The sequence below is a fragment of the Hirundo rustica genome, chromosome 20 (genome assembly GCF_015227805.2).
Source record: "Hirundo rustica isolate bHirRus1 chromosome 20, bHirRus1.pri.v3, whole genome shotgun sequence".
Classification (NCBI taxonomy): Eukaryota; Metazoa; Chordata; class Aves; order Passeriformes; family Hirundinidae; genus Hirundo; species Hirundo rustica.
The window spans coordinates 8,388,244-8,458,420 of NC_053469.1; the positions used below are offsets into that span (position 1 = coordinate 8,388,244).

Genomic DNA, 70,177 nt, shown 5'->3' on the forward strand with positions numbered 1-70,177 from the left:
CTTGCTGCCTTAAGGGGTCAAATGAAATCTCATAGGCAAGAATTTGTAAATCTTGCCTTTATAATAAAGATTAATCTCCAGAACAAGAACCTCTGCTGCTCATGGCTGTCCAGAAGTTTTGCATCCACCAAGAAGAACCCAACAAGGGAGGATCCGCTGTGGGAAGACAGATGGAGATAGTGCTAAAGGCAATCTTGCCCTCCATACACTGCAGCTGTGTTAATTCTCCAAGAGTGGGAACAGCTGTGCCCTCACAGCTGTGGGTGTGATAAAAGAGGGAAATAGCTGGGAGAGGAGTCAGGTGCAGTTTGCTGGTTGTTCTCTGAGGAGGAAGGGACAGGAGCTCGTGTGAGGGACAGGAAGCAGAGAGCTGGAAATGCAGAAGGAAGCTGAAGAAGGAGAGAAAGAGCTAGAGCTGTGTGGAGCTGCTCATGAGACTGCAACATAGAAAGAGTATGAGAGACTTTTAGATAATGAGGTGCTGATGCCTGGAGCCCCCTGAAGTTTTTAAAGGAGCACTCTTGAGTGCTGTGGCCATCTCGACAATGACAAATGGTGACCCTGACACGATGCAACAGCCTGAATGACACACCTGGTCTGGACTGACGTGGGGTCCTAGTGCCTGGCAATATTGACCCTCTGGGAGGAGAGTGGGGGAGGCGGTGTTGGTGGAGCTGAGAGTGGTGTGTGGAAGCCACAGTGAGGTCTGGAGCTGATTTTCTCCTTTCAAGACACCTGGAAGCAGGTGAGCCACCAACTAGTAATAATGGGACATGGCTTATGTAAGGAGCGTCACAACCACCTTGACAGTGACATATGGTGACACCAGACGCGATTTGTAATCGGGCTGCAGGGGGAGGTGCAGTGGAGATGGAGCCCAGCAAAGCTGGGAGCAGCAGCTGAAACTACCAGTCTGAACTTGATTTTGACACTTGCAGTACAGGCGAGCCACTGGGAACACAATGATGGGGACTCAAGTACCAGGAGGAGAAAACATTATTCAGCTAAATAACACGGTAAGTGGTGTTAAACGGAATGTAATTGAAAAAGTTGCCAGCTATGAAGGAGAAATAAGGGATTTTGAATGCTTGTAAGCTGTACAGTTAATGAACAGTTTGGAGATCATGGAAGTCTGTAAGACTGCTATGTGAATGTCTCTCTGAAAGCTCTGCCCTTGTACAAAGTTTTAGGGAAAAAAAATAAAATTGCAGAGGAAAAAGGGAAGAATAAATCCAGGGACGCTATTTCTCCTCAATGACCTTAGATGTGGCCACTGAGGGGACTCTGAGGTTTGAGGTCTGCAGAAAGGATCCCAAATTGCAGGGTCTGCAGGAGAACCATTGCAACGGGGAAATGAGAGAGTTTGTGGAAGATACAGAGAACATCATGCAAAGCAGCAAAGCTGAAGAAGGAATAAGAAAAAGAATTTAAAAAGCAGGTACAGAAGAAACTGGAAACAGAGCGATTCTATTACTCAGTACAGTGTATTTATTTACTTGTTTGTTTTCTTGTCTAGTAAAACATGTGCTGTATTCAAACATTTATATAACTGTTAGTCCTAAGAAAAATATAAAAACATTTTAAAATGTCAATTTACTTAATAATGTTTTTTTTCTAGAAATATGACTTCATGATTAAAAAAGAAATGGGGAATTGTGGGAAGACAGAGATAGTGCTAAGGGCAATCTTGCCCTCCATACATTGCAGCTGTGTTAATTATCCAAGAGTGGGAACAGCCGTGCCCTCACAGCTGTGGGTGTGATAAAAGAGGGAATTAGCTGGGAGAGGAGTCAGGTGCAGTTTGCTGGTTGTTCTCTGAGGAGGAAGGGACAGGAGCTCGTGTGAGAGACAGACAGGGTAAGGTGGCTGTGCCAGGGACAGGAAGCAGCGAGATGGAAAAGCTGAAGAAGGAGAGAAAGAGCCAGAGCTGTGTGGAGCTGCTCATGGGACTGCAACATAGAAAAGGTATGAAAGACTTTCAGATAACATGGGACTGATACTTGAATCCCCCTGAAGTTTTTAAAGGAGCGCTCCTGAGTGCCGTGGCCATCTCGACAATGACAATCCACCTCATCCAACCTGCCAGGTCTGACCAAGTGAGACCATTTTCTCATCCCTTTGTCTCTGGTTAAATCAGGTTGTGCCTGTTCCCATGGTGATAAGGGATGCTCTGAAAAACACTGCTTTGGAAATCCGTAAAAGTGTTTGTAGTGCTGTGCTCCAGTGGTTTTATTAAAGATAGTGGCAGTGATAGGAAAATGCCACAACTCTGCAATGTCAGGGTTGTGAAGAGCAATTGGATTAAAATTGAAAAGTTCTACCTTTTATCTGGGAGGCCATGAGCCCAAATCAAAGGAAACTGGAGAACTGCACTCAATAAATGTCTGTATTTTCTGTTCTGATATTCTTCACAAGGAATTTCTTGTTATTTTCTACTGAAGGCAAGGTGCTGAGCTGGATGGACCATTGGTAAGATCCTCTTTGCCCTCTCTAATGTCCTTGTAATAACAAATTGGGTTAGCTGAGACAAATAACACACGATTTTTTTTCCTGATAAATAAATTAACTGACTTGAATGTATGTGATTCAAAAGGGGACACACATCCAGCTGGGAACACTGTCAGGAAAACTCAGCTGTCTTCTGACTTGGACTGATGGGAAAGTCAGGAGTCATCCCACAGAAAACATGCAGGAATAAGGAAGGAATGTTTCCAGATAAATCTCACTTGAGTTCTGTGTAAAGCCAGAGTGGTAGTCCCAGGCCTGGATAGAAGTGAGCAGGAATTTCCTGACTGCAGATAAACCTGGGATTACAGACACCCTCTGTGAGCACATCCCAACCCCTGCATTCAGCTGCTTTAGTGTCACGACTTCCTTTTTGTCAGAACTTGACCCCTGAATCAGAAATGTATTTCTGACACACTTCTGTGAAATTCTTCTTTAAATATCTCCAGACCTCCAGAGACAGGGGTAGTCATCGAATTATAGAATATTTGGAGCTGGAGGGGATCTGTAAGGATTGAGTACAACTTCCTGCTCCTCCCAGGGCTGCCCAACACAAACTCCTATGACCAAGAGAATCAGCCAGAGGTTCCTTTACCCTTGGACAGTGTTAGTGCTGCGGGGAGCCTGTTCCAGCGATCAGCCACCCTCTCGGGGAAGAGCCTTGCCACAATGCCCACTCTGAGCTTCCCCTGCTGCAGCTCCGCTCCCTTTCCTCCTGAGGTGACCAGCAGCTCCTGCCCTGCTCCTGCCGTGTGCATTGCCACCAGATCCCCTCCTCAGCCATCCCTTCTGCAGCCTGGGCAAACCAAGTCACCTCAGGGCGTTCCTCCTAAGTCCTGCCCTTGGTGCCTTTTTCACCACCTTGGCTGGCCTCCCCTGGACGCACCCTCACGTTCCCGTGTCCTTTTCCCGCTGAGCTGCCCCGAAGCGCTCGCGTTGCTCGAGGTGTGGCCGCAGCAGCGCGGGGCAGAGCGGCTCCATCTGGTCCCTGCCCGGCCCGGCCGGCGATGCTGCTCCCGGGGCTGCCCCAAGGTCACCTGTGCTGCAGAGCCCTGGAGCTCGCTCCCCGTCGGGAGGCAGCGGGGTTTCTGCGCGCAACAGGAAGGCAGAGCTCGGGGCGAGTCCCTGAGCCCGGCTGCGGCTGCAGCGAGTTAAAAATGAAAGAGAAATTTGCATATCTCCCCATTTCACGCAGCCCGGGGGGATCGCGGTGTCTGTTGGCCCTGTGACATCAGAAACCCCGGCTGCAGCGCGGGACCTGGCGGAGAAATCCCTGAGCGAGAACATGCAGCTCCTTCCCCTGCTCACAGCCCCGTCCTGCCTCACGCCCCCGGGGCTCTCTCTTTTTGTACAGCAAGTGATGAAGTTTTTTTTTCCAGATCACATGAGCCAGGATGAAGGGGGAAAATCCTGCCAGGAGCAGAGATGGGCTGCAACTTGAACCCGACCGAGGGGAGACACGGAGCGGTGCCTGGAGAGCTATATAAGAATGTGCCAGGCACAAGAGCAAACACTTTCTCTGGAGAAGGACTCGAGTGAATCAGCCATGAGTGTGAATGAAGACGCTGCTCCCAGGAGGCTTGGAGCCACTAACAGAGTGTGTTTGTACTTCATCATCGCCACCCTGGGCGCGTTGCTCGTCTTTGCCTTGGCCACCATCATGGTCCTGGTCGTCCAGAGGACGGTAAGAGATTGAGTCCCTTCCCTACCCTACCCTTCCCTTCCCCGTTCTGTGGCCAGAAGAACAGTTCCTATCTCTGTTGTAAACATGCACACATGTGGATTAGGGGAAAGATGAAACGCAGATAAAAGAAGTTCAGAAAAAGAGGACCTTTCTCCATAGACAACATTTTGTTCTTGGCAATTCCAGCTCTGTAAATGGAAGGAGAACGCTCCTACTGCGAGGTGCCCAGCAGCCTGTGTCCCTCCTGGTTTGATGTGTGTGTCCTGCTGGCCCTTTGGAGAGCAATCCCGTGTTTGAGAGGGTTTGCTCTGGTCTGGTGCTCTGAAATGGGTTGCAGCAGGGGACGTGCCACAGCTCTGTGTGCTACCCTGTGCTGCTGCCTGCTGATGAGGTGAGGCAGAGTTCTCCTGGAGCACCCAGAGCAGGGCTGGGGGCCAAGGAACTCCCTCGTGGCCCCTGTCCCCTCAGTCCTGCCTTGGGTGTGATTCCTAATGCACAACCCGAGTTGTAGAAAGGATATCAGCCACACAAGGTCGCGCACAAACAACTTTTCCCTCTAACAACCGTCGCTTTAACTTCTTAAAATAAAAGATTGCTCTCAAATGGATCTGGTGTTGGTGGGGAAGCAGTGACAGCCAGAGCAGAGATAGATGGTTGTGAGGATACAAAGTGAATTTCTGACCTTGTAGAGGCGTTGCTATCAACTTTACCAAGGTAAAATGCCACGTTAGAATTTTTATAGGCTCTGAAATCTTACTGCAAAAATCAAAGTGCTGAGGTGCCCCCACTATTGTTCATAGAGGGAAAGCTCCAGTGCAGGCCTGCTGGAGGAACTGGCAGTGGAAAACAAAATATGAGCCTTGGACTCAGTATTTTCTCCTGCTAAATTTATCCTGTGCATTTTGTGTGCCTGTGTGTGCACGTTATCCAGAAATTAAACCAGGAAGGCTTGACTGATACTCCTCCAAGAGAGGAATCATTTACCTGTAATCAGTGTTCTCCCAAAAGAGAAGCACTTTGAGGACAGTTAACGTGAGACATGGGGCTTTTAAAGTGAGAAATAGTGGGATATCAGGGGAAATCTTTAAAATAACACTCTAGGTAATTACAGACTTGCCACAGCTTTGCTGTATAATGAGGCTTTCATTTGTACTGATTATGGAAGCAAGCATTAAATCACCTCTCCATCAGGATAAAGCAGTTACAGGAGTTGCCAGAGGGACAAGATTGCTGAAAGAGCCGAGGTTTTGACTTAAAAGAGTAATGACACCATTGCAGCTGCTTTGAAAACGAGCTTGGCTGAAGGAGGAAATACGAAGCTGAGGGCTGCGAGGAACAAATGAAATCAAGCAGCAATTTTACGCTCTGAGGAGAATTTGGCAGTAAAACGCAGATTGTGTTTTGCTCTCGGGGAGTTCAGAAGCAGAGCAGTCACCCCCCAGCTGTGGCTGGTCCTGAACCCCCGGAGCAGAAGACGAGTGTTGGTTCTGTGGGACAGAACCAGGCTTGCTCCAAAGAGCCCTTGGCTGCAGTGTCGGAGTGAGGCTGGGCACAGAATCTTTTGGGAACCAGCCGTGGTTGGGCTGAGCATCTCCAGCCCTGACTGCCAGGACCTGGGGGGCCGGGGAGTCCCTGGAGCCCTGTGCACGCTGAGCTGCTGTAGGGATGGATCACAGCATCACCAGATGGAGTTATTGTTTTCTCTGTAACTGTGACAAAAAACCCAACATTTTGTGTGATCGCCTCCTTGGGACCATCAGCTTTTCCCTCCAGATGTTTTCAGCTGGATTGTGCGAGTGGTCCCTGAGTTCAGGGGCAACTTCCCACCCTCCTTATGCTGAGCTGAGAGAGCAGCTCTTACTTCCCTCTGTTCCAAGGGGTGTTTGAGGGTCACAGGGACGATGCAGGGGTTGCACCCTTGGGTGCCACGGCATTAAGAGCCTTATGGTGGCAAGACCACGCTGTCCCTGCCCCCAGCACCGGCTGCCTTTTGATGAATTCATAATTGCCTAATTTAAGTTGAAGGAAGGCAGACTGGAAAAGGAAAATCAAACTCTGCAGAAAGCGGGCGCTGGCAGCCCCCACAATCTGGGCGCTCCAAAGAAGGGAAACAAAGAAGGGAAAAAGGCAACTATGATTCAAAGCTGCTTCTCTGAATCCTGCAGCGCCTCTAACAGACATTATCACACCTCCCCACTTTCCAGCACCCCAAGAAATTTCCTTTACGCCTTGTTTTCAAGAAGGGTGGCGCGGCACGTTACTGCCACATCTGGGAAGCGTCAGTTTTAGAGCTAAACTCTGGTTTTTTGAACAATTTGCGGTGCTGAAGTCAGTTCATTTCTTCAGCTTTCATCTGCAGAACCACTTGGCTTCAGGCCATTGCTGATCGTTCAGGAGTGACTCAGTTTTGCTCTGGAATGAGAACGGTGTAAGGTGGTCTGGAGCCATCATTTTTCTTCTTGACTCTGTTTAGAAGTGTGTCAAACCCTCCACCCTCCTGCCTGCTGCATTCACTGCTGGGTATGTGTTATATATACACCCCTGGAGATGTTCGTGTGTAGAGAGAGAGAGATGTGAAACCAGTGACAGAGAATGGGGCAGGAAGGGCTGGAAAATGGCATTTTAAGGCACACAGACCCTCATAAGGCTGGTGCTGTACAGGAAGGTTCAGGAGACACCTGGGCCTCCCATTACAAACTCGGTGTGAATGTCCAGAGTCCACGATCTGGGTTAGTCCATCACTGCTCTGGGTTTTGTAGACTTCACATATCAAACCTCTAAATTGTGTGGGAAAGCCTTTTTATCACCAGTGTGGTGAATACTAAAGGTCAGAGCAGGTTTTGCTATTTGCTGATCTGCTCTTCAAGGCTGTTAAGAACCTTTAGCAGTAGGTTTGTGACTCACACAGCACCCAGCACAATCCTGCACTGTTTATTGGGGTTTTATGTCTCCTAAAAACTCATTTTGGCCCTGGGTGCCCCACTCAGGCAACCCCCCTCTTGTGGCAGCCCTGACAGACAGGAAAATAAAATTTTAAAAATAAAATTAAAATCCTGAAAATTCCTCTAAAAGCAGATTTCCCACTCATTGGGCACTACAGGAATTCCACTGAGGCATTTTAGGAGAAAACTGCCCTGGCCCAGCTCCTGCAGTGGGGTGTTCTGCACAGTGACAGTCACCTGCTGTCTGGAGGTGCCACTTTAACCGCTTTGGTCAGCACAGGAAAAACTGATTTTCACCCAGGGCTGTTCCCTGTGAGGCTCGCTCTCAGTGCTCTGCTTTCTGCACTTTCTGTGTCCAGCTGTAACCTGTGCCTCTTGGCACCTCAGGAGGAAGGAGAAGACATCTTCTTCCCCAGCCAGAGCTGGGTCATGGAATAAATCCCAGAGTCAGCGAGGTTGGAAAAGACCTCTCAGACCATCAAATCCCACCTCGTCCCCAGCCCAGGGCACTGAGTGCCACCTCCAGCCCTTCCTGGGACACCTCCAGCGATGGGAACTCCAAACCTCCCTGGGCAGCCCCTGCCAAGGCCTGGCCACCCTTTCCATGGAGAAATTCCTGCTGAAATCATGGAGGTTTGAGGCTGGGCAGAAACATGGGAGGGCCTTGGGGCTTCTCTTTTAAATTGAAGATTTTCCTTGGAGTGCAGGGTGCCAAAGAGCTCTTCCCCACAGAGCTGCCAGAGATGCTCTTGGAGAGCCCAGCCCCATGGTGGGGACTGTGGCTTGGGGGAATTTCCTTGGACTTTCCAGAGGTAGATGAAGACTTGACAGAATCCCGGACTGGCTTGGGTTGGAAGTGACCTTAGAACTCATCCAGTGCCACCCCAGCCACGACAGGGACACCTCCCACTGTCCCAGGCTGCTCCAAGCCCCAGTGTCCAACCTGGCCTTGGGCACTGCCAGGGATCCAGGGGCAGCCACAGCTGCTCTGGGCACCCTGTGCCAGGGCCTCAACACCCTCCCAGGGGTCAGAGGTGTCTGGTTCCATGAATATTCACTGTTGTGACCCAGGAATTTAGAATGACCCTTTATTCTGCCTCAGCTTGAGAAAAATTTTGTAAAATGATTAAGGGAAAGAAGAATAAATCACTTTTGCTGGCACCTGATTCTCATTTTCCCTAATAAAGCAAACTCAAATTATTCTGCTTGCTGAGTAAAGACTGAGCTCCTCCATCACCAGCCCCCAGATCACTCCAGACAGGATGAAATGTGTTGTCTTGAATTTTTTCTGAGCTGGCACTGGAGAATTTAATCTGTTTGGGCTCCTCTTGTGTGTCTCTTTGCATTCCAAATGCCAGCATTACATGGAATATTCTTGCTGCTGGAAAAGAAAGAAATAATAGCAGCAATATTTCAAAGGAAGTCCTAAAGGTTTATTTCAGTATCTACTCAATTGTCACTAAAACAGATTGCTTTGGTGTGTGCTGGTTTGACTCTCTGGGAGCCTTCCCAGGTGAGAACACAATGCCTTTAGTCCATTTTAATTTTGGTTTTATGCCCCGAGTGCAGAGCAGGCTCTGAGCCACCAGCAAGGCAAACACCTCCCTGGCTGCCTGATTCCGTTCAGTGCAATCTCCCTGGGGGCAGAGCATCCTTTTTCTGTCACCTAAAATATCCTGAATTCTCCACGGAGAGCAGGAATGTTCAGATACCACACTGAACAGCGACTCTGCCCTGTGCCCTGAGTGTGGGAGAGACAGCACCAGGGCAAAGGAAGGGCTGAGAGGTCCTGGAAGAAATTCCTGGGGGTGTTTTCAGCCCAAACGCTGCTCAGTTTAACCTTTGGTAATCTGTGATGAGATCCATCCTTCCCAAGGGAGGATGTTGTGTCAGGGGCAAAAAGCTCGGAAATATCTGTTTTTTTCAAATGACATCTCTGGGTTCCTGTTCTTCCTGCCCAGCTCAGGAAGGTCCCCTGGAGGAATGCCGGCTCACCAGGTGACCCTACCGTGCCTTACACGGGTGTGGGCAGAGAAAATGAACAGATTACAGATCCCCACATTCCCGGAGAATCACAGATTCATTGAAACTGGGAAAGAGCCCGAAGATCAGTGAGTCCAACCATTAACCTGTCAGTGCCCAGGGCCCCTGGGAGCAGCTCTGCCACCTCTGCAGGGCACAGCATTTGGCACCAGACCAAAGGACAGCAACCCTTTGCTGGGAGCAGCTGCAGCTCCGCTCCTTGCTGTTGTTCAAAACGTGGCCAGGTGAAGCCAAAATCTAATTAAAAACCTTCCTAAACATTGAAAATGAGAACACTGAGTGCCACAAACAGACACAGAGCAGCTTCTCTCCCTGTCCAAGCGTTCTCCTTCTCCCCACACCACCTTGTTTATCCGCTTCAGAGACAGAAATGAGGGGTTTAGGCTGTAACACCGCTATGGGTGGAGCAGTTCCCACCACAGGGGTGCCCAGTTTCTCCCAGGAGGTATCACAGGTTCTCTTAAAGCTGGCAGAGCTGCCCAGATTTCTCCTTCCTGGATGTTCTGGTGGGTCGCTGAACAGGCTCCCCAGGGACGTGCCCAGGGCACCGAGTCTGACAGGGCTCAAGCTGGAAAAGGCTTTTAGTCCTATGGTTTAATTTTAGGTAAGTGAGGAGCAGGGAGAAGGACTTAATGTTTTAATGGATCCCTCCCAACTCCAGTGTGCTGAGCTGGGCCTGGCCTGATTAGCCTGCACAATTAGCCCAGGTAATTTGTGCCCACGTGTGAGCTGGTTGAGCAGAACCCATCTCCTGACACTGAAATGCCTGAGGGATCTCCCAGTGTGAGGCTGAAGGGATGTGACACACAGCGAGGAGCTCCCAGTGCTCTCCTCAGCTGCTGGGGGAACATTTTGCTCCTTGAGGGCACTGCTGGGCATTCATGAGCTGCCAGGGACTCTGGGGTGTGTGTTTGGGTGGCAGAAAGGTGTCAGCAGAGGGATCCTGCTGCATTTCACCCCTGGAGCTGGTTTTCTGGGAATTTCTCATGTCAGGCTGATAGAGAACGATCTCCTGTGCCATTTTCAGCCTTGGTTTTACATCTCAGCAAGAAGTAGGAGAGGTGAGGCAGGACATCACTGTCATCACCTGTTTGGGGCTCTACAGCTTTAAGGATCTTTCCCAGGCACTTGGCTCTCCAGGTTATCCAGTCTCACTCTCTCCAAGCCTTGAAAGCCACAGAGAGGAACTTTTAGGACTTGTGCTTCTGAAAGAGCCCCAACAGAACCCACATCATTTTCTTACTGCACTGAGAGAACCTGGCTGTGTCAGAAATGTAGATTTTCTATGTTAGAAAAAACCAGAAATGTTTCAGGTCCACAGTTGCACATGAAATGTGCATTTCCTCGTCCCAGAATAATCCATCTCTTCTCTTTCTTCTCCTTCAGGTAGCTGATCCTGCCATGGAGGGCATCAAAAAACCCATCAGGACAGGTAAGACCCCTAAACAATATGGGCCATTTGTCATATCTGTAATGCAAATAACGCCCAGGGTCACAAATAAGCCAACTGTGCACATCTGAACATTTCCGGCAAAGGCTCCTCTTGGTGAAGAGCCAAAGTAGTGGGGGAGAAAAATGACAATAAGAAAAAAGCTTTCGAATTACTCAGTACATCCAGGAACCAGTGCATGGCTGAGGAAATGGCAAATATTTCTGACTCTGCCCCGGGGTGTCTGTTCAAAAGAGATTTTTACCAGGAGATGTGAACGTCACTCGGATTTTAAGTGCTCGTTCTTTCAGATGTGTGTAAAGCCCTCGTTTTCACAAAGGAGGGGTGAAAATGTGTTCCACACGATCCAAAAGATCTCCTGGTTTGAGGGGGAAGGGGAGAAGGAAATGGGAGAGTCGAGCAGGGACAAGGAAAGAACAGCAGCAAAAGGCACAGAGCGAGGAACTGAAACAGGCAGAGTGTGAGCACAGGGAGCCTGAAATAAGAAAATCTGTCTGACAGAGACAATTTAGCAAGATTCTGCTTTGCCTCAGCATAGCTCAGGAGCATGGTTCATGTCCCTGGCACTGCCTCACACGGCTCTCAGCACCAAGATTTGACTCCTTGCAAATGCAGGTTCGTGCCCAGCCCCAGAGGGCAGGAGATGCCAGTGACTCCCGGCACAGTGGGAAATGAAGCCCCGTGTTCAGCCAGAGGTGGAGCAGAATGGGAGATTGGAGGGCACTGGGATTGTTCAGCTGGAGCAGGCTGAGGGCAGAGCTCCCCGGGGGCTGCAGCTCCTCCCGAGGGGCAGCTCCCAGCTCTGCTCTGGGACAGGGACAGGAGCCAGGGAAGGGCTGGAGCTGGGCCAGGGCAGGCTCAGGCTGCAGAGCAGGGAAAGGTTCTTCCCCCAGAGGGTGCTGGGCACTGCCCAGGCTCCCCAGGGAATGGGCACGGCCCCGAGGCTGCCAGAGCTCCAGGAGCCTTTGGACAGCGCTGCCAGGGATGCCCAGGGTGGGATTTTGGGGTGTCTGTTCAGGGACAGGAGTGGCACTGGGTGACCCCTTCAGTCCCTTCCAGCTCGGGATATTCCGTGATTCCTTGATTCTAAGTAAGAGGAGCCCAAGGTCTGGAGAGTCCCAATCCCACAATCACCTTTTCTGCAGCTGCATTTTTGCAGCATTTGCACCCCTTTCTCCCTTTGGGGTAACTTTGATTCCGTGACTCTCCCGGACTGGGTTTGTTCCTGAGCCCACAGCTCCCACAGCAGTCCCTGTGTGTCACTCTCTTCCCAAGAGCTTCACGTCTTGCCTGACCATCCCTTTCGTTATGTTTTAAAATTCCTGTAACCGGGAGGAGTTTTCTTTTCTCCTTAGGCTCTCTAAGGCACCCTAAACAAACACACTGCTTTCTCTCTAGTGACCTAAGCATCCCCTTAAATCTTAAATCCTAAGTCTTTCTCGAGTCTTTTTGTGCTTTATCCTGTGCCTGAAGAGGCTCAGAAATAGAGCAGGATCTGAAATTGTGGAGCCTTGTGATCCACAGAGGAGGAGCCACGGAGGTTGTACGTGTAGGTCAGCACTTTTCAAAGCAAACACAAGGGGTAGGGGCATTTCCAGGGCAGGAGAGAGACGTCACTGGTCCAAAAATCCATTCATATTTCCATTTCCATTTATATGAAAGAAAATCATATATATTTATATATATAAAATATATAAATATATGGTTTATATGTGGTTGCTATATATTATATATAGTCCATATATGGCATATAGATTTTTTAAGTATAAATAAAAATATTAATATTAATATGACTGTATGGTTTATATGTGGTTGCTATAGATCATTTATATGTGGTATATATGTGTGTGTATATATATATATATATATGATTTTATTTCAGCTCAAGCAACCTGTGCAGTTGTTTTATCTCCTCACCAGCAGCTGGCAGGTGCCAGGTAGGAGCAGTGTGCTCTCTCCAGGAATGGCCAGGATGCTGTTCCATCAGCCAGAACTTTTCTGTCTTTAGATCCACATCCATCCCAGGCATCCTCTTGCTCTGAATTTCTGAATTCTGCTGCTCAGTCTGACATGATGCCATCAGTGAAGGACCAAAGGGGGGCTGACAGTGGGAGCCCACATCAGGAAGAGCTGCTGAAAGCTGATTTTAGTGGATTTAATGCTCTCCCAGCCCACCCCTCAGTGCCCAGCAGTCTCTATTGCAGGATAACAGCATTCAAGTGTGAGCAGATAGCCAGGGCCTTTTATTTTCATCTTCAAATGCATAAAGCAGAGCTTACTAATTAATATACCCAGTGGGTAATTCACTGAGGGCCCTTCACAGGGAGCTCTGCCAGCTGCTGCCTGCCGGCTACCAAGCAGGGACTTGTGGCAACTGCTGCCAGGAGACAGGAGGAGCGCTCAGGGTGGGGCTGTGCTGAGGCTGGAGCTGCTGTGGATTTGGATTTGGACCCTTTCTGCCTCCCAGGCAGCCCAGCTGGAAATAGGGTGTGGTTTGAACCAGGGCTCGTGCACGGTTGGAATGGGCAAGGGAGTGAAAACCCAGCACTGAGCTGGGTGCTCAGCCTGGCTCCAGCCCGGTGTCAGTGCCACCACCTCAGGGACGCTCTGGGGGACACAGCCCCAGCCCTGGCAGTGTCCAAGGCCAGGCTGGATGGGGCTTGGGGCACCCTGGGATAGTGGGAGGTGTCCCTGGCCATGGATGAGCTTTTGGGTGCCTCCCAACCCAAACCATTCCATGATCCTGTGACCCCACAGCTCTGTGCCAGGTCCAGCCGAGGTCACTCGGGCAGAGGCTTCACTGAGATGCCAACGGGCAGCAGCCCAGACCCAGCCACAACGCTGAATTAATTGGGTCTTATTAAAGCAGGAAAATGCAATGATTTAATTTAAATCTCCAATGAGATTGTGTTCTATTGTTAGCTAAACACCAGCGGGCACGAAAGCAGATTTATGGGATGTTTCCAGCCCGGATTCAGCTGTCAGGCCCCAGTGGATGGGTGGCAGGAATCCACAGGCTGAGAGCCATGCAGTGTCAGCTCATTAAATGTTTGTGAAAAATGGGATCAGTCTCCTCAACCCCTCCGTGCCACTGTCGGTGCAGTACCTGAGCAACAGGGGAAGGAATTAAATCCATCACGAACTAAGTGTTTGTGAAATGTTCTTTCTGTTGGAAGCATTTGTCTGCAAAAACTCATCCCCACTTCACAAACAAGAAATCATGTACCAGTGTGGCTCTGAGGGGTGTTGTTATGTTCATCTTTTAGAGGGAAAATGAACTCACAGACAAATTGATGACCTGGAGAGGTACAGCCCTCATCATCTCCTTGCTGGCCTCTCCGAGCCTCATTTCACTGGGAATTATGTAATCCTGGGCTGATGGCTTTTCTTATTTGAGCTGCAAAGATTTGATATCAAAATATCTTCTCATTTACAAAAGGGATAAAGCAGAAAAACCTGCAGATACAAACGAACACACACACGCACACACACACAATTTATAGGTATTTTTCTCTGGCACAGTACAGACCAGGAAAAGAAATTCAGCACCCCGTTCTCAGTTTCAATGGGAAGTAGGTTCCCAAATAAAAATATGGCTCTGAGAAATTAATAAAATACAGGTGGCAGTCACAAACCTGCTCTGTAGAGAAAATCAGGCTGAAGCCAAAGAGCCAGGCAGCCTTTTCAGATTTGCAGCAATGTCTCAGAGGGCAGTTTGGCCTTCTGCAACTAAATCTGATCCCAACACTATGAGGAGCAGCTGAGGGAGCTGGAAAGGGGCTGAGCCTGGAGAAAAGGAGGCTCAGAGGAACCTTGTGTCTCTGCACAACTCCCTGACAGGAGGGGACAGCCGTGGGGGTCGGGCTGTGCTCCCAGGGAACAGGGACAGGAGCAGAGGGAACGGCCTCAGCCTGGGCCAGGGGAGGTTTAGATTGGACATCAGCAGGAATTTCCCCTTGGAAAGAGTGATAAAACATTGGAAAGGGCTGCTCAGGGGGAGTCCCCATCTCTGGAGGTGTCCAAGGAAGGGCTGGAGGTGGCACTCAGTGCTCTGGGCTGGGGACAAGGTGGGGACCAGGCAGAGGTTGGATTTGATGGTCTGGGAGGTCTTTTGCCGCCTCAGTGATTCTGTGATGACATTGCAGGGCATTAGGCACCAATCCCACAGCAGCAGGTTCCTCAGAAATGGATATTTCATGCTTGGACCATAAAGGTTTTTCCCCTCTCAGCCTCAGTCCAAGGAGGTGTCTGTGTGCAGAAATGCGACCCTGCCTCCCCTGCTCCTCCTGTGTTCCTCAGTTTGAAAAATCGGGGCAAGCCTGGGCTTGCAAATGCTAGAAAGAGTGCAGAGCCCTCGTGCAGGCCAGCATCCGGGGGAAATGCACCTCACACAGCCAGGGTGGGCTGAGCTCCTCACAGATGGGCTGAGACTGCTCAGAATGCTCAGTGGTGGCTCTTCCCTCTCTCCGACACTTCAAACACAAGCTATATGTGAATATATCTAAATATGCATGAACACACACACATATATACGAATAGCTCATGATGTTAGGTGACCTTTGCTCCAGTGACAAGCAGGCAGAGATGTGGAGAGTCTTGACCTAAAATTCCACGGGTTTGGCAGTATTCAGGTGTGCAGTGAGGAATTCATAAGAGGTTCTATAAAGGGATATTTCTTTAATTTCTGGTTTTGGAAGGAAATTTGGCGGCTGAGTTCGTTCCCCTTCAGACCAGAGTGGCAGTCCTGGGGCTCAGGAGGCTCTCAGTGTGTGTGACAGGCACAGCCCAGAGCCCAGGAGAGGATGTCACCCAGCTGCCACTTGTCACAGCAGCACAGGCTGGGCCAGTCCTTAGGCTGCTGTTTGCAGGGCACTGAACTGGCAGGAAAGAGTCAAAATGAGCTGCAGGGACTTCAGGGAGTGGCTGCTGAGAAATAAAATGAGGCAAATTCTGCTGACTCTGGCTTGCTGACGGTGCGTGACATCACCTGGCCAAATTCCGTAAGCACTGAAATCCACGGGGGCTACAGGGGAATCAAAAGCTGTTTGCTGCCTGCTTTGGCTTCTTGACTTCATAAAATAATTCAGGGTTTTGCCCTGCTCCCGTGCCTGCCCACACTCAGCCACCCCCACGGCAGCGGAATGTCTCCGAGGGCCGGCTGGGAGCAGGACAAGCCTCAGGAGCCCCACTCGAGGGGCTTTCCACGTCTGGGTAGCAGCACCTTCCACGCTGACAGAGCCACTTTCAGCTCGTGGTTTCAGTGCCCTTTGCTGGGGCTCCTGTCAGAGCCATCTCCGAGGTGGGGAAACTGAGGCAGGCAGCAGAGAGAACTTTCCCCGGCACAGTCACATCCTCTTGGATGTGTCTGGCAGCAGCCCGTGTGTCCCCGTGTCCCTTGGCTTCCTCCCGGCTGGACAGGGGGCTGCTGTGTTTTGATGCTCTGAGGGATCCTCAGGGGTTCCTTTTGCACCTCGGGGGGTAATTCTGGGGGCTCAGTGAAATTGCAGCTTCTCTGGGATCCATTTCCCAGTCCTGTTTCCCAGTCCCATTTCACAGTCCCATTTCACAGTCCCATTTCCCAGTCCCATTTCCCTGTCCCATTCCACAGTCCCATTCCACAGTCCCATTTCCCAGTCCCATTTCCCAGTCCCGTTTCCCAGTCCCATTCCACAGTCCCATTTCCCAGTCCCATTTCCCTGTCCCATTTCACAGTCCCATTTCCCAGTCCCATTTCCCAGTCCCATTTCCCAGTCCCATTTCCCAGTCCCGTTTCCCAGTCCCATTTCCCAGTCCCATTTCCCAGTCCTGTTTCCCAGTCCCGTTTCCCAGTCCCATTTCCCAGTCCCATTTCCCAGTCCCATTCCACAGTCCCATTCCACAGTCCCATTTCCCAGTCCCATTTCCCAGTCCCATTCCACAGTCCCATTTCCCTGTCCCATTTCCCAGTCCTGTTCCACAGCCCCTTTGGCTCCATGGGGAAAAGCTGCATGAAGCTCCTGGAAGCAGCCAGGCTCTTTTCCTCGGGACTGCACCCTCTGGATGCCCATCCAACCGTAAAAGGGGTCAAAAAGACAAAAATAAGTGATCTCCTGATATCTTCTTCAGGGCTTCCCCCTGAGACCCCTCCCTTGCCAGCAGCTTCCCGCGAAGCTGTGCCTGTGCCTCACGGCACACGCTGAAACCAGCGTGGTCTCCTTGGTCCTTAGCCCCAAATGGAGCTTTCTTTCCTCCTCCTCACGGTATTTTTAAGCTCATCTAATCCCACTGATTGCAGAGGGATTACCTCTGATTTACACCACGACTCGTGCTAAGCCAATTAGGCAATGTGAGCACATCCACCGATCAGTCCTGGAGCTCTGGTAATTTCAGCCTCTCTTGGCTTGAGCTGAAACTTTTCATAAAAGAATTAACTTGAGAATAAAGGTAGAAAACAGTTACAAGCTGCCTCAGCAGAGTGAGGACCAGATCTGCCTCTCTACAACAACTTTTTTTTCCCATAATTTCCCTTCTGACTAATGCAGCTGACGTCACCGAATTTGAACACAGGCACAGCAAACCTGCTGACACCAATAAATGTGAAGTAGAGCTCTGGAGATGCAAAGTGCAGCCAGGTCAGCGAGGGGAGATCTTTAGAGATGCCAAGGACACCCTGAGCAGCTCAGGGCAGCTCTGGGCAGTTTCTGGGCAGGTTCAGCACCTGGCTTGGCAGAGCTTGCAGGGCTGCAGCCTCCAAAGGCTGCTTGTGCAGCAGGGGATTTTCAGCCTTTGGAGGGTAAAACCCCTACATGCCACTGAGTTTCTGTAAATAATCTCTCCCTTCCTGCAGGACACATGGAGTGTGAGTGGGCTCGAGGTGCTGATCGTGTTGCCAGACACTTGTTATCGCCACACACAACAGCTTTAGCTGAAATAAATGCCAGAAGGGGTTTTGCCCATCCTATGCCGTATCTCCACATCTCTGCAGTGCCTGTGCCCTCAGTAAAACACTAGATTGACATGACTAACACCAGGAAAGCAGGCTTTGGTTTTTCTTTGGGGATTTCCAGGATGGTGAAGGGACTTTGGTACATGACTTACTCATTCTTGGAGAGCAGTAAGCTCCTGCTCACCACAAAAGTCTTTAAACTACTGAAATCAGAGAAATATTGCAATTTTTTCGATATATCCACAGTTCCTGTCTCCAGTGAAAAGGGTGCAATACACACCTCACCAACCCCTCCAGCCAGGGGAACTTGGGTATGGGGACGGCTTCTCTCTGATTTATCCATCCTCATTATCAAGACTCCCTTAGAAATCAGATCATGCAGATACAGCAAGGGTCTGGAGATTTGAATCTTTTATCATTACCCCCAGTTTCAGAAATCTTATGAAACTTAAGATTCTTATCTCACTCTGCATATAAATAGAGTTCTTGTTAGAATCATGGAATCACAGAATATCCTGAGCTGGAAGGGACCCACAGGATCCAGCCCAGCCCCTGTCCCTGCACAGACACCCCACCAACCCCACCCTGGGCATCCCTGGCAGCGCTGTCCAAAGGCTCCTGGAGCTCTGGCAGCCTCGGGGCCGTGCCCATTCCCTGGGGAGCCTGGGCAGTGCCCAGCACCCTCTGGGGGAAGAACCTTTCCCTGCTCTGCAGCCTGAGCCTGCCCTGGCCCAGCTCCAGCCCTTCCCTGGCTCCTGTCCCTGTCCCAGAGCAGAGCTGGGAGCTGCCCCTCGGGAGGAGCTGCAGCCCCCGGGGAGCTCTGCCCTCAGCCTGCTCCAGCTGAACAATCCCAGTGCCCTCAGCTGCTCCTCGTGGGCCCCTCCAGACCCTTCCCCATCCCCGTGTCTCCTCTGGACACTCTCTCACACCTTTAGATCTTTCTTTTATTGTGACTCTCAAAACTTGCCCCAGGGACTGAGGCGAGGCCACACCAGCAGAGAGCAGCGTGGGACAGGTGAGGGTGATGACACACAACATCCAGTGTCAAGTTTTAGTAGGACTTAATTTGTGCATTAACTGGTCCTTCAGAGACCCTCGTAGGGTTGGGGATTGTGCTATCAGTTTTATAAACTGAGTCACGGGAAAGCTTTGGAGCTTTGTGTACTCTGGGAGAGGGAGCGTAATTTGATAAGGCTTTACTGAAACTCCTTCCTGCTTTATTCTTGGTGTTCAGCTGTTGAATGGAACACAGAAAATTCCCAATTTGCCATCTGAGCTCCCGTGCACTTCCACAGCCACAGCAGGGCCAGGGGATGTAAAGGGGAGTAAACGCAAGGAGAAATAACCATTGAGCTGTCAGGTTGCAGCACTGGGGTGTGCACTGTTTCCGTGAATCCATACCTTGTCTGTGTGTCCATCCGCCTGTGGACCTCGGGGTCACTTCTGTGTCATACAGAATAAGGACGGAACAATCACAGAATCATCGACTGAATGCCAGAATGGTTTGGGTTCAAAAGGACCTTAAATCTCGTCTCTTTCCACCCCCTGCCATGGGCAGGGACACCTCCCACTGTCCCAGGCTGCTCCAAGCCCCATCAGCCTGGCCTTGGGCACTGCCAGGAATGGATAATCAATGCCATGAACTGAACATCCAGTATGGTGAGAGGAGGAAAAACTTACAGAGAGGAGATGGAAGGTGGGAATGTGGACGGAAAGGAGATGAAACGCAAGGGGGAGAAGTGCGGAGCAGAGTTTGGGATACAGGAGCTGGATCGCGGGGATGCGGTGCCGGGATGCGGGGGATGGGACTTGGCTCCTCGGTGCGCTGCAGTGCCGGGCACGGCCGTGCGATGGAGCCGTCCCCGCGGCCGTGGATGGAGCAGTCCCCGAGGCAGCGGGAGGGAACCATCCCCGCACCCCGTGGGATGGAGCCGTCCTAGCGTCGCGTAGGATGGAGCAGTTCCCGGATCCCGTGGGAGGGAACGGATCCCACGGCCGTGGGATGAGCTGTTCCTGCATCCCCCGGAGGATGAGCTGTTCCTGCATCCCGTGGGATGGAGCCGTCTCCACATCCCGTGGGATGAGGTGTTCCTGCACTTGAGCAGTCCCCGAGTCCCGGGGGATGGAGCAGATCCCGAACCCCATGGAATGGAGCAGATCCCGAACCCCGGGGGATGGAGCAGATCCCGAACCCCATGGGATGGAGCAGATCCCGAACCCCATGGGATGGAGCAGATCCCGAACCCCATGGGATGGAGCAGATCCCGAATCCCGGGGGATGGAGCAGATCCCGAACCCCATGGGATGGAGGAGATCCCGAATCCCGGGGGATGCAGCAGATCCCGAACCCCATGGGATGGAGCAGATCCCGAATCCCGGGGGATGCAGCAGATCCCGAACCCCATGGGATGGAGCAGATCCCGAGTCCCGGGGGATGGAGCAGATCCCGAACCCCATGGGATGAAGCAGATCCCGAGTCCCGGGGGATGGAGCCGTCCCCGGCCGCCTCCCTGTCCCGGCGCTGTGGATTTGGGGCATTCCCGGGACACGGCTGCTGCCCTGGGCTGGACCCGCGGGTCAGGAGCGGGGCCGGCTCGGCCCCTCCAGCAGCAGCTGTTGGGTCCCTGGTGCCAGAGAAGCTGCGGCTGCCCCTGGATCCCGGGAAGTGTCCCTGGACAGGGCTTGGAGCAGCCTGGGACAGTGGAAGGCGTCCCTGCCCGTGGCAGGAATGGATGAGCCTTGAGATCCCTTCCAACCCAAACCACTCTTGGTTATATGAACAACCTAAAGTCCTGGTGAAATCCACAAGCGCTCAAAGAGTCATTTTCAGAACATTCCAGAAGCACTCAAAGAGCCATTTTCAGAACTACATTCCACTTAAATGTTTAAAAGCTTTCTGTAATTACAACACAAAAATAACTTGGTCAAATCAATCTTACCTGCGCATCATTTCTGTTTCATAGAATCAGGGAATCCCAGACTGGTTTGGGTTGGAAGGGATCTTAAAACTCATCTAATCCCAAACCCCTGCCATGGCAGGGACACCTCCCATTGTCCCAGGCTGCTCCCAGCCCCAGTGTCCAGCCTGGCCTTGGGCACTGCCAGGGATCCAGGGGCAGCCACAGCTGCTCTGGGCACCCTGTGCCAGGACCTCAACACCCTCCCTGTAATTCCTCCTTGTATCTCTTCCAAATGCACTCTCTTTTAATTCAAAACCATCACTCCTATTTTTAAGAAGCAGGATAAGAAATTAAATTTTTCACGGCTGAGAACTGCAATCTGCCAGAGCTTTAGGTTGTTATAGATTTACCAGTCGAGTGACACTGCTCTGAATTCCCTGGGCAGATCAGATATCCTCAGCCAAGGAGTGAGAACCACGCTGGAAGCGGGGTACCAAGTGCTGCTGCATTTTACAGTACCAAAAAAACCCCAAAAACATTCAGGAGCAATGAGTTAATCTGTTGTTTTCTCCAGGGAACACCTTTGAAGATTATTTGAGGATCCTACAGAGTTTCCCAGACCAGGGAGCTGCTGCTTACATGAGAGGTCAGTGGAGAGTCCAAGGTGGGGGAAAAGGGTTGGGAAAAGGAAATTTCAGACCTGTCTGAGAAGCTGCTCATGTCATTCACACTGGGTTTAGTGGCAAATAGCTTTTTTTTGTCCAAATGGGCATTTTATAGGGAAAAAAATTCCTTAGCTCTCTTGGAATGTTTGACAATCCCCTTTCTGATCCTAGATTTTTTTCCTTTTTTTTTTTTCTTTTTTTTTTCTTTTTAAACCGGTTAAAAATAAAAGCAAATCAAGATTTCCTTTCCTTGTGTGCACTCACAGAGAGGAATGTACATCTCCATGAACTGTACAATCTCTGTGAGTAGGGAAGGTACACGGACGTACATCTCTGTCACTGAGACACGCAAAGCAGTCACACAGAAAGAGAGGTTTCGCAGGGCAGAGGTTCCTCCGTTCCAGCTCAAAGCTGAGACAGGGCGGAGAGAGAGCCTCCTTGTTTATTTCTTACTTTTTATACATTTTTGGGTCTGGCCGAACATTGGCTTCTTGGAGTTCTCACACCCCTCAGCCGAATGGTCAAACCAGCTGTCAGTTACAATTGTTTTCAGGTTAGAAATACGCAAGCAAAGGACAGAGAATGAAAAACAAAGGATTTGTTTATGTTACATGTGTGGGAAAAAGGTAGAAAACTGCTCTTAATATTGTGCAGTAACTAAAGATCTGACTCCATTTTATGAAAATTCAAAAGGCTATAAAAAACTCAGAAAAAACAGGGTAACACACTTCTATCAATTCCCTTCATATGCCAAGTGGGGAAATAATGGAGATGAACGTTCATGCCTTTCTCTGTCCTGGGCTTGCCGAGGGCTGAGTAAATCCTTGGAATTTTTAGTGCCCCACTTCCATGTGCGAGCTCCCAGCTGTCTTTCCAGGACTTTTCCTGGAGTTTCCTGCAGGAAACCACGGAGCAGGTGTCTCCTTTCAGCAGGAAGCGCTGCTGGAGGTGTCCCAGGGAGGTCCGTGGAGCTCAGAGCTAACAGCCCCTGCTTTCCTTCCAGTGTCCAGCGCAGTGAACAGCTCCCGGCTGAGCCTGGTGGAGAAGGGGGTCTGTGAGGCCGTGCAGTGCAAGAGCCAGGAGCTGGTGATCAGGGAACAGGGCCTCTACTTGATCTTCTGCCACTTGAACTTCCACTTCCCCAAGTGCTCCAAGAGCCCCATCGACCTCAAGATTGAGCTCCTGGTGAACGACAGGGTGGACAGGCAGACGCTGTCCACGCTGTGCACGTCGGAAACGTGCCAGGACAAGACTTTTAAGACCTTGCTCCAGCTCCACTTGACGCACCTGAACGTGGAGGACCGGATATCAGTGACACTGAACCATCCCGAATTCCTGAACGACGTTTCCCTTCCCAATGAAAACGTTCTCGGGGTCTTGAGGTACAGCGATGGAATGTGAGCAGCTCCCTGACCTCCCCCTGCTGCCCAGACCCTTTCTCTGGACACCAGCAGCCTGCTTTTACTAGGCACCACCTTGGTTTAAATCTCCCACCTCACCTCATCCCTAGGGTGAACAAGGAACTTTGTGAGTGACCCAGAAAAAAACACTGCAAGAATCACACCTGACAGCTCCCGGTGGGATTGTTGGACTCCCCAGCACACACCCCACAGAGCCACCAAGGGCTCCTCGAAACAATCTGTGCAAACACAGACTAAAACCCAGCCAGATCATGGCAGGAATCCACAATGCACAGACTTTTAGGGTCACAAACTGCTGGCACAATGCCTGTGCTCAGGACAGGGGGAAATCTGTTTAACTCTATTTTATGGAGTAGTGTTTTAACCTGGTCTTTCCCAAAAACCCAACAGTCAAAGCTTGTAGTCAAAGCTTTTCTTTACCACGGGCACACAATGACAACTCTGGAGCAGATTCACGGTACAACAGCAAAAATGATGAAATTATTGACTCTCGGGCTGGTGGCTAAACTCTGGGGCAGGACATAGGAGATCTGGGATTTACAGGATATTTCTGTGCTGCATTCTGCTATGGACTTTATGTCATTTCCTTCGAGTGTCTTCCTTGTCACTATTTATCCATCTTTTCTATTTAAATATAAACTCTTCGGGACAGAGACTTTGTCTAAGCAGAGCGCTCAGCCTCTCTTCTCCCCGGGGGCTCTCAGACCTTTTCACATTAAATATTAAAGCAGCCATGGAGTTGCCAATGTGGCAAACAGCAGAGTTCATTAGGATGCATTTCCCTGAGTGCTGCCCTGCCAGAGTGGCAGTCCCTGTGTCCCACACCGGGCTGGAAACCCTCTTCCAACACCGGCACTTCCTGGAAAACCAGGACTCCAGACTTCCCCAAAGCCCAGACTCGGCTCCAGACTTTCCCGAAGCCAGTTTCAGGCTGAGAGCTGAGATGTTTGAGCAGGGCAGAGGATGGGTGGTGTTTGAGCTTCTTTGGCTGCCTGGGATGTTTGGAGAATGCAGGATAAAAGAGGAATCTCAGGCTCTCTTTTGTCCATGAATTGCAGTAACCCAGACATTTTTTGGCAGTTTCATTCTTACAGTGTGAGGAGGGAAGGGATCAAGATGTTGCCAAAGCGGGTGCCAGTTCAGCCCTTCCCCTTTTCCCTTCATCTCTGGGATCGCAGGAAGTTCTGTTTGCGGCATTATTGGAGTTTTTCCCCTTGCACAACTGACATTTTCCTATGACTGGAACTTGGCAAACTCTCCACGGCAAACATTCAGTCACAGATTGAGTTTCTGGCTCCAGAAACTCGGTGCTTTATCACCCGAGCTCGGTGGATGTTGGTGACTGATGCAGCTCAGTTTGTGTGAGCACACTCCAAATTTTCCTCAGACCAGTAATTTGTTTCTTGTTTTACATCACCAGAAACTGATGGTGCATATCAATGAGGATTTGCCTCGTCCACCAGGTGACTTCAGATTACACCAGACACTTTCCAAAAGTCAGGAACAACTGATATGATTCACTGCTAGAGATACCCACTTTCTGTTTTGATGAACATTGATGCAAACAAAAATTCCTTTTGCTGTTAATGACTCAGGGGAAAAAAAGAAAAAAAAAAAAAAAAAAAAAAGGAGAAAAGAAAACTAAGTCAAAAAGAAAAAAAAAAAAAAAAAACAAACAAAACCCCATGGATTTAGTTTTCTCTTCTTTCTGTTTCTCTTAGCAAAGGGAAATTTATTTTTGTAAGAGTCAGCTGACCCTGCCTATGACTTTGGAACCTCCTCTGGGATCTCCTTACCCCTCTGGGCTCTCTAAATCCCTCATGTCTCTGAGCAGGGTTTAACTTCCATTTGCCTCCCCTTTGACACACACAACCACTTTCCAGAGAAGTTAAAGCAAGCCTGGCAGTGCGGGATCATAGCTCCTGGATATAGAAGCAGTCAGTGAGTGAAAATATGCATCTCCTCACACATCCCACCACTCCTCCTCTCCCCCGAGGCTTTGAATTGAAGGAGAAAGGGCATTCTTTAAAAAATAAAGCAGCTCTCCCTGCAGAGGGTGATTTTATTCTATTATTTTGCCAGGTGGAGAAAATCCTGACAAAGCAGCGCTAAGCTGCTGAGCCCCAGGCACTTTAATACCTCTGGATAAAGGAATCTGGCCTCTACCCCACTGCCTCTGAGAAATCAGAATAAATTATAGCCAGAAAGAAAGCCCATCAATAGTGGACAATTTCCCCATCAGTCACAAAAATGTTAAATAGCTTTCACTGAAGCAAGGCCCTGAGCCAGGCAGACTCCAAGTCTTTCATCCCTTTTCCTTATTTTAATTTTTTTTTACCCTAAGTTCTTTGAAGCAGGTCATTTTGACAACAAACCCGTATTTAGAAAAATATCCAGGCTGGTCCTTCCCACAAGGACGTGTCTCTCCAGCAGCATCAGGAGCAATTCCCTGTGGTGACAGCCCCGCTTGCAGCAGGAGGGGTTGGCTGGAGGAGCATCTTCTGAGGAACCACACCTTGCTCTGGCTCCCCACCACAGAGCCCAGCCCAGGAGAGGGGAGGGATCCTAAATGCACTGGAGGTGATGCCTTTTGGGGCTACCTGAAAACAGAGGCCAGGCAAGATTAAGGGAATAAAAAGCAGATATATTTATGGAAGGGCCTTCAGGTGCATTTAGGGCAGATGAAGCCCCCCAGGGGCTGCACCCAAAAAGGACAATGGTCACAGGTTTCACACTTTTATCAGTTTGGTCCATTTGCAGATTGGGGGTTCGTCTCCCAATTACAGCTTCATGTAATGAAGTCATTTTACCCCAAGTTTTCTCCCCCAACTCACTTTTGTTTCCATCTCTCAGGGCCTGAGGCAGTGAGGTGTCCTTGATCCCCAGCCTGGAGAGGAATTGCTGTGTGTGACCAAAATGGGAGAGCAGCAGCTCCCACTGTGTGGGGGGTTTGGAGTTATACACTAAAGAACTGCAGGGTTACAAATAGATGAAATATATAAAAGCAAAATCCTAAGGCATCAAAGTCATGGAGGAATGGTGCAAATTCCTCCCCTGGTCCTCAGATGGGGCAGATGTGGGGTTTTCTGTGCCTGGGTGTGACTGCCAACTCCACCAGACTCGGGGAGCAGCAGCAGCCCCACAGCTCTGCTCTGTCAAGGGGTTTGGGCCCTCCCCAAATGCTTTTAATCTGATATCTGCTTGGCCATGGGGCATCCATAGGATTTATCCATAATCTTGGTTGATAGGGGGGGGAAAAAATCCCTATTATTGGCTTAGTTCTGTCTGTTGTTAATTGCTGTAGAAATTTTTAACGGGGACTTCAACAGCAGTCAAGCTGATGTAACACATTTCCATCCCAGCTCACCCGGGGGCAGCAGCCCAAGATCTGATCAGGTTTAACTTCAGAGATCACAGGGCTGGAACTGAGCTGTGCCCGAGCCGTGAAGACTTTGAAGCCACGAGCGCAGTCGGATTTCACAAGGCTGGATGACAACTCCCATGAAATTGGCCCGAACCCAAACTCCTCAAAGCTCAGTCCTGAAAATGAGGCCATGGCTTATCTAACACGGGTTCATTATTCACGGAGGGACTTTCACATTCACTTCTGGGTTTGTTTTGTTTTCTGTTCAGCACGAGGAGGAAACCTCGCAGTCACTTAGAAATCCCTTCCTGTGCCAGGGGCCAACCAGGGGCTGTTGGCAGCCCAAAAATTCACAGCAGTCCTTATTTAAAGATCCCACCTGGGTCAATAGGGCCCTGACCTTCTGTGCAGCAACTGCCTGACTCTGCACTGCTCTGAGCCACACGGATCCCTTGGGAAAACCAGAGCATTCTGCAAAATCCTGGGCTAATTGCTCATGATCTTTAATCATCATTATTATTGTTATTATTCATAATGTTACTAGGTAGAAAAATGCCAAGCAGCTCCACTGTTCTAAAGCACCTCATCCTGAAGATAATGTAAGAAAGGCACTACTCAAGGCGAATAACCAACCTAAAAAGCAAAATAAATAAGGAGTTTTTATATTTGGCACCTTACAATCGGTCTTTAAAAAGCGGAAGTGATACCACTTGTGTTTGGTGTGAGCAGCAAGAGGAAACCTCAGAGCAGAGGGAGCTTCTGGAGGGAAAATGACTAAAACAAATGCAAATTCTGATGAGCAGCACTTGAGGCAGCAGGAGCTGCACATAGTGACCTCAAAACCTCCTCCAGCCTCAGCTTTTAATGGTCATAATTGGCTCAGTTTCAAGGAATGTGAGGATACAGGGTCTTGGAAAAATGTTTTGGAAGAGCACATTCTGCAGTCAGACCTGGAATCCCCCCCACCCCTAGCCCCCACGGTTTAAATTCCCAGTTTTTCTTTTCACTCTAGATCCCAGGTGCTTGAAGGCTTGGGAGGAGAAGAGCAGAGCACCAAGGACAGCATGGCTCTGTCTGAAATTCGGGCTCAAGGAGAAATTCAGGTTGTGAGACGCCAGAGCTGGAGATTTCCATGGGGGCAGAGCCTTCTCCGTGCTCAGCACTCCCTGGGATTGCAGCAGCCTCGTGCTCTGATGCGAGCCAGGGAAGCTGCACACCAGCAGTGAAGCCATCAGTTTTCCCTGTACTGCCATATCCTGCAGTCCTGGCATTCCATTTCACTCCATGTCACCAGCTTCTAAATTTAGGCTCCCTAATTCCTCCTTAGAGCCAATGTGAAACAGGAAGCTCCAGGTGAGTCAGAGCACCCAAAATAGCTGCATAGAAAAGGCAGGCTCAGCTGCTGAGTGAGTCTTTACTCCAGCCACCTCACACTCAACAGCTTCATTCAGTTCCAGATAAAGAAAAGATTATTTATTGTGTGGACTGATAATTTATGGCCACTTTCCAGGGGTAATTTGTGGACTGAGGCCTCCAAGCAGGACTCATTTCTGAGGAAAAACACAATGACAGCTGAGCAAGTTGGAAGATTTATGGCCATACAAGAGTAAGATCTGCCAGTTTGAGTAATTTTTATTTCACATATTCCTTGGGTTTGTCCAGACACGACAGAGGGAGAGCCACGTTTTGGAATTAAGCACCAACTCAGAATTGAAAGTCACTTTTGAAGTGACTTTTCTCATATAAAACTGTGTAGTAAATATCTGACAAGTTTTTCATTCCTTCAGCTTGTATGTTTTTATTTTCCTTGGGGTTTTGTCATTCTGCTTCTTCCTCTCTTTGCTTCTATTTTTGTCTCTCTGTTTTTGTGTGAAAGCGGATGGAAAAGGAAATCAAACATAAGGTAAAGGGGAAAAAAGGAAGGAAAGCAAAGTGTGGAGAACTGGGAAAAATACCCCAGCTGTTTGAACAGCTAAATGAGCCCTAAGAAGATCTGGCTCCAAGGATGTCAGGGAATGTTGGAGCAACCTGGGATAGTGGAAGGTGTCCCTGCCCTTGGAATGGGGGAAATGAGCTGAGGTTTAAGGTCCCTTCCTGCCCAAACCAGTCTGGGATCCTTTGATTCCAATATTCACATCAATCACAATTTGAACCTGGCAATTTCTACATCTTATGCTGTAGAGGAAAATGAAGTTTTATGGTGAAAAATGCTAATTTTATGCAATTTTAAAACACTTTATATGAAAGTAGCTCCAGTGGCTTCAGCCAAGTTCCTCAACCTCGGCAGTGGGGGGAGAGCAGGACTTTTGACTCTGGCAGGCAGAATTTTGAGCAGTATTGCAGAGTTTTTGTATTTAAAGGGTTTTTTTCATTTATAAACCCGACTGTGTTGTGAGTTCTCACTGAGGGCTTTAGCAATGATACCTCTGAAATGGCAAAACAACTCTCCCACAAAAAATGAAATTGTGTTGTGTTAATTATTGCGGTTTAAATATTGGGGGCACAGGTGTTTTCCTGAATAAGCTCACCTGGTTCAGAGCACGGGGGTGAGAGCATCTTTAACTATCTTCAGACAAATCGCAGGGCAGCTTTTAGGGTAGTGACAGGCACAGGCCAAGAAACACAAATATTCCTTATGGGAAAGGAATTCCTGGTGCTGGACCACAGAGCCCTTTGGCCAACTCCTGGTGCTGAGGGCTGCAGGGGGTCTGCCCTGCTCCCAAAAAGCTGTGAGAGAATCCCAGAATCCCAGACTGGTTTGGGTTGGAAGGAACATTAAACCTCAGCTCCTTTCCCCCATTCCAAGGGCAGGGACACCTTCCACTCTCCCAGGTTGCTTCAAGCCCTATCCAACCCGGCCTTGGAGCCACATTCCCTGACATCCTTGGAGCCAGATCTTCTTAGGGCTCATTTAGCTGTTCAAACAGCTGGGGTATTTTTCCCAGTTCTCCACACTTTGCTTTCCTTCCTTTTTTCCCCCTTTACCTTATGTTTGATTTCCTTTTCCATCTGCTTTCACACAAAAACAGAGAGACAAAAATAGAAGCAAAGTGAGAAAGAAGCAGAATGACAAAACCCCAAGGAAATTAAAAATATACAAGCTGAAGGAATGAAAAACTTGTCAGATATTTACTACACAGTTTTATATGAGAAAAGTAGTTTCAAAAATGACTTTCAGTTCTGAGTTTGTGTTCAAACAGCTGGGGTATTTTTCCCAGTTCTCCACAATTTGTTTTCTTTACTTTTTTTCCCTTTAACTTATGCTTGATTTCCTTTTCCATCCACTTTTATGCAAAAATAAAGGACAGAAAAATAGGATCACCTCCCACTGTCCCAGGCTGCTCCCAGCCCCAGTGTCCAACCTGGCCTTGGGCACTGCCAGGGATCCAGGGGCAGCCACAGCTGCTCTGGGCACCCTGTGCCAGGGCCTCAGCACCCTCACGGGGAATAATTTCTTCCTGATATCCAACCTAAATTTCCCCTGCGCCAGCTGAAAGCCATTCCCCTGTGCTGTCACCGCATGCTCAGGTTGGACTCGATGATCTCAGAGGTCTTTCCCAGCCTGATGGATTCTGTCATTCCCTGTGGCTCTCTGATTCATTTCAGAGCTGCAGAGACCTTTGCAGGATCTCCCAGCACTTGGCAGGTTTTTGGTTTTCTCCCAGGAGGGTAAAACACCTGCATGAAGATTTAACGATTTAAACAGCTTAGCTGAATGCCAGTCCAGGTTTTGGAATTCAGTCCTGGAAAGGGCTCGTCCCAGAGCTCTGACGCAGAGGAGCACTTCAGTGCAGACCTCTGTCCCAGCAGGTGTTTAACAGCGACCAGGACTGGCTGAAAATGCACAGCCACTCAAATGCTGGAGTGGTTTGAAGCAGGAACAGTCACAGTGCAGGAGTTCGGATGCTGAAACAACTCAGGGTCACGGCGTTGTATCAATAATTGAGTAAGATAGCTTTGTTCAGTGCCAGTATTTTTAATGAGTCACTTGGTCTTTCCCTCCAGCTTGGATCACGGAACCACTGAAAGGCTTGGGTGGGAAAAGACCTTGAAGGTCATCTAATTCCACTTCATTCCATGGAAAAGGACACGTTCCACTATCCCAGGCTGCTCCAGCCTGGCCTGGGGCACCTCCAGGGATGGGGCAGCCACAGCTGCTCTGGGCATCCTATGCTGATCTTTCACTACAAAACACGTTAGGGGCGTTTTAAGGTCCAAATAACTTCAATTTAAAGGGTCTAAAACTCACTAATTTCAAATCAAAGGGCACAAAACTCACTAAGCAACAAGGACTTCAGCGTGCATTTTGTTTAGGTGCTATGTAAATTCACTCAAAAGACAACAGGACAAGAGAAAAAAATTCTTAAGCTGATTTTTATTAAAAAAATTAAATTAAACTGAAAAGAAAACTACAGTAACTAGGCAGAATAAAACACAACAGACCTGACTCATTCTACCAGTGTCCTTATGTTAAATTCCACGAAGATTAGAGAAATGGACTTCCTTCTTGTAAAAGATAAGAAATTAGAAAATAGCTTTACTAATTATCTGCCCCATGAGGTACATGCTATGTACAATTCCAAATTATTGGTTGGTTGGTTTGTTTGTTTGTTTGTTTGTTTGTTTGTTTGTTTTAATTTCCAGTCAGAGATTTGTTTTCAAGAATGAAGGATGTGATTTATGGAAGCAGATTCTTTAGGATGTAATTGTCGAGGGTGCACTTCATCAGCAGCGCTGCCAGCTGAAGGCTGAGCCTCTCAAAAGTGAAGTGAAGCTGGTTTAAACACTGCAGGGGAAAACAAAACCTGCTGGTGTTGAGTCAAACCCAAGGAGTATCCAGCAGGTAAAAGGGCAAGGCTTGTCCCATGCCCCATCCCATCCCATCCCATCCCATCCCATCCCATCCCATCCCATCCCATCCCATCCCATTCCATCCCATCCTATCCCATCCCATCCCATCCCATCCCATCCCATCCCATCCCACCAGGAGATCCCCTGATCCCACCCGAGATGTCTCAGCTCTTCTGGACGTGCTCTATCTAAAGAGATCCTGTTAAAATCTCACCTCCCCGGCCTCCTGAGGTGCAACAAGCACAGGTTAATCATTCAGCAGCGTGAAGGGGAGAATCCCTCCTCTGGGTGGTTTTGAGCTAATCACCTTTCCCTCAGTGTGAGCCATCGTTGCTTGGATTTCCTCCCTGTGTCCCCCAAACAGAAATGACTCACGGCCCTCACTCGAGGTGACATCGCTGATTCTGTTCAGCTTTGCAGGTTTCCCCCTCCTGCTGCTACCCGAGCCATGCACAGAAACAAGGGAAAATGCATAAATCCAGGGATCTGTAAGCAAACCACCCAGAGAGGAAGCTCGGGGGTGAAAGAGAAAGCAGCGAAACTCAGAGTGAAAAGCAGCCCAGCCACGGAGTGCCCTGTGTAACTGGGAGATAACTCAGCTGATCTGGTTTCACACATCTCAAAGGGTTCCTAGAAACTGTTTTTTCCATTCTTCCCAAATGCTAGCAAATGGGCAAAATGAGTGTGCTGAACAGCAGTCACTACAATGCATAATCCAGGAAAGAAAAATCCACTCACATCCATTAGCAGGAATCCCAGCTTCTAACAGGAAGGAAGTGGGTTTTGGTTTTTTTTTTTTTTTTTTCCTTGATGATTTTTACAAGTTTACAGGCTGCAGTTTGTTTATATTCCAGGATCCTAAAATAGTCTGAGCCTACTCAGACCAAATGTCCTCATTTACCCCTGTTTAACGGGGACCTGTATTACAGAATACGTAAACTCTTATCATACCTGGGATTTGGGGTTTTTTCCCAGAAAGATCAGTGTCCTGAGGGGGAAAAAAGAGATTTGTTTCTCCGCTCCCCACCAGCAATTGCCTGACAGAGAATTAAAATGAACAGTTTATGTTGGGAAAAAGGGGAATATCACAGAAAAGAAACTGAACCCCGAATTTTGTTTGTTTTTCCCAAAGCTTGTAGGGCTCACCCACAAGGAAAACCAATGTCCCAGAAAGTGCAAGCCACGAATTTACCCACCAAAACATGATTTTTTTTTTTCTCACTTTTTCTGGAAAGTACCAGTTTCACCGGAGTGTGTATCAACAGGGCATGGCTGGAATTTCTGACCAAAACCACAGAAAGACCAAGGCATTAACATAAAATATCCAGAGGACGGGGCTCTTCCCAGAGCCAGGAGGGGCTGCAAAGCTTTGCACCTGCTCAAATTCCTGATAATTAACACAGGGCTGTGGTTAAGAACATCCTGGTGGAGTGTCCCTTTCCTTGACTGCAGCGTTGGTGCTTCCTCACTAATAACATATTTTTAGAAGTCCCAGAAATGCTAAGGAAGAACTTTAGGAGAGAAATCTGACTCTGGGAGCTACTGCTGGGGATGGTCCAATAAAACTCCTCTGCTGGAAGGGCTGGTGGTCCAAAAATTCCTGCTTTCCCCCCAAGAGAAATGGAATGCCTTATCTCTGTATCGGAGGTCTATAAATTAGTGTCAGTTATTTGTTTTGGGGGTTTTGAGCGAAAAGCTCTGGAGAGAGTCCCTGAAGAGCTGCAAATACTTTCCACACACAGGAGGAATTTTCACAGAATCACAGAATATCCTGAGCCACCAGGATCACCCAGCCCAGCCCCTGTCCCTGCACAGACACCCCAAAATCCCACCCTGGGCATCCCTGGCAGCGCTGTCCAAAGGCTCCTGGAGCTCTGGCAGCCTCGGGGCCGTGCCCATTCCCTGGGGAGCCTGGGCAGTGCCCAGCACCCTCTGGGTGTAGAACCTTTCCTTGATATCAGCCTAAACCTCCCCAAATTCAGAATTTACAGTCCAGAGTTGTTGGAGTCTTCTGGAGATGCCCATTGCTCCCCAGAGGAGGTTGTGCCATCTTTGCATGTTGTTCCAATCACACTCTTGGAGCAGCACCTGGAACAGCACCAGGCAGCCAAGAGTGCCCACCCTCCCTCACACACTGATTTTCCAGCTCTGCCTCACTCTCTTGTTGCCATCAGGCTCTGACTTCTCCCTTACAAACAAAGGAATCCCTGGAAAACATGCACTGGGCCTTCTCTTTGGTATTTTCTCTCACCACAGAGAAAAGCCAGAAGTGCAAGGTGTTAGCCAGAGCTTCCTCTTTCCACTTCCTCCGGTCCTTTTTCTCTCCTACATTGATTTTCTGTGTTCCAGCTGCACTCTGTGACCTTCCCACTGGCACTGGGACTTGTCCTGAAAACACAGCCAGACACAAACTCCGTAGTGGAAGGGCACTGGCACACCACTGCCAGCTTCATCTTCTCACAAGAAACTCCTGTGGGAGTTGGAGAAAGAAGAAAACTGTTTTGCAAGTTGTAGAGAATGATCTGTCATCTTGCCAGAGCTCAGAGTGGATTTTGCCTGGGGTTTTCCGAGCAGTCTGAAAGAGTGAATGTACAGCTTGCTTAGAAGCACACTGAGATTCGGACAGCAGATAGCAGAAATGACAGCATTCCTGATCATTCCACCTCTGCTCAGGACGGCTGTGCCCACACCAGCCCCAGGGCAGAGTTTGTCTCAGGTGTGGTGCTGCCGTGGGGCAGTCACAGTGTGGGAGGCTGGTGGGTGGGGTGTGACAAATCCCACACCTGTGTGAGGCTGGGACCATCCAGGAATGATCCTGGCTCCCGTGGTGCTGCTCCAGGGCAGACAGAGGCTGGCCTGGCTCTCCCGCAGGCGGGTGTTCTCCTGGCCCATGGGGAGGGTCACCTTTCCCCCACACCCCTGATCAACCCCACAGCGTGTCCTGCTGCCTGTTCCCGGCTGTCCCCTGACAAAGGGACAGTAAAGCTGGGCTCAGGGTCCTTTGCAAGTTCTGCGAGTCTGTTACCCTGGTTTTTCTGAGCTTCTTTATTAGCCTTTTGATTTTCATAAATGGAGTCAGATCTTTTAGTTACTGTACAATATTAAGAGCAGTTTTTCTGCCTTTCCCACAGAAGTAATATAAACAAATCCTTTGTTTTTCATTCTCTGTCCTTTGTTTGCGTATTTCTGACCTGAAAACAATTGTAACTGACAATTCGTCTGGCCACTGAGGCTGAGGGGTGGAAACCCCAAAAAGCCAATCTTCTGCTATACCCACAAATGTATAAAAATTAAAAAAAATAAACAAAGGGGTCCTCTTCGCTCTTTCAGCTGGGAGCTGGGTCAGAAGAACCTCTGCGAAAATCTCTTGTCTGCGTGTGACTGCTTTTTGTGTCTTGGTGACATTGAGTCAAGGACAATGACTCTGAGATGTCTTCACTTCCAGCCCTGCCCTCGCCACCCTCCAAAAGCACTCACACAAAATGAGCTGCCATCCAAAATATCTGCCCAAGTCCCATCTGAGGTTTGCTTCCTGACCCACAATAAAACACACCTGACATTACTCCAGCTCCCCACCACAAATGGACGCTCAAAAGCACGGGATTAATGTTATCAGAGAAACCGCAGGCAGTGGCAGTGTGTGTTTGCAGAGAGCTTCCACAGACGAGATTTCACTACTGCACATGGATGGACCTCCCCTGTGGGACACGGCCCTGGGACAAAGGGATCCAAGGGGGCTCCCCCAGTGCTCCTGAGCAGCATCCAAATGCCATGGAAGCACAATCAATTCAGCAGGGAAGCTTAGACTCAAAGGTTTGGAGTCATTTCAACTGTGCAGCACATTCTGGATTATGTACTTCGATCACAGAGATGCCTTCCAAAGAAGAAGTTTAATTCTGCTACTCCCTTCAGTTCTCTGAAAGGGAAATGTCTGTGTGTTCCTCTGTTCAAAAGGTTGCTGTTTAATCAGGATTTCTGGGTTTCAGGATAAATCAGTTTACTTGAAATAATTTAATCTTGACATGTAGGGTATCGGAGTTTAGGACTCGTTACATTCAGATAGAAGGAATGGTCAAAAAAATGTAAGCTTATGGTGGAAAATAATTGTCTATTTCAATTAATGGAAATTTGAAACCTTTTCTAATTATTTTCCAGAAAATATTAAGAAAGATTAATCACAGATCATAAGCAATCATAGACTCTCCTCAACTTCCCTTGGAAGTGCTGGATGCTGGATTTCACCTTGGAAATTATATTTAGGCATTTATTCATGTGCAGTGCAACCACTACTTTCATTTTTAGGATGAAAATGGACAAGTTCCCTTCCTGTCACTGCCCCCAGATACCAAGCAGAGTTGCCCAGGAGAATCATTCTGAGTCCCACACTCCCTCAGCCTGGCCGAACTGTGCCCTGGGATGGAGCTGCCACATTCCCCACGGAGCCATCCCAAGCCAGGCCCCCATTCCCAGCCCATGCTCGGCTGAGGCACAAACCCACGTTTTGTTTGGGGCCAGGCACTCATGAAGTCATACAGACTGATTTTCAACACCGCCAGGCCTGGGCAGCCCATGGCAATGGTGAGTCAGGGAAAACCCCTGGAAATGTGCTTTTCCCTTCCTTCTTCCCCTGCAAATTCTCTTTCCCAGAGAATTTCTTTGGGACCTCTGGCTCTTCTCCTGCTGCTGTGGCTCAAGGAAAGAGCTTTTAGCACTCTGCCCCTCTCCCAGCCAGCAGGAGCAGAGTGACAAACAGGGGTGCAAGGTTAAGAGGCAAATCTTTATCTAACCAAAGAGATCCTGCAGGTTTCCAAATCATTCAACAAAAAACCCCAGGGTCTGATTCATCCAGCAACTCGTTTTGGTGAGGAATGGGAGGAAATCGCTCAAGGCAGAGCAAGGAGCAGCGATTTTATAGATATTTTATCAAGCATTGAGGCAGTCAGCACCCATCACACTTCAACAGCTTTGAGGGCAACTTGCTCAGCGTGCAGGAGAGGCCACAGCGAATCCATCCAGCATGTGAGATCATCTCCGTGGTGGAAAGAGGCCCGTGCACGACTCTTGTGCACCTGGGAGGTGTTGCTGATCACAGGCAATGCAAAACCCCGAGGAAACATTTGATGTTACCAGGTTCTCTCCCGCTAAAAGCAAGAGTGACCTAAGAATGAGTCTCGTAGACAGGAGCCAGCAAGTGCAGTTCAGTCTGATAACTGTTGGTTAAATATCTTCACTCACTTCATCCTGAGATGGGAGGCAGTGTTCCCATCTTTGCCGCTTTCTCCTGAAACTGCGCAAGGAGCTCAATTAAGGAGCGGGGAGGAGATCGAGAAGCACCAGGGCGAGAACCACAAGCCCAGGAGCTAAACCGATCTGCCTCCTGTTTTCCATGCTCCCCTTTCAGGCCTAGCCTCTTGCTGAGGATCAAACAAAACAAGTTACATAACCCGCTGAGGGCACAGTGACGTCCTCGCGGGCGGCCCCGCTCATCCCCGTCTCACATGTGTTCAGACATGCCCGTGAGGTACAGCATCCAGCTTCTGCTCCCTCCACCGCTGCCACAGTGCCCCGAAACAGCCTCTCCCCTGCTTAAAGAGCCTTTAATATTAAACAGACACGGATTTCGCTTTAATCAAAGGCACCATAACCAGCAGCCCATCAGTCGCTGTTTTGACGTTGTTACTTTCATTAACGTCAGCGCAAGACCTCAAGGTCCTATGATATTTCGCATCCTAATTTCTTTCTTTCGTGCCTAACTCTGCTCCGTGCACATTAAGGAGCCCTGCACACGCTTTCTGCTGCTCTTGATCTTCTTCTGAAGCACACAGATGTGGGGTTTCTTAATCAGGAAGACGACATGGGATCAGACCCTACCAGACATTGCAAAATCACTGGGATCATGCTAGGAGCTGAATGATTCCAGGACTTGGGCCAATCCAGTAAACAATTAGCCTGCTCTTGGCAGGAAGGGAAGACTGGTTTTTGGGAGAAAAACTTTTGGAAAAAAGAAGTTGAACAGACTTCAGTAAATCACTCGTCACAGGCCTTGGCTGCAGATTGATCCCGAGCAGGGCTTGGGATGTCCTCCCACTACAGCCACAGAAAAGGAGAGGGGGAAAAACAAAAGGATATGTCAGCTCTGGAGACTTGGTTTTTCTGCTTTGTCTGACCCCAGTGGCTTTAATGAGCTTCCAAAAACTGGTCAGCCTCTTCCACACTTCCTTTGCTGTTGACTTGTGGGCAACCACAGACCTGGAAGCGCTGTGGGAAGGACAGGGCTTCCCCTGCCCCAGAAAACGTCCCACTCCCACAGCTCCCCTGTGCTGGCAGTGACAGCCCATTCCCACATACTTCCTGGGACTCCTTTGGGTCCTCTCTCTCGTTCCTGGGCCGCTGCCAGCCCTCTGTGGCACGTGGGCTCCCATGGCAGGAAGTCCAGTGGCCACCAGAGAGCCGGGCGAGCCCTCCTGTCCTGCTGGACCTGCACATCCTCAGGGAAGGCTGAGTGTGCTCCACACCTGCTCAGGATCCACGAGGTGAACGTCTCCCCTGACCAGAGGAGGCCAAAAAGGAGGGTGAGGACCCCCTTGCCTTGGCAGCAGCTCTGCGCCGCGCACACCCCCAAAGGCAGGGACACCTCAGCTGTGTCCTGGGCATGTTCCCTGCCAGGGAAGCTCTGCCAGGCAGCTGTGCAGGCAGGGCTCCACAAACCGCTGCCCCTGCTGACTCACAGCACTTGGTTTAATCTTCCTTCTGCTTTTTTTCCACCTCTGCTCGTGGTCATCATCTCACAATTAGGAAAATAAAACAATGACGTACATAGAAATCCACGGTGCTGCCTGTTCTGCTGGCCAGTGTTGCCTCATCCTGATCCCAGTCCCCTCTCAGGGGCACGTGGCCATTTCCCCCCTTGCAGGGAGCAATAGTTATCTCCAAAGGCATCCAAACATTTCCTCAAAAAAATAAAAAAAATCGCAAAAAAATCAACTTCTCTCCTATGCGTACTTTTATGGAGTAATAACTGGACCCATCCCAAACCAGAGTAATGTGTTGGAAAAGTGTCTTGCCAGTCACTCTCCCAGTTAAGCAAAGCTGGAGGAAGTTAGCTCAGGAAATAGCAGGAATTTGGCTGCATAATCAAAGATTGTTTCACTTTGCACAATATCTGAGACATGAGAAACTCGACACTACAAGGGTGCTATTTAAATGATTATTAATAGGATTACCAGCATTAATTGATCAGAGTCCTTGGCTGAAAGAGTTACATGTGCATATAAATACGTGTTTTGGCTGGACCAGATTTCGGGGATCTGCAGCCCGCCCTGCTGCTCAAAGCAAGACTGGCACTGGTACAAGATCAGTTTGGTCATGGCTTTCTCTGGCCAAGTCTTGACATCTCCCCAGGGAATGGTTTCAGACACTTCTCTGAGAGCCTGTTCCTGAGCTCTCTCACCCTTGGAGTGAAAACTGTTATCCCAGCTCCCATCATCAAACTCCTGAAAGGCAATGGTGGCACCCTGGGTGCATTATCTGGCACTGCCAGGACTTTTTGGCTCCCTTTTGCCAAAAAAAAAAAGACCCCAGCCCAGCTTCCTCAGCATCTCCCAGGTTGTGCTGGGCAGGACCCTGAGCATCTCTGTAGGAAGTGGAGAGGCACGTGCTGATCTCTGCTCCCTGGGACGGCACCTGTGGGAATGGCTCAAAGCTGCTCCACCCTGGGAATCATTTCTTCACAGAGAGTGTGGTCAAAGGATGGACCAGAATTCCTGGAGGGGAATGGCCTGGCCATGTTTAAGAGGCTTTTGGACAGTGTCCTTCAGAATTTGCTTTAACATTCAGTCAGCCCTGCAAGGGTCTGGCATTTGGACAAGATGATCCTGGTAGGTCTTTTCCAACTGAGATTATTCTTATTCTTATTCTTATTCTTATTCTTATTCTTATTCTTATTCTTATTCTTATTCTATTCTATTCTATCCTATCCGGTTCTATTTCTATTTCTATTCTATTCTATTCTATTCTATTCTATTCTATTCTATTCTATTCTGTTCTATTCTATTTCTATTTCTATTTCTATTTCTATTTCTATTTCTATTTCTATTTCTATTTCTATTTCTATTCTATTTTATTCTATTCTATTCTATTCTATTCTATTCTATTCTATTCTATTCTATTTCTATTCTATTCTATTCTATTCTGTTCTATTCTATTCTATTCTATTCTATTCTATTCTATTCTATCCCATTCTATTCTATCCCGTTCTATTCTATTCCATCCCATTCCAGTCTCCTGATCCAGAAATGGACATTACATTCCCAACACCTCTCACTCTCACCAAGTGGAGAGGTGTAGCCTTGCCCCTTGGTTTTCTGGCCTCTCTTCTCCTGATTTTATAACAAGACAGCAAGAAAACACCTGGTTTTGTCATCAATTTGGTGCGGTTTAAATCTTTACCAAAAGCTGTAGAACTCCTTCCACTGATTTCACTGGGCTGGGAACAAGCAGTCCCAATTTTACCAGCGCTGCCACAAACCCAGCAGCACTGCCAGCTGCACACAGAGCACGAGCTGGAATTTCTCTTCCCTGGGTTTTAGCATTTTCCCTCCCTGCGCCAAACAAACAGTGCCACCCCGCCACGATTCTGGTGTCTCTCACCGCATTCCTTTCGAGCACAAGTACTTGGAGGAAGAAAAAAAAAAAAAAAAAAAAAGTTTATTTTCAATCCCTTTTTCCTCTGGCAGCCCCGGGTTTCCCTGGAGCTATCCCGCCCACGTCATTCCTCGGTGCCTCACTCAGTCAAGGAGCTGCAGAGTAGTTTCTCTGCGTGGGGGTGGCCTTCCCAGCCACCCCCGGATGCAGTAGAGGAGAGGAAACACTTTGCAGAGGGTGTGTTGAGGCAAGCAATGGGATTTTCAGCTCATGTGGTCACATGCGTGGGATTCCAGGATTTTACTTCTTTTTTTTTTTTTTTTTTTTCCATCTGCATCTTTATGTAAATCACATCCAGAGATGGAAGCAGGTATTTTTCACAGGAAATGTGAATAATAGTGTAAGAATATCAAGCTTTGCCCTGTTTCTGGAACTGTCCTCTCATCCTTGGGAATTTTTCCACCATGGCTGAAGAGCTTCCTGAATTAAACAGGGCTGCTCTGCTTGGCCATCAAAGTGAGAAAAGTGGATCTTGTCTTTCAACCAAAACAAAAATTGAAATTGTTCCTAAGTATTTTCCAACTTAATCCTCTGATCTGTGTTAATCATGGACCACATCCTCAGCTGGGGCCTCCTGGAGTCCTTGCATGCTGTGCTCATCGGCTTTGTCCCCAACCATTCCCCTCAGGAAATGTGCAGTGGGTGGCTCTCACAAAGTGTCCTTCCTGTAAAGTGTTCAAAGTGACCACAGGAAGGTTTGTGATGCACAAAACTTCTGATTCATGATCTCCCACCTCTCACAGAGCGCAGGACAGCGGGAGAAGGAGAGCTGGTGGGAACTCGTGTGGAGGTGATGCTGCCGTGAAGCAGCACAGCAAAGCCTGAAATGATCTCCAAGCTGGAGTGACCAGATGCTGCAACACAAGACTGTGACCAAGCGATCTTGAAAAGCCTTCCTTAGGAGCTGCCAGCTGGGAAAGAAGGGAGGCAAGCCCCACAGGAGCAGAAAACAGTTTGTTCTCTTAGTCACAGAGTCGCAGAATGGCTTGCATTGGAAAGGACCTCAAAAATCATCAAGTTCCACTGTCCCAGGCTGCTCCAAGCTCCAGTGTCCAACCTGGCCTTGGGCACTGCCAGGGATCCAGGGGCAGCCACAGCTGCTCTGGGCACCCTGTGCCAGGGCCTCAACACCCTCAAAGGGAAAAATTTCTTCCTAATCTCCAATCTAAAAATCCACTCTCTTTCAGTTTGAAGCCATCTCCCCTCGTCCTGTCACTCCAGGTCATTGTCAATCTTCTCTCTCCATCTTTCCTGCAGCTCCTTCAAACCCTGCCAGGCCACCCCGAGGTCACCCCAAAGCTTCTCCTCTCCAGGTGAACACTCCCAGCTGTCCCAGCCTTTCCTCCCAGCAGAGCTGCTCCATCCCTCTGATCCCCCTGGAGCCTCCTCTGGATCTCTCCAGCAGCTCCAGCTCCTTCCTGTGCTGTGCCAGGGCTGGGGCAGCTCTGCAGGTGGGCTCTCACCTGGGCACAGGGGCACAGGGGCACCAGTGACCAAACAACACCAGCAGGTCCCAGCAGACAGAGGGACAGTTTTATGTGGCTCTGAGGGCTCTGTGTCGCTTTTTATCTTCTTTTTGACAGGGTTGGGATTAAATGTGCAAGACAGTGTTTCGTGTTCGGACTCAGATGTTTATTAAAAATTCTTACCTATATCACAGTCTCACAAATAGTGAGTTCTACAGCACTTCTAGCTAACAAACTAAAAATGGAGCTGTCTCTCTCTCTCTCTCTCTCTCCAAGGCCTTTTAAGCACAAACTGTCCAATTAAGAAATGGCACCTAAATTATTTTTACTTTTAACCCAACAACCAGCCACCCGTGGCCCGCAATGCAGATTTTTCTACCCAATTACAAGGTACCACCCAGACCCATGAAGAAGAAGGTGAGAGAAGGACTTGGCCTCTGCCCTAACTCCTCCATCTTGCTATATATATTACTATATTCTAAACCCTTAAACTCTAAGTTTTCCACCCTGTGATGTCACACACTTCTATTCAAACTCCACGCCCACAATCCCAGTGCTGTCACTCAATTTTGGGAGCCTTTTCCAAGGCCTCAGGTCAGATGCAGTGTTTCCGTGGGGGTCAGTGCCTGGCAGCACAGAAAGCCTGGAATTCTCCGTGCCCAGGGTTCCAGCAGTTGTGCCCAGCTCCTCTGGCTGCAGCTCCTGCTGGAGGAGCCTTCGTGCTCTTGTTGTTTGTCAATGAGAGCTGGGCATGGGACGGGAGAATTATCAAAAAGTAAAACAATGCATCGACCCAGCTGGGTGAAATCTGAGTCAGGCCTAAGCCTGACCTTAGACCCCAACTTTGGTATTTCTGCACTTAGTCACTCCCAGGCTCCTCCAAGAAAAGTGAGGAAGGCCAGCTGAGAAGTGATGAAGATCAGAGGTTTGTGTGTTCACTGGGGTGGAGTCCAGCTCCTTCTGGTAACCTCGAACAACATTTGGAATATGAGCTAATAATATGAACTCTGACAAATACAGACTAAGATCCTTGGAGTAACATCACAGCAACATAGACATGACTGTGCCATGGGGTTTATCTCACAAACACTCTGCTGATTGCACCATTCTCCCATGAAACATCTCAAAATTCTGCTTCTATTTTGCAGCACATCCTTTTTCTAAATGAACAAAGATAAATAAAGACTCTGCAGAGGGAAATATTGCAACAATTGTTTCTGAGCAGTGAAATCGGGACACAGACATCTCTGGACACGTGCTTGTCCATATTCTGTGCAAATACTGTTTGCATTACTAAAGGATTGCTCTTTTCTCGCTGGAACTGTCTCATGGTGTGACAGCCACAGGTTTGATCTTGCTGCTGCTAAAGAGAGAGGATATTTGAAATTTCCTTCCTGTGGGCCCTGTTCAGATATTTGATTTTGTTTTCTTTCAGTACAGAATTAAAAGCTGAAAATTATTCCCTGAATATAATTCTTTGGTTTGTCTAATATTTAACTTCAGTGGCTGTTTTGTTGTTTGTTTTTTTTTCTTTACCAAAACAGAGAAAGGAGGGATCATTTTGAAATTAAGTCAAACTAAGTTGAAACAAGACAATCAAATATAATTGAAATGAAAACTATTGATATTTGCTCTTGACGGCATCGTTCCTCCAAGTTTTCACTTGATTCAAGCTAATTTTCTTTCCAGAGGAATAATATTTTTTTCAAAAAGATTTTGCTTAGCTCTGACATGGCTCAGTGTGAAGTGCCAAGGGCTGGATGCACCTTGGGATTGAGGTTTTGCATCCCACCCTCCTTGCACATTAAATTCTGCTGGTTCTCCTCTTCCCAGCCATTATTTTAAACAGCAGAACTTTTGTGTAATGCAATCTGGGAAGATTTTAAAAGTATTTTTGTACTAGATCTTCAATCCTAAAGAGCAGAGACTGATCCAAACAACACTGATATTACAGGTAAAAATATTATTTGCATTTAAGAAATGTCTGCCAGTGGAGAAATTTACTTAATAATAGTAACAACAATAACAATACCAGCAGTAATATTAAGAGTAGTAATATTTGTAATAACAATTTCTGATGAAATCACCAAGTGCTTCACAAAGGTTGGGCTCAATGACCTTGGAAGTCCATTCCAACCTTTACAGTTACGTGAAATAAGAAACCCAGAATCCCAGCCTGTAATTTTCCTATTGTAAATTCAAAGTCCATGGGAGAAAAGAAACTGGCCAGCACAGAATACGTGATTTAAAGCCTTTTTTTCAGGCACACTTTTAAGGTGTTGATCAGTTCCCTGTTCTTTTTCCTCCTCTCAAAGGAGGAAATGTTTCAAAGACATTTTATGCAGTAGGTCTCAAAGAAGCCCTGTAATCATCTTTTAGCCACGCACTTCATGTGTGTGTGCCTTGTGCTGCCTGCATTCTCCACACCTTGAGTAATCCTCACTGGATTTTCCTGGATTTCCTTCAATTGGACATGCTGCTACAGAGGAACCTGAGACAAACATACTTCCAAACTGAAAGAGGGGGAATTTAGGTTCAATATGCAGAAGGAATCCTTCCTTGTGAGGGTGCTGAGGCCCTGGCACAGGGTGCCCAGAGCAGCTGTGGCTGCCCCTGGATCCCTGGCAGTGCCCAAGGCCAGGTTGGACATTGGGGCTTGGAGCAGCCTGGGACAGTGGGAGGTGTCCCTGCCATGGCAGGGGTGGCACTGGATGAGATTTAACGTGCCTTCCAACCCAAACCATTCCGGAATTCTCTGACAGCTCTCTGCTATTCATTACTGTCTCTTCCGTGCAATGCCAATAAAAATCCCTCGATACCCAGCACTCCCAAGCCCCGACACACACAGAGCTCTGCAGCCAGGTGTGAAAGCCTTTCCCAAAGACAACGATCTCCCCAATGCCCACAGCCCAGCACGCAAGGGAGCTGGACACCCTGAGAACCAGCCAGCCTGGCTGGGCCCCAGGGTCACCCCAGGGTGGAGGGGGCTGTGCTGGGCTCCCCAGGGTGGCTGCACAGCTGTCCCATGACACCTGAGCCAGAGGTGCTCCTGGCTCGTCACCGCGGGCCGTGCGTGCCAGGGATTGTGCAAGGGGCGCTGGTGATTTCCAGGAGCTGGGTGAGTTCCCTGCCAGGACAGCAGCCACCACAGTGAGAACTGTTCACCCTGCTGGGGTTTGCTGCCTGCTGCCAGCAGCCGGGCACGGCTGGAACGGTGGCTGAGGGGTGGCATGGATGGCTTGGCACCCACAGGAGGGGTTCTGCAGGGAGGGGACGTGCCGTGAGTGGAGGCAGAGCAGAGGGGCTGCAGCCTCCTGGATCAAGCCCAGTTTGAGAAAGGCACGGGGGAAAATAAAAGAAAAGGATCCAGATCTAGGTAAAAGAGAAGCCTTCCTGCCTGATTCCCGTAATTTCCATTAAACACAACATCACTCTCCTTGTACTGATACCACACGACCCCAGATGCCCTTCCATTACTCACTCCAAACACCAGTCCTGGATGATTCAGTGAGGGAGTTTTTTCCCATGAATGCCCAAGACTCGAGGTAGCACCCTCAAAATCCAGAGGGCTCAGTGGTGAGACATCCTACTGGGAATTTGGAAGAATATTCATCATTGTAAAAATGCATTACTGGAATGACCTGGAGAACAAGAGGGGAGAGGAACTTGAGAAGATGAGGGAAACTGTGTCGCAACAAATCGATGGAAAAACGAAACAGAGGAGTCTCTAAATTAGGTAGGGAGGCCGGAACAGCTCCATGATTTGAGCTCCTTCTTTTCCTCCCATCACGTGGGGAAGACTGCTCTGCTGAAGGCTCAGTGGAACAGGGTAAAGGAAGCACTGCGGCATTCTTCATCCAGCATCCGCTCCAAATGAACGCACACAGATGATTCATTTGTCTTTATTTATCAAGACTGTTTTGCTGAAAGCTGTAAAAGTCACTGTGATGATCCCCCTGTGGTTTTATCCAGCTTCATCTTCTAGAGACCATTGCTTATTCAAGGAAATGAGATTATTTAGGATGTTTCCCTCACTTGCTATTCTTCACAATTTCAGATAGGCAAAATTTCTGGGAATGGCATGGCAGCCTGCATGGCATTTCTGCCAGTGGAAGGGTTTTATTACACAACACAGATAAATGTTAAAGCTTTCCACAGTAACTCATCTTTCATCAACAGGACAGTTTAATCAATATTAATTACAAAGAAACAGGCATTAGTCCTTTAGCTACAGCTGATACCATCTTGTACCTGACAGAGAGGTGAGAACACAGCACAAAATTATTCTGCAGATTTAGAAATCTTGCTTGATCCACCTATGTCTGCAGAAGGGAGGGAGACAGGGTGTGATTTGTGTCCCTTCTCTCATTGCTTACTGAGTCTTACACCACAGAGCCTTCCCCAGTACTCCAAATTGATCCCCTAATCTGTGTTGCTCAGATTCCTCCAGGTGTTTCTGAATGTCCTGTCCTCAATTCTTCACCTTGGTAGCAGCGAGACTTACAGATAGAAAAGAAGTGGATGAGGAAAAGGGGCTCAAACCCTTCTGCATTTTGTTTCATTTGCCATGGCAGTATTCCAGCACTTCCCTCCAAGCTTCCCTGTCCCCCTCCCACCCATGGGGCTGGGTGTAACAGGGAATTGATTGTCACTGGGAAGTCACGGTGTGCCTGGAGGAGCAGGACCACTTTGGGGCTGGAGTGGCTCTCTAAGGCCACATCACTGCCATAACGTGGCCAGAATTGGAGGTGTCGGTGTGTGAGCTACAGGACAATCGTGTGTGGTAAAGGGAAATTAGATAAGGAACATCAAGTATTTCTGTTGTGTTATTTCCCCAGGATATCCCCAGGATATTTGGTCTAATAGAAGTATTAGCTCCCTTAGCCTACATTCTCACCTTCCTTCCGTTTTTAGATTGCCAAGACCAGATTTCTACTGATCAGTGTAAAACCAGAAGTGATTTGCCTTAAATAATCGAGTGGGGGAGAGTACAAGGGAACAGCTTTCTCCACAAGAGACCCCCAGTTTTCCATGACATCCCTGCATTCCCTGCTCTAAAAGATTCAAAACCATGAAAATCCTTCCCATTGTCAATGGCAGTGTGTTAATTTATAGGGTTCAAATCCCACCAGATCAGCCGATAGAACATTCCAGGGGCAGAACATTTTGCCAAGCATTATGTCCTGACAGCTGTGTGTAAGTAACAATTAGTTTAGATGGCAGTACAAAAAACAAGCTGATGTTTAACCTGGGAAATGACAAGCACTTGCAGATAAAATCTGCAGGTATAATTAGGTATAGGATTAGGTGCAATTTTGCGATAAGGCACAGACTGTACCATTAAGCTGAGCATCTGTTTCTCAGCATTTTCCCCATGTAACACCTCTCACATCAACCACTGCCCTTTTATTGCAGCATACCAGAGAGGCTGCAAGTGGGGAAAAAATATGAAGCTTTTAGAGAATTTTGCTTTTCAATTAATTCTTTGCCCCAGTAAAAAAAAAAAAAAAAAAAAAAAAAAAAGAAAAAAAAAAAAAAAGAAAAAAAAAAGTTTTACTGCTTGATTTCTCTATAGGTTAACCTATATCATCTCCTGTCTACTGCAGTCTGGAGTTCAGCTTCACAAAAGTCGAGAGCTTTAATTGGCAGCAATCAGCGTCATCAGGTAGTCAAAACTCATTTGGATGGAGGCAGTGTCACATCCTGTGTCAAGAGATCCCTCCACGACCCTCTGCTGTACTCTAGCAGTACTCCACTTTTCACCCACCGGAAATCTCAGCTTTGATGCTCAGTGCTAAATATTTCTGCTCTTCCCCAGAGGTCCCTGACTCACAGGCTTTGCCCAAACGACAGGGCTGGGAGGTGAGGGCTGTTACATCACTTTTCCAAGCTCATGGACATGCTGAAGAAGATGAGGTCTCTGTTTTCCTCCTCTGCACGTCCACACTGGCACAGCCCGGAGCGCTCAGGGTGCAGCGATGGCTGCTCCTGCTCCTGCTCCTGCTCCTGCTCCTGCTCCTGCTCCTGCTCCTGCTCCTGCTCCTGCCCCTGTCGTGGTCATGGGCTGAGGGAAAGCTCACCCACAAAGCCAGTTCATGATGCACAGGGCTGGCTCCTCACCCCACAACTCAGATCGTGCCAGGAGATCCCACGGGAAGAGATGAGGGAGCACAGCCCTGTTGAAAAGTTTCAGGAATTGACTAATTAACTTCCTTGGCGTGTGAGAAAGGCCCAATTAAGAAGCAGCAAACTCCTGACCTCAGAAGGCAGCCAGGAAGAGGAGCCTGCACAGACTCCTACCCAGAAGCTGCATCCCAGGCTGGGCTGTCCCAACAAGTCTCCTTCCTCCCCCACTCGGGACGTCCCTGCCCCATGGAACTGAGAGCAGTAGTGCCAGGCAGGATTGCCTCACAGCCGCACCCGCCAGCTCCTCTCAGCACCATCCCCACGTGGCTCCAAAACTGACACTCCATCCTAATTCCACCTGACTTTTACCAAAAGCACGGTGGCATCAGAGCAGGCTCCATCCAGGTGCATTCAGGCTGCTGCAAGCAGCACGCCCACCTCGGACGTGACAGTCCCATTTCCCCACCTCAGCCCCTCTGGGTGTAAAGCCAGTCACAAAGCTCCAGCAGGGCCTTCTGCACGCGCTCTCCATGATATTTGGCCATCATTTCTTCCCTGGATCTGCTCTTCCCATGCTGCTCTTTCATCCTGCTGCCACATCTGCCCACAAAGCCAGATGTGCTCCTAGTTCAAACCTGTCTCCTGCTCACCTTGACCACGCTCCCCCCGGGATGGGAACCTCGCTGAGCAGCTCGTGGCAGCAGCTGGGTCACGCAGCCCCTCTACACAGTGACCCGGGGGTCAGGAACCTCCCTGGAGAGGTCCCATCTTATTGCTACTCAATTCTGTGCTCTGCATGGATGCTTGGCGCAGTTCTTTTCTCCCTGGTCAGTATTTGGGGGGTGAAGCCTCTGAAAGTGCAGCACTTTTGTCCCAGGTCAGTAGTTAGGCAGTGTATGATGAAGGCACATTCTTATATGTTCACTTGATTAACTCTTCCAACCAATCCCAGCTCTTCAAACAGTTCCAATTATGAGCCCCGAAACAAAATCATATTCAAATGATGGATTCCAAAGCAATTCCTTTGGAGGACGTGAATGCAAACACATTTTGTCCTGCTAGGAGGCTTCCTGTCTCTCAGATGTCACCTCAAATAACCAGGAGGAGCTTCCCAGCTTTCCTCCAGTCCAAATGGTGCATCCCAGGAATGCACTGGTTTTTCCTTTGGGGAAGAGAGAGGTTTTTTCAACTTTTTTGAGCATCAGCTCCAGAAAAGTCAGGCTGATCTGCCCAAGAAAGGCAGATGTCAGGAATTGTTCCTATAATGGCTGCATTTCAAAGAATCATAGACTTTGGATTGGAAGGAACCTTAAAGATAATCCAGTTCCATTCCCCTGCCATGGGCAGGGACACCTTCCACCATCCCAGGTTTGCTCAGAGCCCCATCCACCCTGGCCTTGGACACTTCCAGGGATCCAGGGGCAGCCACAGCTGCTCTGGGCAATAATTTCCTGGGTGTTGAGGCATTTTTGATCCAGCATTTCACAGGGAGAAGCTACGCAGACAAGATAAATGCTGCCTAGAACTAATGAGATTCTGCTGTGCTTCTGCAGGACTGAGAGGGCTCTGCACTTCTGTGCAGCTTCCACAGGCGTTTTTATCATCCCTGAATCTGTTCAGCATTAAAAACCACAAAGCTCGAGGGAAGTGAAGGCTGGAGTCTGTCCCTCTTCACTCACACTTGTGTCACTTCTGCATTCAAAGCCATGACAACACATTTTGTGCAAGATGACAATAATTTCCCCTGCCCCTTTGTAATTTCCATGCCCTCACCTCTTATCCCAGCAGGCTGTGGCTTTCACAACACAGGAGGTTGTGGTTTTCTTTGCTCACCGTGCAGAGAATTGGCCGCTCACCGCCGAGACTCATGAGACCTCAAAGAATGCTGACAGTGTCGGTTTTCTAATTGCAAGGGCTGTGTTCTGGGCTGAACACCCTCCCAAACCCCAGTGAACACGATGAACATCATCTGACACCTACATTGCAACTTCCAGGGACAAAACTCATGGTCCATGGTCAGCACTTTGTGGCTGAACGGATGGATGGATGGATGGATGGATGGATGGATGGATGGATGGATGGATGGATGGATGGATGGATGGATGGATGGATGGATGGATGGAAAGAGCCTAAATGCTGCCTGACAACTGCTCTACAGTCACACACCAGGACACAGAGGCTCAATTTAAAGCTGGCTTGGCTAAAAAGAAACATAATCCCTCATAATCTAAATATTTATTGACAACCCTGCAAATACGTATGGACACACCTGGCAAAAGGCTGGCCCTGAGAGGTCTCTGTCACCCCAGAACTGAGCATCTCCTCTAAGCCTGGTATCAGACCCAGTGGTTATCCACTGTTCTCCAGGAAAAAGAGGGAGAAACAAAAAGTCTTGAGGGACAAAGAAATTTATTGTGCTTTGTTGTCTGCCCGGCAATCCAGTGTTTCCCATCTCTGCAAAGCAATCTTTGTACGATTCGCTTTCATTAACAAATGAGGATACTTTTTACAGGAGGAAGATCAATAAACAATAAGCCATTATCCCACTGCAAGGTGAACTGTAGGAGCTCTACCCTGGCTGGGATTAGTGCCTGCTTCTTTTCAGGGTCAGAATAACAAACTGCAGTTGTTTATCTGTACTTCACATTCCACGAAAAAGTACCTGCGGTGGGTTTGTAATCTCAGTGTCAACAGTAGTAAAATCCCCCTGAAATAATGAAAATACCCAAAATGACACACTTTCATCCAGAGCCTCAGAGAGAGAGAGGCTGAAACAGTAAGATTAGCCTGAAAAAATTTCATGGACAAACCATATGCCTTTCCCAGCCTGCTTTGTTTCTGATATATAGATTTGCCTCAGAGATATAGAAATTCCAGACTAATCTTGGAGTACTTTCCTGTGGCATTTCCACCCGGAACACTGAAATTCTCATGGTGCATCACATCTCTGAGAACACCGGTTTGAGGCACAGCTCCTGAGGAACAGAACACTCAGTGGGCTGACTCTCCGACCTCTGCTGAGTGCGTTTGTTTCTTAATCCCTCATTTCAGTAAGAGTTTTGTGTGGGCAAGCAGCTTCTTCAGAACTGCAGCCAACAGAGAGGGTGTGTTGGAGGGAGGGGAAGGGCGATACAAGCGAGGAGTCTCCCACGGGACAGCAGCCACAACCCACCGGGGATGCTCTGCCCCATCCCACCCGGGAAGCACAAAGGATCAGGTTTCTGCAGAGGACACGGAGTGGGCTGAAGGGCTGCGAGCAGGAAATGTGCAATTATCACACAGAGAAAGGCCTGGAGGAGAAGCTTGTTCAGCTGGAGCAGGCTGAGGGCAGAGCTCCCCGGGGGCTGCAGCTCCTCCCGAGGGGCAGCTCCCAGCTCTGCTCTGGGACAGGGACAGGAGCCAGGGAAGGGCTGGAGCTGGGCCAGGGCAGGCTCAGGCTGCAGAGCAGGGAAAGGTTCTTCCCCCAGAGGGTGCTGGGCACTGCCCAGGCTCCCCAGGGAATGGGCACGGCCCCGAGGCTGCCAGAGCTCCAGGAGCCTTTGGACAGCGCTGCCAGGGATGCCCAGGGTGGGATTGGTCCAGGAATGCACAGACAGGGCTGGATGATCCCTTCAGTCCCTTCCAGCTCAGGAAATTCCACGATTGTCACTTAAAACCCTGATCAAGAGGGCAGCAGGCTGAGTCTGGCCGTCCTGAAGGGCACAGGCTGTCCCCACACCACTCTGCAGCTCCAGCCTCCAGGCCTGGCAGGGATTCCGTCCGTTTCCCCCCCACTGGAGCCATGACAAGCTGCCAATATCAGGCAGTCACGGTGGAGTCACTTCCAGAAATGTCCCAGCACGGCCTGTTGTCTGCTACCTGCAGCTGGACACCTCCAACAGGGGCTTTTCCACAGGTCCCCAATCTTCCCAGCCTCAGTGCAGGTGTGGACACACTGGGAAAACCTTTAAAACACTTCCCCAAACCTTTCCTCAACTTCCAGCAATCCCATGCCCAAGAACTTTCCTGAGACACACAAATCCTGAGTATTTTGTCCCCACAAAGAACTCCTCTGCTATAAACGTACCCAGGATGTACTTGAAGCCGTGAGATTTTGCAGCATCCCCAAAATATTACAGAAAGGCATTCTACAGCTTTGATGGGGAGAGGGAATACTGGGAGGTGTTACAGGCTTTATAATGTGTTAATTCAGTTAATCCTGGCAATAATTTCATTTATTGAATACATTATTTTTTAGGAAGAAATTCTTTACTCTCAGGGTGATGAGGCACTGGAATGGGTTGCCCAGCTGTGGATGTCCCATCTCAGGAAGTGCTGGATGGGGCTTGGAGCAATCTGAGATCGGGGAAGGTGTCCCTGGCCACGGCACCGGGTGGAACTGGATGATATTTAAGGTCCCCCCAAGCAAAATGAGTCTGAAGTTCTTTGATTCTCTGAATTCAATTAGTTCAGGTGATGGCGGCCATAAACACCTGGCAGTGAAGGCTGATGATGAGATTTCTGTGTAAGCTCCTCTGATGAAACTCAGTGTGAACCAAGCTGTAAAGTCCTGGTCCTCTCAGGGCTGGGCATCCTGCCCAGTACCAGAGAGAGCAGAAGGGCACTGTGTTTCTCTTCCTGTACAGTTATTAATTATGTTCCATTAATTGCAACTAACAGAATTATTAATTGGATTCTCCCTACCCAAACCAGGGCTTTCTTGGAATCACCACGCTCACTGACAACTTCTGTGAGACAGATCAACACATCACAAGACTCACAAGAGGTCAGGTGCTTCTCCTGGGTGAGCTGTTGGGAAGGAGAGCTCTGAAATTAATCCCAGCGGAGGCCACTGGCCCTGGCTTTGTTTATTTAGCTGTTGGGAAATGATCCATAAAGCCTCTGCCAAAGAAAACCATAAAGCTATTAGAGAATGGCACAGCAGGGCAAATTATGCGATAGCAGAAGTGTGGCAGGGGATGGCTGAACGAGGAATAAATCCATGCCATTGCTCACTTCAAGGGATAACCAGGGTCAGATCAGCGCAGGGAAACCGTTGGCACATGGGAAGTCACAAATTACTCCCAGTTGTGGCAACTAAAGTTTGCTGCCTTTTCACATGCACAGAAGGACGGCGAGGTCCTGAGGAAAATCTGTGCTGATTTCTCTTTCCTGACTCTGCCCCTGGCCAAGGCCTGGACCTGGAATGGGGCCAAGTGTGATGAGAGCGACTGAGGCAGTGTGAGCTCTCCGTTTCACCACAGACAATTAAGTGTTCCCCAGAGCGCAAGGATTAAGAGCGCGGATTTCACAGTCCAGGCACTTCGTCAGAGGGCTCTGCTTTAGCAGTCATTCCCCCTGTGCCTCCACAGCCACCTCTCTGCTTCCTGCGCCACTGAGCCAAGTCTGACATGTGAATCTTTTCCTTTGTGAGTTGGTTTTCCAACACGCTGGACAAAGGCTGCAGCTAAATAAGAAATACAGTGGAAAAGGATCGGATCTGACACACATCTTCCATGATAAACTTGAGAAAATCCATAAATCCTTGTTTCATCATGCACGCAATCCTTTCTCATTGAGCTTTTAGGAACAATCTGGGGTTTGCCTCTGAATTTTTGCCTCCAGTGAAAGAGTTCCTGCAGGATTTGGTGATGCCCTGTTTTTTGGGGAGCAGCAACACAGGGATGGCACAGTGTCTGATGCCCTGTGGTTTTGAGGATGCAGGAACACAGGAATGGCACAGGATTTGGTGCCCTGTGGTTTTGAGGATGCAGGAACACAGGAATGGCACAGGATTTGGTGTCCTGTGGTTTTGAGGATGCAGGAACATGGGAATGGCACAGGATTTGGTGCCCTGTGGTTTTGAGGATGCAGGAACATGGGAATGGCACAGGATTTGGTGCCCTGTGGTTTTCAGGATGCAGGAACACGGGAATGGCACAGGATTTGGTGCCCTGTGGTTTTGAGGATGCAGGAAGACGGGAATGGCACAGGATTTGGTGTCCTGTAGTTTTGAGGATGCAGGAAGACGGGAATGGCACAGGATTTGGTGTCCTGTAGTTTTGAGGATGCATGAACATGGGAATGGCACAGGATTTGGTGCCCTGTGGTTTTCAGGATGCAGGAACATGGAAATGGCACAGGATTTGGTGCCCTGTGGTTTTCAGGATGCAGGAACATGGGAATGGCACTGGATTTGGTGTCCTGTAGTTTTGAGGATGCAGGAACATGGGAATGGCACCCTGGCTGTGCCCAGCCCTGGTTCCTTTGCCCAGCTGGCACACGGCTGTGACACTGGGCACTCCAGCCATGCCTGGGGGGGTTTTAGCAGACTTGGTGCCTGTGTGAGCAGCAGGCTTTGTCTTGGGGAACGTGGGGCATCCCTTCAGGGAAAGAACACAATTCCCACCCCGGGTTTTAACAGCATTCACTTCATGTGGCAGCGGCAGCCTAAAACTTGAAGACGTGTGTTAAAAGGGAAACAAAGCTTTGGCAGACTGAGCCCAAGGGCTGAAGTGTTTTAGAGCACCACAGGCTGTGGCCGTGAGCTCAGACTATGTCACCACTGCTCTGCTCGGAAAATTCGGAGTCTGGAGCCAGCGAGCTGCAAGATCCGGTGGTTCCATTGCTCAGTTGGGACAGCTCTGGGCTGCATCACTCCCAAAGAAGGCGAAGGGAAAGGGCAAGTGCAGCTGTGCCCAGCTGTGACGTGTGCAAGGCACTGACCAAGTCATTCTTCCACGTCACACAATCCTTTCTATGGAATCACCCGTCACTGCACAGTATAACCAGATTTTCTGCCTCTGTTTGCGTCTGTCACGTACAACCACGTGTCCCTGATGCTGTTCCATGTATTCTCAGCAACGCCTCGACATCCACACAACGGCAGCCAGCTGTGGTTTGCTGCTGATGGGCAGCAGGCACGCAGAGCAGGGAGGCTGGGGCAGAGTCGAGGCTCCACCTCGCTGCTGGGGACTGCCAGCAAAGAGGGGAGAGAAGCCCCAGAGCACGGGGAAGCGCTTTACAGAGCCAGCTCCCTGGGGTGAGTGGGGAAATGTCCAGCCAAGCTGTGCCTGGCAGTACAAAGCTTCCTTGCAAAGCTCCAGCAGAAGTGGCGTCCTGCGCAGCCACTCTATACGCTGGAATTCCAGGCTGTCCGTGTCATTCTCTCCTCCCAGAGCACACTCAAGGGGCCAGGCTGGGATTTACCCTGCGAGGCTTTCCCGAGTGTCCCACAGCCCCTGCCTCCTCCGCAGCCACGGGCTGGAGCCAGGGACAGGTGGGAGCACATCCCTTTGGGCCATGACATTCCTGCCAGCTCCTGACACCTCGGCAGCGCCCGGCCCAGCCTGGAGTCTCACTCGTGTGCGTGGGTGGGAGGAGGGAAGAGCGGTGGCAGCAGGAGCAGCTGGCAGGTGGGAGGTCACAGGAGGGACAGGGCAGCTGAGGTGGGGAGCGATCCCACAGCCTCCCACTCCTTCCCATCTTGTGTCACCCCATGGCCAGGGCTGTTCGAGGAGCTGGTCCCCATCTCCTGCCCGCCGACCAGCCCGCTCTGGCTGGGGAATGTTTCCACACGGCAGCTGGGTTTGCCCTACTTGTGCTCGCTGGGGGTCGGGAGTTGTGCAAGGGCAAGGAGTGACCTTGGAAAGCCCCTCCGGACACAGTGCCCTGCCCATGCCCACCAGAAAACCCTTCCACAGCACGGCTGGCAGCCTGAGAGCTGGTCATGCCAAGGGGAGCCCGATGCCTTAAGTTTCATCTTCCCCATCTTTCCTGTGTTTCATGTTCTGTGCTGCCCAGGTGCAGCTCTGAGCTCACACTCGGGGTCACTCAGCTCTCTGCACACAGCAGTGACACAAATCCTGTTCCTGCTGCACGCCAAGGACAACTTCCAGCCCAAAAGCACAAACAAGGGTGGCTGGAGGGAGGAACAAGAAGGATGGGACCTCACAGCCTGGAGCTGGAATTGGACAATTGAACCCCAAAATGCAAATGGACCGAAACTGATCAAAGTGTGAGAACTTGTGACTGTTTGTGACCATTTTGTGACCATTTTGGGTCCACCTTTGGTGTATCCCTGGCCAGGCTCTTGTCCTGCCCAAGGTGTATCCTAGAGGCCTTTCAATAAATCTCTACTTTATTCTCTGGCTCTGTCCAGTTTCTGTTCCAGGTCAGCCTTCCCAAGGCATCAAGCCCTGCCATCCCTCTGCCTTCCCTCCAGCACCTCTGACACCTGAAGCCTCCGGTGGGAGGCTCCTGATGATCCAACCAAACACCAAACAGGAAGGAAATGATGAGATCAAGGGGAGCCAACACACGCCCTTGATTTCCCCGAGTCTCCTCCCAGCTGAGGGATGCTCTGTGCTCCATCTCTCTGTGGGCAGTTTCTCAGGATTCGGCAGAAATGCTGGTGCAAATAAAACATCGAGCATTCCCCGCACAGCGAACAAAAATCACTTTGAAAACCCTTAGAAGATCTGTGAAATGGGCTTTGAATGCTCAAGTCATTTTTTCCCCACTTTTTCCCCATGCTCAGTGCAAGCTTCGAAACTTCAAATACAGACACAGAATCATCCAGATGTAAAACTATTTAGCTTGGAGAAGACCTCCAAGGCCATTGAGTCCAACCATTGCCCCCAGCAGTGCCAAGGCCACCACGAGGGCACGGCTCCAGATGCCACATCCATGTGGTTTTTAAATCCCTCCAGAGAGGGTGACACCACCACTGTCCTGGGAAGTCTGTGCCGGGGCTTGACAATCACTTCAGTGAAAAAATTCCTCCTTAAATCAAACCTGACCCTGCCCTGGCACAACCTGGGGCTTTTTCCTCTTCTTCTGTCATTTATTGCCGAGGGGCTGGAGCCTGACCCCCCCGGCTGTCCCCTCCTGTCAGGGAGTTGTGCAGAGTCACAAGGTTCCCCCTGAGCCTCCTTTTCTCCAGGCTCAGCCCCTTCCCAGCTCCCTCAGCCTCTCCTGGTGCTCCAGCCCCTTCCCCAGCTCCTTGGACACGCTCCAATGTCCTTCTCGTCATGATGAGCCCAAACACTGAGCACAGGCATTGCCTGATGTACACGAGGAATGAATAAAGATTCAATACGAGGAGCATTTTCCATGCTGAAGGCAGGAAGGGCTGTCAGAACATCCCTGTGCTCTTCTCTCTGCTCACTCTAGATGTGATCCAGCTTGTCTCCAGACAAAATGCCCTCAGACACATCAGGCACAAACACGCAGGGAGAACGAAAAGCACTTCAGGGCAGCAGAGAAAACTCAGCAGCGCAGCGGTGACGTGCCCCGGTGCCAAGCTGTTCTCTTTGGGTCCCTAATTCCTTTCATACTTTTCCAGCTCTTCCAAAACATCTCTGAGCCCCACAGTAACTCCCCAGCAGAACATCTGCCCACTCAAAAGCTGGCTGAGCTGCGGCAGCGGTTGGTAACCCCTGCAGATTTCTCTCATCAGTAGAAACTGCTTGAGGATCACGGGCCGGGACATGTCTGACAAGAGCAGGAGAATTTGCACAACAGGCTGGGCTGGGAGAGGAGCTGGGGACAAATGGGGAGCAGCAGGAGACGTGTGAAGGGTGGCATGATGTGGCAAGATGTGACATGGCTGGCAGCCGAGCGGGACCGTCCCTGCCCGTGCCCTGACTGCCCTGATCCAGGTCCCTTCACAGGAAAGATGAGACCATGGTGCTTCCCCAAGGTCCCCAACCCCTGTCCTGCAGGCAGGGATGGCTGGGGAACATCCCAGTGCATCCCAGTGCATCCCAGTGCATCCCAGTGCATCCCAGTGCATCCCAGTGCATCCCAGTGCATCCCAGTGCATCCCAGTGCATCCCAGTGCATCCCAGTGCTGGATTCCTCCTGCCTTGCCCTCCCGGCAAGCGCCAGGCTCCCGTCTGCCAGCCACACTTGCCTGCAGAGGAAAAAAAGAGATTTCTCTTCCCTCCCTCGGGATCCTTAAGAGCAAATCCTCAGCTCAGCCTCAAGGCCGGGGGCAGAGCATGAGGCTGCTCCCAGCCCATCTCAAGAGGCTCTGGCTGCTGCTGCTCTTCCAGCCGAAGGTTTGCAGATCTCCACTTCAAGAAGGCTGAGGCCAATAAAAACTCTTACAAGCTGTTGTAACTCCGAGCTGGCTCCCCTGGAAATCCTTGGCAAATAAAATAGAAATAAACTCCTGGGTGTTCCCTGGAGATACCTGTGTCCATCTGCTGGCAAGGCCCATGGCTTGAATATATTTTAAGCTTTTTGTAGCACTCACAGCGAAGAGAAAATTAACTTTGACACTTCTGGCCAAAATATTAGGGTTTTGGGGGTTTTTTGTGTGGGGTTGGTTTTGGGGGGTGGTGTTTTTTTTTTTTTTTGGTTTTTTGGGGGGTTTTTTGTGTGTGTGGAGGTTTTTGTTGGGTTTTTTGTGTGTGTGTGGGTTTTTGTTTGATTTTTTTTCTTTTGGTTTTTGTGTGTGTTTGTGGGGGGTTTTTTGTTGTTGTTTTGGTTTGGTTTTTTGGGGTTTTTTTTTTTAGTATTTTGCCCTAGAATATGCAACTGGGATCCCGGGGGGGAAAAAAAAAAAAGAAGAAAAAAAAAAAAAAAGGTAAAAAATATCGCTTTAACTTTTATTTGAGGATAAATGGAGCCACACCTACCCTGACACGAGATCTGGGGCCTGTAAAAGCAGAGAGCAGTCCTTGCCCCGAGGTTTTACAGTCTAAATGAAAACAGAGGGAAGGAAACAGAGGCAGCCACTTGTCTAAGGTCTGACAGGAGCGGTGTGGTTTGGCTGGGATTGGAGCACACGGCCTTTGGTGCTTTACAAAGCTGTGCTGGGTGAGGAGAGGGGCAGGAGCCAGCCCTGAACCCCCTGGGCTGAGCCCAGCCTGGGCAGCAGGGAGGGGGATTGTGCCCCTGTGCCCCTGTGCCCAGGTGTGACCCCACCTGCAGAGCTGCCCCAGCCCTGGCACAGCACAGGAAGGAGCTGGAGCTGCTGGAGAGATCCAGAGGAGGCTCCAGGGGGATCAGAGGGATGGAGCAGCTCTGCTGGGAGGAAAGGCTGGGACAGCTGGGAGTGTTCACCTGGAGAGGAGAAGCTTTGGGGTGACCTCGGTGTGGCCTGGCAGGCCCTGGAGGGGCAACAGGAAAGATGGAGAGTGAAGATTGACAACGGCCTGGAGTGAGAGGACAAGGAAGAATGGCTGAAAACTCAGAGAGAGAAGGTTTAGATGGGATATTGGGCAGCAATTCCTGGCTGGGAGGGTGTTGAGGCCCTGGCACAGGGTGCCCAGAGCAGCTGTGGCTGCCCCTGGATCCCTGGGAGTGCCCAAGGCCAGGTTGGACACTGGGACAGTGGGAGGTGTCCCTGCCACGGCAGGGGACGAGAGGACCTTTAAGATCCCTTCCAACCCAAACCATTGTAGGATTCTCTCTCATCTCCCTAAACCATCCTGCTTTTCACTATGTCTTGCTTACTTTTTCATACTTTCTCTTTGCCTGCTCTCTTCACTCTTTGCTCTGCTGGCAAGGATCCCGTCCTTGCTGCTGGCAGCCTCAGTCAGCCTCGATGACCAAACCATGTGTTCTGCTCAGAGCTTGGCTTGTAGCTCTCCAGGGTAGCAAGAGCTGCACCCAGCTATTGCAATAGGAAGAATTTTTGCAGCACCATTGAAGTGAGAAGAGCTGGCTGAATTTTTATGAGCGAAAGGGATGTTACAGACAGCCTGGGACATGAGGAAATTGTTTTCTTTCTTTGATCGTATTTTTTAAGAACCCAAATCGGAAAAGCTTTTCATGGGGAGGTGGGTGAAACCAAACCTGTCTCACTGAAAAAAAAGTTGAACTTTCCAGACTGTTTCTCTACCCAGGGAAAAAGGAGAAGTTCCTGTGCATCACTGCATATACCTCGAAGAAAGTTTCTGTTTTAATGAAAACTTTCCTGGGGACAAAAAAAAAAATCCGATTTCAACAGCCTGGGCAAGTCTAAATGGCAACATCTCCATGCCAAGCACTTCCTAAATGAGTGGATTTCCTTGGGGAGGGTGGGCTGCTGCAGGATACGGGGACTCCTTCCAGCTGGACATCAGCTGCCAGCAGAGCTCGTTCCTCCCTGTGCTGCTGATCAGCTCCCGGGGCTCCCCGCAGGCTGCAGCCCCTCGCTGTCAGGGAGAGCAGCTGTCAGTCAGGTAGGACTGACATCCCTCTTCCCCCAAGTACCGTAAAATCACTGCTCCAAGCAGCAAGAGCAGACTCCTGTGTCAGCACAATGCATTCAACAAATGATTAATAAAGCAATTAAGGGAAGCTTCAGGGCTCAGGGAGAGGGGGGAGATGTGGGAGTATGAATCACTCCTGGGCCAGATCCATACAGGCCCAGGAGTGCTCAGAAATGTGACAACAACAACAACAACAACAAAAAAGGACAATTAAGATGATTTTGGAGAAGATGAGCCCTGGAGCAGACATCCGATTTTGGGCGTAAGCCCCGACGGTTTGGCGCAAAGGGTGCACATTGAGCAACGGGCAGTCTCTCGTGAATTCTGCCAAAGTGGGGGGGATGAAGCAACACTTCAGAGAACCGGACCCCTTCTTTGGGGTCACTCGCTTCCTGTCATCTCACCTTCCCCAAAAACCTCTTCCCCTTTCTCCGGGAAAGAAGAAACTGCCAGCCTCCCCCTTGCTTCTCACTTTCACTCCCGTCGGTTTCACATTCCCTCTGCCAGGCGGAAAAGCCTGCGGAGCTTATCCAGGCCGGCAGCAGGGCCGATCCTGGTCCCACCCAGCGGGACTTTCCCGGTTTCCTCGTGCGGCGCTCGGGGGGAGGCAGGAGCGCTCGGGAGGCAGGAGCGGGCAGCGCGGGGAGCGCTCCTGCCGCTCCTGCCGCTCTGGTTTCTATTGTAGGCGGTGCATTCCTCGGGAGGGAGGGAGGGTGTGCGTGCGCGCCGGTGCCTTCCCACACTCGGGACAGCTCTTATTTAATGGGGGTCTCCATGCAGGGCAGGCGTCACAAGAGCTCCGTCGGTGCCCGGCTCCCTCGCAGGACGAGCCCGGCGCTGCTGCCATGGAGCCCGCGGTGGAGATCGGCGAGGAGGCTGCGGCTGCCGGCCCCGGCCCCGGCGTGCAGCTCCGCCGGGACTTGCGGAGGATCCGCTGCGCGCTGCTGCTGTGCCTGCTGGCCGTGCTGCTGCTGATGCTGCCCACCGCCTACCTGCTGCTCGGGAACCTGCGGGCGCCCGGCTCCTGCGGCGGCCAGGTAAGGCACGGGGGCACCCGGGTCCCGTCCCGCGCCTCCGAGCGGAGCCTTCCCGGAGCTCTTTGAATGCTCTTTGCGAATTTCGCGTGTTCGAGGGCACGTGTGAGACTCGCTGGTGCGTTCCTTCTTGCTTACCCCGAGGATAAATCCTGATTATTTGCTCGTTCCTTTTTTAACTAACGGTTCCTTACTCTCGCTGAGCTCACAAGCTCATGACTTTACATGACTTTAAAGCTTTTATTGCTGTGCTGCGGGGAATGCTTAAAAAAAAAATAAATAAATCACTGACTGGTGGAAATCAGTGCCTCTGCACTGATTTCTGCCAGATTTTTGACACTATGGCTCATTTTCCTCCCTTCTTTTGCGTTAAATCTGCGGCTTCCCTTCAACGGTGTCTGATTTCAGGAAGATCTGGTGATGTCACTGGGTCAGTCACCCGTCACTGGGCTGACAGATGCAGATCTGGTGGATTATCCGTTTTTATTAACAATTAATAACTATTAAAAATTATTAATAATTACTAATAATGCGAATTTCTGCAAGATATCTGATTTGAGACGGTTAAGGGACTCTGACCCTAAACTTCGCATGCTGTTTTTAACTCCCCGTTAAAACTTTCTCACTTCTCAGCTCTTCTCCTTTTGCCAGACAGCTGCACTCACTTTGCTCCCAGCCGCGCAAACCTGCGCTGTGCTGCTTCCGAGCCTCTTCCACGCTGCTCCATTCCTCCCGCGGGTGCCTGTGCCCACGGGAGGCTCTGAGTTCAGCAGGAATGCCCCGTGCTGCAGGGCTGGTGAATTCAGCTTTGAATTTGAGCTTCAGGTCTGAAATTCCCCCGTCAATCGGCGAGGCAGGGGTGTTGGTTTTCAGTGGCCTGGAAGGCAGGTTTGTCACCTGGCTCGCGTTTAGCCCGGGGATGTTTTTGGGCAGGGTGAGATCCGCGGCAGTGCCTGCGCTGGCCCCGCTGTGACCTCGGGGCTGCGCTGCCCGAGGGATGCCGAGCTGGGGCTGCCGCATCCTCTGTCCCACCTGGTTCTAACCCGGTGCAGCCCCTCGGGCTCTTGAATCTGGCAAACTCCTTGAGTGCGTGCGCGGCGATGCTGCCCGGAGCGTGTCGATTCCAGCCGCGGAAAGCCAGGCTGCCCTACCTGCCGAGCACGGCTTTGTGCAGCGGCTGGGCACCTTCGGAGAGGATTTCAATGGAATTACGGCAGAGGAGAGGCTGAACGTGGAGGAGCATGAAAAGCTGGGTGCTACTCGAGTTTTGGGGGTGGTTTTTTGGGCAGTCTCTGCTGCTGCTGCTGCTCTGGGTTTGTCGGAGCTGAACAGTCTCGAAACAATCCCGGAGAGGAAGGATAATAAAATGTTAACTTGTTTAATCAATCCAATGCGTTCCTGGCTCGTAATCCTACTGGCAGGGGTAGCAAAGTATTTTTATGAATGGGTTTGGCTCCTCAAGGGGAAAAGCGCAGCGTAAACTCTCGGAATTGCAACGCCGGTGTGCCCGCTGTGCATTCCCATGCACCTGCTCCCAGTTAGCAACACGTAGCGCTTCCACAGTGATGTTACGAGGCGATCAGAGGAGTCACAACCTCTGTGAGTCCCCGGGAGGAAGAGGGAAGCCACCGGGGCTGGCTGGGTGCCCAGGTGCCATGGGGGGAGCTGCACCTCCGCTGCGCCCTGCCCGTTCCCGATTTTTCATTCACTCTGCTGCTCTCCGTGTTCATCGGTGTGGCCCAGCAGGACAGCACAGAGGGGTCCACGTGCCTGTCCTTGGCTGGGAATTCCCCAAGGAGCCTGCAGGTTCAGGGTGGTTCCGTCCCTGGGAATATTTCTGGGTGTAAAAGAGCTCATGAAAATGTCTTTTTGCATTTCCTTCTGCTTTCAAAGTTTGCTAAATGTCCTCATCCACCTCACTGACAGCTGGGGTCGGGAGCTTTGGGAACAGCCATGTGTGGCAGAGCTCTCTGGGGCACTGCTTTTGGGGTGTGGGTGCCCTGGGCGCTCTGGGATGAGCGCGCAGCCACGAGTGTTTCCCAGATGAGTATTGGCCTCCTGACCCTTGCAGCCCACGGGAGGAGTCCTCTGGTTGCCTCACAGAGCTCTGCCCACACGTAATTGTCACCTTCTGGGGACAGTCCTGGGAGGAGGGCAGGACTCAGCAGGTGAGGAGCAGATGGAGAAAATTCCTGAGCCCTTCCTGGAGCAAGGAGGAGAAGGGAAGCCCGGGGATGTTTGTGCAACAGGGGTGTGTCAGGTGCCTTGGTCATCCCTTCCTGCACCTGGTGTCACCTGGTGCCTCTGAAGGCGTGCAAAGTCTCCTCTTGGGCTGGAAATGTCCTTTTCAGGAAAGAGCAGGGCAAGTTATGTGATTGCAGCAACATGTGTGGGCCACCAGTGTTCTCTCAGTGTCATGGTACGATGCTTCTTGAGTGAATAATTCCAGCCTGGGGATGGTTTTCCCTGGACACCTTCCAGGCTCCCTCCACTGCTCCTTTGAGAAAGAGAAATCACTTTATTTTGTGCTTCAGTCCAGAGCACGGAGAGGGAATTTGGTTTTTCACACCAGAGCGCGTGGCTCATGTTACTAGCAGGAGATCTTTATTAGCGGTGTCCTGCCAGAGGGAAGGATCATCCTTCCTCAAAGGGAAGCCAAGTTTCAGTCTGAGCTTCCAAAGCCATCAGTGGAATGGCACAGGAGAGCAGCTCTGGCTGCCTCAGCATCACATCCTGGGGAAGCCGGTGTTTGGGTTTATTTTTCACGGCATCCTTGGCATGCCAGGGCCACAAGCAGCATAAAGAGGAATTCCAAACCCTGTCCCAAGGGTTGGACGTGCACCTGTGTGCCACGTTTGTGCCATGTCAGCTGGCAGTGGAGAAGGGACCTGCTGCAGAGCAGGAGGAACCCGAAAACCCCAGGGGCTCCACCTGGATCCTGCCAGAAAGCTGGCAACAAATCCCAGGGGAGATCTGCCCTCATGGCCTGCCCATAAAGGAAGGAGAACCTCAAAAGGCTTCCTGATCTCTGGGGAAGGAGAAAGGCCTGGGGAGGAGCAGCAAGCACACCTGGATGGGCCCAGGGTTGGGATTCCCCTTCCAAAGCCAGCACCAGTTAAATCCCTGCCTGGCCGCTGCTGCTGGATGCAAATGTTCCCTGTGGGCATGTGCCTCGGGTACAGGCTTCCACTGGGCAGCAAAATGCTCTGATTGAAGCCACTTTTTACTGGCACAGACCAGTTCCTACCAAAAACTCCCAGCCCAGGCCATGCAGCATCTCTGGAGTCAGAGAGATCTGGGTTTTTGTACTGCAGATGACCTGCAGAGATCCCCCCTGTGAAATAGTGCTGAAAATGGAGTGGATGGAGGAGCTGGGGGTGTTTGCTGATCAGTCCCTCTGCCTGCAGTGCCAGCTGCTCTTCCCATGCCGTTGGATATCAGCCCTTCCTTTGGGGTTTAGCAATATCTGGATAAGAAATGCTCTGGGGCTTTGGGACATTCGTGGCCCCAGAAGCGCCGGGCAGTGTTCTGCACACAGCAATCCCCAGGGGAATTGGAGCTGCCCGTCCAAACATCTGTGAGTCAGCTCAGGGTGGGATTTTCAACATCACTCCGTGGCTGGGCTCTCCACAGTAACCAAAGGGAAAATCGAGGCTGTGAACTTTTCAGAATCACAGCTGAGCAAGGAAGGGGAAAGAGAGAAAAGCGCTGATTGTGTGAGTGTTCTCTCCGTTGTCTCGTGCTGCTCAGTTCTCCCTCCCCGTCAATGCACAACATCTGTGCCTACTCAGGACAGGTGTCACTGACACCTGGTCATTTTGCAGAGTTGTCTACTGCTAAAACACTTCCTGTATGAGATTTATATTTATTTTTACACCCTTACGAGATAGCACAATTAGGAAAAAAAAAAAAAAAATGAACAGCCACACCTTTGCCAAACAACAGAATAATTTCCCACCTTGCTCTATCCCCCTGCTCTGTCTGCTCTGTCCTTCAGCAGCTCCTGCATCCGAAGCTTCCAGCTGGATTTCTTAGGAAACAAGTAAATTTAGGTTTAAACAAAACTTTCTTGTTATCTTTTGTAAAGAAGCAGAATCCTTCTTGCTCTCCTTCCCATTTTCCTGCCACCTCTGTTTGGATTGCAACATCCAAGTTTATACAAGTTAGGCTTCGAGTATGTAAACAGTTCCACAGAAGCCACATTCCTAAATGTAGGTTTGGGAATTTTTTTTTTTTTCCTTGCTGTCTGCGGAATCCTTAGAGAATGGGATCACTAATGAGAATTAGTCACTTGGCAAACATGTCAGAAATGTCACACAAGGGATGTGTAAATATACTCCTAGGTGAACACACCTGGCTGAAAGCAAGGGGAGTGTGAGGGAAATCCTTAATTCTGACCTTGTGCTTCCCACCAGGGCAGGGACAGAGTCACCGGGCTGTGGCTGAGTCACATCATCAGAGCACTCGTGCTTAGTCACCACAGAAAGCAGGACTTTGAAAGTCCTTGCACATAATGAAAGGCTCAGAAATCTCCTGGAGAGCACAGCAGCAATTTTCCCTCAGCCCCACACTGGAATTTCACACCACTCTCTGCCAGGAGGCTGCTGCGGCTGGGCCACGCATTTCTGTACAGGTGGGCAAGGGAATAAAGAACCAAAAAATAAGCAAAAAGGAGAATTTCCCCTGCTGTTCTCCTTCTCCATTTCTTCCCAACGCACTGAAGCAGCTATGTTGGAAATGGCTGTTTTCTGCAGGAGCACACGGATGTTTACTTCCAGTAAAACATTAAACTATCTTTGGGTTTGCTGGAGCAGCCAGCAGTCCCCAGCCCCAGGCAGGCTGACTCTCCTTCCACAAACATTCCCCTTCCCCAGCCAATATAAATTATCTATTTCTCCTTCTCCTGCAGTGTTCGAAGCTGTGTGAGACACAGCCAGCAGGAGACAGCTTCAGCATCTGCATATTAATATTGTTTCAGCCTTTTATTGGGCAAAGTGCCTCAAATCCTTCTCTGTGAGCTGACCAGAGGCAGTTTGTTCAGTTTATTCAGTGTGGTTTTGGTGGCTGCCCATAAAATGCACCGTGCCAGCCCGTGACAGATGTTCTGGGATGGGCGTTCCTGACAGCTCTGAGGGTCAGTCCTGAGGGTCAGTCCTGAGGGTCAGCACAATCCAGGCTGCTCCAAGGGCTGCTCCTCACAGCCCCGTGAGGCCGGATGCAGAGGCAGCGTCCTGCAGAATCCTTCTGCATCCCACAGCATCCTGCAGCATCCTACTGCATCCGTCTGCATCCCTCTGCATCTCACTGCATCCCTCTGCATCCCACAGCATCCCACTGCACCCCACTGCATCCCGCAGCATCCCGCAGCATCCCACAGCATCCCACAGCATCCCGCAGCATCCCACTGCATCCCCCTGCATCCCACTGCATCCCGCAGCATCCCACTGCATCCCGCAGCATCTCACAGCATCCTGCAGCATCCCACCCCATCCCACTGCATCCCACAGCATCCCACAGCATCCCGCAGCATCCTACTGCATCCCTCTGCATCCCTCTGCATCTCTCTGCATCCCACTGCACCCCACTGCATCCCACAGCATCCCGCATCATCCCACTGCATCCCCCTGCATCCCACTGCATCCCGCAGCATCCCACCCCATCCCACTGCATCCCTCTGTATCCCCCTGCATCCCACAGCATCCCACTACATCCCACTGCATCCCCCTGCACCCCGCCCCATCCCACAGCGTCCCGCAGCCTCCTCTCTCCGGAGCTGCCCGGGCCGCGCTTGTCGCGGAGCCCCAGCGGTGCCGGTGACTCGGGAGGGGCAGCGGGTGTCTCAGGGCACAGCGACGGGCACTGTCCCTCCGAGTTGCTGGATCTCCGCGGGGCAGCGTGTCCTGCCCGAGCGGAAGGGCAGCGCTCAGCTCCAGAAGGGAATTGCAGGGGAGAGGAAGGCTGAGCCTGCCCCAGGGCGGGCTCAGAGCAGCAGAGCTCACCCCGCAGCTGCTCTCTCACACCTGCTCAGCTCCCGTCTCCCCAGGAACCCTCCCAAATTTCCAGACAGACCTCAGGAACAGGCTTAGTCTGGAGTGAGACAGGTGCAGGACAAGAGGCAGGTGGAGCTGATCCACCCCGGTCTCTTTGTCGGTGTTGTGGGGGAACCTTTGCTCCTGCAGAGGCGCAGAGCTGCGCTGCCTTGGGGAGGATCTCTCACTTTGCTCTGCATGGCTGCAGGGGCAGGAGGGGCTCCAGGCAGCAGAGGGGCTCCAGCACTGCTGGAACAGCGTCACCATCCCCGGGGTGGCTGATTCACTCCGCTGCTGCTCTCCCGGCTATGCCAAGGGCTTGTCCAGCCTCAGAATTTAACAAAGCTCCCCCAGGGTCCTGGAACCCTTTCAGAGATGAGAGCACTTCTGAACCAACAGCAGAAACCCTGGTGTGAAGAAACCCCTGCCGTGAAGCAAAGACTTATCAGGCCTCTCACCCTTTTGCCAAAATTGTCCATCTGCATTCACCGACACGTTGTGGCATAATTCACACCAGACCCCCTGAGCTGACTGCCTGTCCCTGTCCCCTGCAGGTCACCGAGGAGAGGGGCCCTCACTTTCTCAAGCAACGAGCAGTGGCTGCAGGTGAGTTTGCCACCCCTTCCCCGCCGGGTGCTGCGGCGTGGCAGTGCCAGCACACACCTCCCTCTGCCCTCACCGCCCCAGCCCCTGCCCAGGCAAACCAGCCAGGGCAGGCCTGGCTGAGGAGGTGCAGGGAGAAAACCGGGCCAGAGCGAAATGGGAGCGTTTCTCACCCCGGGCTGTGGAGGCTGTGCAGGCACAGGCATCCCCCACAACTCTGCAGGGTCACTGGGAACTCCCTGAGCAGGCACAGGCAGGGATTTGGGAGCCCGTGCTCCTCACCCTTGGCCCTGCAGCAGTTCAGGGGACAGCCAGCGTGTGCCCTGTCGATGCTGCAGCGCGTGTGACAGACTCCTCGTTTGCGTTTTATTACCGCGGGGTTGTCGATGAGAGATCACAGCGAGTAATTCCCTCTGCAGAGAGGGAGAGGGCATCAATCACCACTCACATTTTGTTGACTTAGGAAAGGTTCTTCCCCCAGAGGGGCTGGGCACTGCCCAGGCTCCCCAGGGAATGGGCACGGCCCCGAGGCTGCCAGAGCTCCAGGAGCCTTTGGACAGCGCTGCCAGGGATGCCCAGGGTGGGGTTGGTGGGGGTCTGTGCAGGGACAGGGGCTGGATTTATGATCCTGTGGATCCCTTCCAGCTCAGGATATTCTGTAATTTTATTACTGACCAGCAGCAAACATCCTCACACCATTTTTTCCCCTTTTCCCCTCAGTTATGGGCACTCTTTCCAGTGCAGAGAAGCCACGAGCTCACCTGACAGGTAATTCTTGTTCAGAACTGAAGCCTTTCTGCAGCAGATGTTGTGGTTCAGTAACCTTGCTCCGTGTGGATCTGATAGGAACAGGTGTTGCAGGGAACGTGGGGGACACAGTAATCAGCTTTTCCTTGTTGGGCACGCCAGAGTGAGCGCAGTGTGTGCAGCAAAGGGCCCACGAAGGTCACAATTGACACAAATGTCACCACCTTTCCAAGCTGCTTCTGTCATTGCCTGGCCAGCTTTTGTAACTGAACTGAAATAGGTGCCTGATGTCTCGGTGATCTGCTGGATCCTCCAGAAAAGGCAGGGGAAGGAGCTCAAGTGAGCCCTCGTGGAGCAGTGAATTGGCAAGATTTAACAAGTTTTGGAGTAAAATCAGGTCAGATCAGGCCAGTTTTATTTTATTTTTCTGCAGGGCCTGACTCAGACCACACACACCATATTCCCATAAATCCTCCCCCCTGTTTCCAGTGAGATAATCTCTGACACATTCCAGAGCAAGCAGGGAAAGGCTAACACCAAGCTGAGCCCTCCAAGCCTTTGTGTTGTGCTGGGAAGGCGCCATCACAACGTCCTGTCACAGGGTGGGCTGCCAGGCCTTTCCAAAGAGCTCCCAGGCCTTTCCAAAGCATTTTCCTGCCTTTCCAAAGAGCTTCCATGCCTTTCCAAGAGGTTCCATGCCTTTCCAAGGGGCTGCCAGTGTCTCCAAGGTCCTTATCTCACCACCTGACCCTTGGAGCTGTCACCACACCAGGGACATTGAGACATCCCCCATCCTCACCAGCTCCACCCACATGGAAAATTCAAGTATTCCCGGCGAAAAGCTCCTGTCTGGCTCCAGTGTGGATGGAGTGAGTGCCAGAGGGTTTTCCAGCTGGTCTGCTGCCATCTCTTCCTCTCCGAATTACAGCTCACTGCAGAGGCTTCCCCAGCACCCCGAGTGTTGCCCCAGGTGCACTGTGTAACCTGGGAAAGGCAGGAAGTGCTGGGATGCTTCTCACAAAGCCTCCTGCAGAGTTCAATCCAAATCCACCTCCAGAGCTCAATCAATCATCAGCTCAGGGCCGATGCATTTCCCAGCAGAGTTCTCTTTCCTTAATCCACCAGCTCCTTCCTGCTGCACATCCTCGGTGCCCTTCCCTTTGGCACGGGGGTTTCTGCAGCTCCAGAGCTGACCTGTCCTTGTCCACGAGCACATCTTTGCTTTAGTGCAGGTTTTAAAGGGCAAGAGGACCACGTCTGCTACTGTAAGATTTTGTTTTCTCGAGTCCCCCGTGGCAGAGAGATCCAGAGGCTCCAGTGACTCAGAGGAGCAGCCAAAGCTCTGCTCTGCTGCTGGGAACTTCCCTGGGTTGCACAAAAGCCCAGCTGCCACAGGGAAACACCCGGCAGTTTTCTCCACATTTCCTCAGCCCCCATATTTACAAAAATCCCTTTTCCATCGTTCCCATGGGACTGTGCCCATCCTCTTTGGCATTCCACTGAGGGCCAGTCACTGCTGGCCATAGAAAGGAACAAGAAAAGGGGAAAGTTAAGGGAATTTTCCCTCTCCTTTCTGTGCTGTGCAATGTACTCATCAAGGAACCCAATATCTACAGATTACCTTTGACCCTTTTTCAGACTGAACTTATTCCTGGTGCTTCTCCCTGTGGCAATGAGTTTCCCAGATTAACAGCACTTTGCCGGCAGAAAATATTTCCTGTTACTTTCAGCTCTGTGCATAATAATTTCTTGGGTTCTACCCTGGTTTCCTCTTCTCAGAAACCATGACTTGTGCATAGAAAGTGGAGAAGGAATAATTATTCTCTGGATCTTTGTTACATTCCCCCAACTCAGGTGTCTTTTTCAATGTGAAGGTGGCAGACTACAAATCCTAAATTGTAGGAAATCTCTTCCACACCTTTATTCTGTCCTTTTCTAGTTTTAGGCACATCTATTGTGCAGGTGAGAGCAGAGGAGTGAGAGGAATGATAATTAGGTAGAGTTCTTTGGGAATGCACTGATTAATTGGCAGTAGCAGAATAGCTCCAAGTTTTGGTGTCTGTTCCTTTATGATAAATCTTCCAGCTGCTCTTGGCCTTTTTAACTCACACTGAGAATTTTTATTCATCCAAACTGGAATCGAGATCTCCCCTCCCTGATGATTTTACCTGCTGAGATGTGCCAATGCCCAGCTCAGACTTCCCTCCAAGCACATTTTCTCGTGAGCATTAATGTTTATTTGGGGCTTCTCCTTGACTTGCCATCATCCCCTCCCCTCTTATTTGGTTGGATTTGGGGTCAGGATTCAGGGAAGTGCCTGTTCCTTCTTGTCACCAGCCTGTGGCATGGTGGATGACCAATGCTGCAGGACCTGGCTCGTGCTCCTCGTGCTGCAATGGTCCCAAACCCACCCCTAAATCTGGACAGAGCATCATTTCTGCTTCCAAATTACCTTTATTAAACCCTCAGGGCATGAAGTTGAGCACCAGAGACAGGACCGTGCACCACAGGGACTTCACCAAGGGCTCCAATCT

General features: G+C 50.2%; 2 protein-coding genes across 5 annotated transcripts in view; both read left to right on the top strand.

Annotated features, from left to right (window-relative positions):
* Nucleotides 1-319: 319 nt before the first annotated feature.
* On the top strand, nucleotides 320-22,622 carry LOC120761913 (tumor necrosis factor ligand superfamily member 8-like). Of its 4 annotated transcripts, XM_058423186.1 has the most exons (6): nucleotides 320-745; nucleotides 939-1,016; nucleotides 3,885-4,189; nucleotides 10,561-10,606; nucleotides 21,024-21,095; nucleotides 22,118-22,622. In XM_058423186.1, the coding sequence occupies exons 3-6, from the start codon at nucleotides 3,995-3,997 to the stop codon at nucleotides 22,513-22,515; spliced, it is 711 nt and encodes a 236-aa protein (XP_058279169.1). In that variant the 5' UTR covers nucleotides 320-745; nucleotides 939-1,016; nucleotides 3,885-3,994; the 3' UTR covers nucleotides 22,516-22,622. The 4 variants fall into 4 exon arrangements, 1 of the variants encoding a protein (XP_058279169.1); XR_009208451.1 differs by lacking the exons at nucleotides 3,885-4,189; nucleotides 10,561-10,606; nucleotides 21,024-21,095; nucleotides 22,118-22,622 and adding an exon at nucleotides 1,324-1,454; XR_009208452.1 differs by lacking the exons at nucleotides 3,885-4,189; nucleotides 10,561-10,606; nucleotides 21,024-21,095; nucleotides 22,118-22,622 and adding an exon at nucleotides 1,265-1,406.
* A 37,453-nt stretch (nucleotides 22,623-60,075) lies between these two features.
* TNFSF15 (TNF superfamily member 15) overlaps nucleotides 60,076-70,177 on the top strand; it is a 13,588-nt gene continuing 3,486 nt past the window's right edge. Inside the window, exons 1-3 of the mRNA XM_040083400.1 lie at nucleotides 60,076-60,267; nucleotides 66,848-66,899; nucleotides 67,617-67,664. Of these exons, the coding sequence (XP_039939334.1) occupies nucleotides 60,076-60,267; nucleotides 66,848-66,899; nucleotides 67,617-67,664 (292 nt within the window). The remainder of the gene's footprint in view (nucleotides 60,268-66,847; nucleotides 66,900-67,616; nucleotides 67,665-70,177) is intronic.

Excerpts from the sequence above, each read along its gene's own strand:
- LOC120761913 (XM_058423186.1), top strand. The coding sequence starts at position 3,995 with ATGTGCCAGGCACAAGAGCAAACACTTTCTCTGGAGAAGGACTCGAGT. Across the intron at positions 10,607-21,023 it reads CAAAAAACCCATCAGGACAG|GGAACACCTTTGAAGATTAT; the intron begins GTAAGACCCCTA and ends TGTTTTCTCCAG. Across the intron at positions 21,096-22,117 it reads AGCTGCTGCTTACATGAGAG|TGTCCAGCGCAGTGAACAGC; the intron begins GTCAGTGGAGAG and ends CTTTCCTTCCAG.